The sequence below is a fragment of the Protopterus annectens genome, chromosome 7.part1 (assembly GCF_019279795.1).
Source record: "Protopterus annectens isolate FY-2018-M chromosome 7.part1, PAN1.0, whole genome shotgun sequence".
In the NCBI taxonomy this organism is placed as follows: Eukaryota; Metazoa; Chordata; order Ceratodontiformes; family Protopteridae; genus Protopterus; species Protopterus annectens.
In genome coordinates this window covers 242517978-242590066 of record NC_056740.1, presented here as the reverse complement: position 1 = coordinate 242590066, position 72089 = coordinate 242517978, and positions in this window count along the sequence as shown.

Genomic DNA, 72089 nt, shown 5'->3' with positions numbered 1-72089 from the left:
TTTGGATCCATTTATAATTTAATCATCATTTGTTTTAAATATTTATTGTAGTTTCTGTAGCCTTTTAGAAGACTGGCCCTTTTAGGATGAGTGTTTTCTAATTCAATTTCCCTCCAATTATTGAATCAATTAGTTGTAGTGACACTGTTGTAATATATTTATTTGCCTGCCTTGTATGGTTGTTCATTCTGAAGAAGTGCTGTTTGTGGCAGGATGAAAGTGTTCCATATTATTGATCTTGTTTTTTTTATTTTATATATTAAACAGTATTTAACTTTAATCATTGGTGGTGTGAAAATACCTGGCTGGTTGTGTTAATTTTATTAACATTTTTTAACACTATAAGAAAAAGTGAATGGAAGTTGAATAAAGTAACTGAAGAAGATAATAAGAAAATGGAGGAAAAGATCACAATGATGGAAATTTAAAATGTGCTAAAAACAGTTAATGCAGAAGCAGCAACATGTTTAGATGGACTTGAATACTTCATGTATAAAGATAAGCTAGAATGACAAAAAGAATACTTTTTAAAAGTGTTGAATGAATGGTTTGAAAAAGGTGTAAATTATGAAACAATATACATAGGTGTAATGAAATTTATACGGAAAAAGGGAGAAAGAACAGCTATAAAAAACTGGAGACTCTTGGTATTAAATAATGTAGATTGTAAGATTTTTAAGATTTTTATGAAAATAGAAAAAAGAATTGTAAGCAAAGTAAATAAGTACTTTTAATGTTAATAAAAGAGTTTCATGAGCGGACAGGTGATCCGCTGTGGCAATCCCTAACCGGGAAAAGCCGAAAGAATAATAATAAGAAGAATGCTAATGAAAGAGTTTGTAGATGGTGTAATAAATAGGGCAACAGAAATAAAAATACTAGTAGGTGATGCGAGCAAAGCTTATGATAAAATTCGGCAACAATATCAAGATCTGCAGATTTTGAAAGAGTATAGAATAAGTAATAAAATAATAAACATTTTTAAATATGTGTACAGTGAGAATAAAGTCAGATTCATGATTAATGGATGGTTAAGTGAGGTGATAGAAATAAAGATGTATTAAACAAGAATGTCCAGCAAGTAGCAGTTTATTTGCATTAGTTATGAATGTTGTGGTTACTAAGATAAACATGTTAGTTAGGAATGCAGTGGTTACTAAGATAAACATGATTTTGGGGAAAGCTAAATACCATACACCAGAGGGAATTAGGATTCCAGTGATATTTACATATGTAGATGATTTAGTATTAGCGGTTAAACATATAGAATGGATGGACAAAAATTCAAAAGGGGATATACCAGGGTGACTCTCTATCACTGCTGCTATTCTGCCTTGACTTTAACTCATTAAGCTGTCTAATTAACAGCTTAGGCCATGGCTATAATTTGGCTCCTAGAAAACAACAGAGTGTAAAGACTTCTCATCATCTGTTTGTTGATGATTTAAAACTGTATAGTTCATCAGATGAGGAACTGAAAGTACAGCTGCAAAATTTCAAAACTTTTTCAGATGATATAAGAATGTCATTTGGTCTTGAAAAATGTGCAAAAGCAACCTTTAAAATGGGAAAATGGCAGCACCAGGAAAACATCACTTTGGAAAAAGAATGTTATATAAAAGAACTTGAGCAAGAGGGAATGTATTAATATTTGGGAATTCATGAATGATCAACAATAAAACATGAACAAATATGAATAAAACTTAGTAAGGAATACTTTAGAAGACTTAAATTAATCCTGAAAGCAGTGTTGACATCTAGGAACAAATCCAAGCTATAAACTAATTTGCTCTTCCTGTCCTAACTTACAGTTTTGGAGTGATTGATTGGCCACAAAATGTGCTGGATAGATTAGAAAGGAAAACAAGAAGGATGCTTCATGCTCACCAAATGATTTATAAAAATCAGTGCATACCAAGATTATATATTCTCCATTCCAAAGGAGGGATGGACCTCCTTGAAATTGATTACATGTATAGATCTGCAATCGTGGAACTCCAAACATATCTGCTGACCTCATAAGACCCAAATGTAGTGAAAGTTTGGAAACATGAGGAGAATACATCTAAGATGACTTCTCTCCTTAATCTAGCAGAAACATAGCAGCATCAAGCAGGAATGGAAATTAAACCAGAAGTAGACAAAAATCAGGCAGCAACTGAATATGCCAAAAAACAAAAGAAGGAATATAAGGTGTAGGACTAGATAAAATTGCAAGAAATGTGGACAATGTATAAATACAGTTGCAAGTATAGAAAACTTCTGGAAGAACATCATGTTGATCAGGAATGAACACAGGAATGGTTAAGGAGAGGCAAATTCAAGCCAAGAGATGAAAGGTTAATATTGGTTTCCCAAGATAGTGGGGTACATGCACACTGGTTTACAAAGTCCATTGAACATGTGGGGGAAACAAATGTAGGTTTTGTAAAACCAAACTGGAAACAGTCACTCACCTTCTTGCTGGTTGTGACATACTAATAGCAGAAGGACTGTATACTAAAAGCATAATAATATGGCAAGACTATTGCACTGGGGATTGTGCAAACAGTATGGTATTGAAGTGGCTGAAAAACATTGGAAACATGAGCCTCAATGCATCATAGAAAATGATAAAGTTTACATCACATGTAATCACCCATTACCAACAGTTCAAAAGATAGATGCTAGCAAACTGAATATAGTGGTCCATGAAAAGAAGACAAAAGTAGCATCGATGATTGAAATCGCCACACCCAGTGACTGCTGTGGCTTGCATACTGAGAGACACAGAGTCATAAAGTATCAAGATCTCCAGGCAGAAATGAGAGGAATGTGGAAGAAAGATACCCAGACAGTACGAATAGTAGGATGAGCAACAGATCTTATAAAAAAGAATCTACAGTCATACTTAGATATGTTTCCAATACATGTAACCCCATACAAATTACACAAGGAGTCATTACTGGGCACATTGCTGGTGCTGCGAAGAGCACTTTTAGCTGACATCAAAGTTTGAAACAGTACTAATTTCATGAACTTTAATCGTTTCTTTCCTGTCATGGTATTAGAAGGCCAACACATTTGGAGAAATTAAAAAAGAAACTAATAGACCAATAACTTGCTTTCTATTGACATATATATACTATATACTGGAATTGATGCAGATGGAGTTTATAGTCGTTTAGAAGAAAATTCGATCATGGCAATCAAACAAAAGGGTAATAAAAGAAAGTAATATGGAACAAAGCATTGTCTGTTGCTAAATAAAGTCATAATGGAGAACTGTAAAAAGGGGAAGAATTTAAGTATGGCATGGATTGACTACAAAAAAGCATTTAATAGTATTCCACATTCACGGATAATAGAGTGCTTGAAAATGTTTAAGATAGACTCTACACTGATCAACTGCATGACAAAAGCCATGAAACAATGGCAAACCACTTTGCAATTAAGCCACGATAAAGGACAAATTATTATTCCAGGGATAAAAATTGAAAGGGGGATATTCCAGGGTGATTCCCTGTCACCTCTGCTATTCTGTCTTGCCCTAAACCCTTTAAGCTGTCGACTTAACAGATTAGGCCATGGTTATAATCTGGTTCTTAGAAAACAACAAAGTGTAAAGACCTCATGTTTTCTTTTGTGTCAATGATAGAAAATTGTATAGCTTATCAATTGAGGAACTGAAAGCACAACTGCAAGTAGTCAAAACTTTTTTCAGATGATATAAGAATGTCATTTGGTCTTGATAAAAGTGCAAAAGCAACCTTTAAAGCAGGAAAGCTGCATAGAGACACAAAGTCATAAAATATCAAGATTTGCAGACAGAAACAAGAGCAGTATAGAAGAAAGATACCTTGACAGCTCCAATAGTAGTAAGAGCAATGGGTCTTATAAAAAAGAATCTCCAATTGTATTTAGATATGTTACCAATACATGTTATGCTGTATGAATTGCAGAAGGAGGCATTACTGGGCACATTGCAGGTGCTGCAAAAAGCATGTTTGGCTGACATCAACAATTGAAACAATACTAATTTCATGATCTTTAATCATACTTGGACTTAGGACTGGAGTCCATTCCCATCATGGTATTAGAAACCCAAAATACTTGGAGAAATTAAAAAAGAAAGCATATTTAATCAATTATGTAATATTAGATAAAATAACACATTTGATAAATATATTCATGATTCTATTAGTATGTGAAAAAGACTTAATGAATGTGATTTTTACATTTATATGGGAATCTAGACTGAATCATGTTAAAAGAGGTATTCTTTATGTTAACAATAAGGGTTGAGTTTAATACACCCAATTGTGTATATATCCTCACTAAACGTATATAAAATATTAATAGCGATGCAATAAAAAGGAAAATTGTTAATAAGGATTATAGAGGAGAAACATAAATCAATTTGAGAAAAGCTTAAATGTTTAAAAGGAAGTACAAAACAGTTTTTGTACGGAGATATAAAGTTATATCAAGAGAAAATACTGTTATGGAAGATTAATTTAGGAAATATAGAAACAGTAGGAAAACATGGTATGAGAATATAATGAATTATGTTAACCCTTGGAAGCATATAGGTGATAAAAAAGTTAAAGCAATAAAAGCAGGAATGACAAAATGTAAAACATATGTGGAATGTACATATTTTTATGGAGATTGTCGGTAAATAAGCTCCAAGTTAAAGCAAACATGCCATACAAAATGATAAAATATATAATTTGCATATATTGTGGAGAGTTAGAGACAACCAAACATGTTTTCATAAAATGTAAAACAGTTTTTATTAAGGTTTATAACAAAACAAAATGTTTACAAAGATTCACAAAGAAATTGCATTTTAAGCAGGAACCAATAAACACTGCAACAAAACAAACTATTTACAACAGTGTCAGAAAGATAAAACATAACAGAATTGATAAAAATCATAAAAGATTGTTTTAAACAGTACATAAATCTTTATCTAGTACAGATTTCAGATTGGACCACAAATTATATGAAAAATGTGTTCTATTAGTTCTTGACTTAATAGTCATCATTTCTAAACTACAGGTTTCAATAAGAATATTTTTGAATTCTGCACAAGAAGGAGTATGTTCGGATTTCCAATTTCTGGTTATTACTTTTCTAGCAACTGTTAAAACAGTCCATAAAACATGATATTTAATTTTCTTAACACAATTTGGAATTGGAGTGTTAAACAGAATCAAAGATTTGGTCAATGTAAACTTATCATTAAAAAGTGTTTGTAAAAGATGATTTATTTTCCCCAATATTGCCTCAGAGTTATACAATCATAAAACATGTGTGAACAGTCAGGTTTAAAATTTGATTTACATCTCCAACACAACACCCTATGTTTAGTAATCAGTTCTAATCTATGAGGTGTGAGAAAAGCTCTGTTCATAAATTTCCAAGCATATATTCTCTATCTAAGGAATGATGTAGTAAACTTAGGTGATTCCAGAATTGTTTTTTGTCTAACTCAGAAGGTGACTTTTTATTAATTGAAATGAAATAGTTCCAGAAATTATCTGAAACATTTTTGATTCTTTATTAATTATTCTATATATAGAAGATAGTTTACATTCAGAAACTGTATTTTGTTGCATAGAAAATACCAAAAATGTTATTAAATTGGGCATTGATGATCTTGAATATTGAGGGATTAAGTTAATTTTATCTATCATAAATTGTCTAAGAGACTGAAGTTGCAACCATTCAAATTTATTTAAATCAAAATTAATTATTGGATAGTCTAATGTACTTGATGTTTCATCTTGTAAAAATTGAAACCAAAAATTAAGATTTTTTTCATTCAATGAAAAGATATTAGTCATAATGGAAGTGGCAATAAGATCCTTTGTATATGCAATTGGAAACAAAATAAATATCCAGTTTTTATAAATTATATTTTTATAAATGTAATTTCTGAAGTTCTTAAATAAAAGTTTTATATAATATGTTAAGTTATCAGGAAATCAATTTAAGAGAAAGTAATCTTTGGATATCCAAATAAATGGATTATTTATTTTTGAAAGTGTAATGAAGTTAGTTCCCTCATTTGCATTAAAACAGAGAATTTCCTGGAATGTCTTCCACTTAGCTGAATAATGTCCATCTAATAATAGTAAGAAGGTTCTAATCATAGAAGAAATAATTTAGAGTTCTATATCTGGAAAACCTATACCACCTAGGGACCAATATCTCAAATGATGTGCAAGGTATATCCTAGGTTTGTTTGATTGCCATAAAAATTTCAAGATCAACCTATTAAATTCTCTAATTAATGTTTTTGGAGGCATTAAAGAAATAAATTGAACAACATAAAATATCTTAGGTAGAATAATCATTTTAATAATTGAAAGTTTTTCATCCATTGAAAACAAAAAATATTTCTACTTAAATATTAGATTGTTAATAGAAGAAATGCAATTAGCATAATTTAATTTTATTATATCCTTTAAATTGTCAGTTAATATAATACCTAAGTATTTTAAGCCTTCTGATTTGACTAAGTATTTGATATATTTCTGATTCCAAAGATTAGTGTCAGAGGTTATAGAGAGAATTATTGTTTTATCACCATTAAAAAATAAACCCGATTTTCTTTGAAAGAATTTCATAAAATCAAAAGTGGCTTGCAAAGTTGAATTTGTTCCATCGACCATAAGAAGTATGTCATCTGTAAAGAGTTGTACTTTGGAAGTTATTTCTGTATTCAATTCTATTCATTTAATGTTTGGGTTCATTCTTATATAATTAGCTAAGGGTTCCATTAAAAGAGTAAAAAAAGGGAGAAATGGGACAGCCTTGTTTAGTTCCTTTGTAGATCGGAATATTTTGTGATAAATATGGACCAGTTTTGATATATGCACAACTACCTTTATATAAATGAGAAATTAAATTAATGAAACTTTCAGAGAAGTTGTAGGCCTCTAAGGTAAGAAATAAATAATCCCAGTTGACCAAATCAAAGGTACAATTTATGTCTAAACTTATTAAGGTTAATTTCTTATTAGATTTGGTTGTGTAATCAATAATAGTTAAAACCCTTTTAATACTATCAAATGTATTTCTGTTTACAATAGAACCCGTCTGATCATCATCTACTAGACCAGGAAGAAATGTTTTAAGCCTTTTGGTATAAATGGACATAAACATTTTATAATCAACGTTTAAAAGAGAAATTGACCTATAAGAAGAACATTTAGAAGGATCTTTATCTGTTTTTAAGATAAGGGAAATGAGAGTATATTTCCAGGAGGGAAGAATATTAAACAAATCCTGACATTGAGAGAAAACTTGCTGTAGTATAAGAAGTGATTCATTGGGAAATAATTTATAAAGTTCTGGAATGATTCCATCATTACCAGGGGCCTTATTTTGTTTTAATTTATTGATTTGTTTTTTAATATCTATGAGTGAGATTGGTTTATCTAATGCCTTAATTTGCTGTTCTTTTAATTTATTCTAAGCATGTTTCTTAATAAAGGCACTTATTTTTTGTTTTGAGTCCATAATAGTTGGTTTGTGATTAATTTCAGTAAAATAATTTCAAAATTCCTTTAAAATATCTTCTATATCCTTTTACTAGAGTAAATCTCTCTAATATGATACAATTTGTTTAATTTCTTAGTTTTAATTGCTAGCTTCTTAAGAGATTTAGGATTAGTAGAAAAGTTTATGTGTCTAAATCACTCTAAACTAATCTTAGTCTTATGATTTAATGTTTCTAAGTATTTATTGTTTAGGGCATTAATATCTTCTGTATTGTTAGATTTACTTGTCTGTTTTGTAATTTAACTTTGTCAATCTTTTCTTGAAGAGTTTTTATTTCCTTATCCCAAACCTTTCTCTTATTTATGTACCAATTAATTATTCTTCCATATAAGTATGCTTTCAGAGCATCCCATATATAAATAACAGATGTGTCTTCAGAATTATTAAATTTAATAAAATGATTAACTTCAGAAATGACAAAATCTCTAAAATCAGATAAATTAGAAAGATATGCAGGTGCTCTTTTAATTTGAGGATAACAACTAGAATGTAAAAGGAGTTCAAAAGTTATTGCATTATGATCAGAAAGTGGGCATGAATGAACTTTAACTTTAATTAAATTTTTAATTAATTGATTTGAAATATATATATTGTCAATTCTAGAATATGTGCCAAATCTTGGTGAGAAATATGTGTAAAAAGTGAACTTGTACCTGTAAAATCATTTATGCCTTTAATATTGAAAGATTCAGCAAATTCAGTCAAGTTTTTAGCTGGAGATGAAATCATTCTCTCCCTGCAGAAGAATAATTTTCCTTTGCTACACAATTAAAGTCTCCTGCTAGTATGATATTCCCTTTGGAGAACTGAATTACTTGCTCTAGCTGTTGTTTAACTGTATGAGTACCTATCCCAGGAATCCAGTAAACATTAATGATTGTATACAGCTACCTGCACTCCTGATTGTTTCCTGCTAACTTCTCTTGCTTTGTTTCAACCCGCTCCATTCGCCCTACGGGCTCACTCTGCTCCCCTACCCTACCCTACCCCATTTCCCACCCACCCCCAGCATCATTGCATTTCTACCTAACTAACCACACCCCCTCTCCTTCTACTCCAATCACAACCTCTCCACCATTTAACCAATCTTCTTTTTTCCCTCCATATTTCATTTCTAACCACTCCCTCTCACTACCACCTATACCTTTCCCTTACAATAACACACCACCTGCACTTAATTTATAACTTGAACCTACTATCCACCATTACAATGCATAAACTCCCCTCCCTAGTTCTCATATATACCTTACTTATGCTCTCACTTCTTTCATCTTTAATATTAGCATACATTACAACCTCCTATGAACACCCTCTACTATCACACCTACCCAACCCAACTAAACATCCTACCTCTTCAATTTCAACCAACCATAATCATCACATCAACATCACTTCCACACCTAGCTATCTTTTACCTAAATATCATAGGATAACCCACATAAAGTATTTTCACCTGAGCACTAGAAGGTTACCCCTCCTCAAAGTAAATATACAAACACTATATATTTAACCCTACTACACTCACTCCACAGTGGAGATATTCACCCTAACCCAGGCCCTATTACCTCCTCTGTAAATCAGACCATTTATCAAAACCCCACACCTAACTTCTTACTTAAAAAACCTAACAACTCACTCTCAATAGCTAACCTCAACATACGTAGCATTAATAATAAAACAACGCAACTACATGCTCTCTTAGAACTCTACTCCTTTGATATTATTTGTCTAACAGAAACCTGGTTAAAACCTTCAACAAAAGACACAGAAGTCATCCCTCCTGGCTATAAAATCTTGCGTCTTGACAGACTATCTAAAAAGGTGGTGGAATAGCTATCTTATATAAATCAAGCCTTGAAATAACCACATTCCACCAAAACCTCCTCAAGACTCTAATGCCGAAATTCTTATTACCAAACTTAAACTAAACTCAGTCAAATCTATCTTTATCATCTGCATCTATGTCCCCCCAGGTAATAATATTTCGACCATTGAAAACATCCTATGTTGGCTATTACTAAACTTACCCCAAGAAACAATAATCCTTGGTGACTTAAACACTGATTGGCAATCTTGCAATAACAAGCACCCTACTAACCATATTAACCTTCACGGGTTCTCTCAGAACATCACCTGCCCCACTAGAATAAATAAAACTAACAAAAAAGAAAGTACCTTAGACTGGATACTCACCAACAGTCAACTCCATACTTATGAAACTGGAATCCTTCCTGATAATATAAGTGATCACATATTAACTTACATAATCAGGCTCAAAACCAACCCCCCCTACCCAAAACATAACTAGAACAATCAGAACCAAAAAAAAATTCAACCTTGAACTATTTCAAGGAGAACTGAAAGCATGCAACTGGTCACCTTTAAAAGACCTTCCACTTGATGAAGCTGTTGACTTCTTTAATGCTAAGTTTCTGGCCATACTCAACTACCATGCCCCCTCTCGCTCTATTAGAATAAAAAGTAAAGCTGCCCCCTGGCTGTCAACAGAAACTAAACAAAAAATCAAGCTGAGAAATAAAATCTGGAAAAAATCTCACTTAACTAAAAACACTACTGATTACCAACATTTCAAACAATTGAGAAATGAGGCCAAAAAAGCAATAATGACCGATAAAAAAAACTATTACCTGAAACCACAGCAATCTCGCCAAAATAACCCACAAAAGTTCTGGACAAACATAAAACAGTTACTACAGCCAAGTAAACCTGTCACACCCAACCCACAAGGCTCAGACATAAAGAATCCTAACCACATTGCTAATGACTTTAATTACTTTTTCACGAAACAATTCAAACTCTAGCCAGTCAACTCTCCAGCAAAACACAAACATACCTTACAGCCACTTAAACCCACCTCCCCCATTTCTTTTCCAACCTGTTCCAACATCTTACATTCTTTCTCTTATCAAAAAACTTAAACCATGTACTCCCTCTGCTGACCTACTACCTCCAGAATACCTGCAATTAGCAGCCAAATCTATAGCCTACCCAGTCTCCATACTGATCAACAGAACCATCACTGAGGGATACGTCCCTAAACTTTGGAAAATCTCCCACATTATTCCTCTTCATAAGGGTGGAAATTCAACTGATATTTCCAACTACCGCCCTATTGCTCTACTCTCTCCCTTATCTAAGATTATGGAAAGATGTATACACAAGCAACTGCTTGACCATCTTCTTCAAAATAACTTACTCTCTAATACCCAACACGGGTTTAGACCTTCCCATAGTACCACCACTGCCCTCCTCTCCTTTACAGACACTATCAACAAAAATCGTAACCAAAACACCCTTTCCTCAGCACTTTTCTTAGACCTGTCCAAGGCTTTTGACATGGTCAACCACCAAATACTCACACACATTCTTCAATCTTTGTCACTTGAAATTCAAACTATTAACTGGTTTAAATCCTACTTAAATAATAGACATCAGGCAGTACTCTGGAACTCCACTCTATCTTCCCAGCTACCAGTTAACATTGGTGTCCCCCAAGGGTCCATTCTGGGCCCCCTTCTATTCTCTTTATTTATCAATGACCTCCAACAAGTAGTCCCTCAAGCTACATGCATACAATACGCAGATGATTCTACACTAATTTGCTCAGCAAAATCTGTCTCTGAACTTCACTCCCTTACTCAGCACATTTTTAATTCTGTAGAAGAATGGTTTTCTCAATGCTGTCTCCTACTAAACCCCAAAAAAACCAAACTCCTCCTCTTCACACCTTCCAGTAAATCTCCCCACATAGACTTTACAATAACAGCAAAAAATGCCACACCTATATCACAAGATTATACTACAAAACTACTAGGCGTTACCATTGACAACAACCTTAACTTCGATACCCACATAAGCAACACTTTGAAAAATATTAATAAAAAATAGGCTCTCTTTACAAAATCAAACCTTTCCTCACTCCAGATTCTAGAATAACTATTGCCCACTCACATCTTATCTCACACCTTCTCTATGCTTCACCCACTTATACTAACTTATCAAAAAAGAATCTGTTTAAGCTAGAAAACTCCTACCACAGCATAGCCAGATTTGCCACAGGCAACCCTTTTAGAACCCACCACTGTACTAATCTAAAACAACTAGGTTGGCTTGAATTTCAGCAACAACTAAAAATTAATCAACTAAGCATAACCCATCAACTTCTATATCAACCTAACAAAACACTTATACTATCTACTCTTATTCACCCCTACCACAACCTAAACTCCCTAAGATCAGCACACAAACTTCTTGTAAATATTGACAAAGCAAACAACAAAGCTGGAGACTCCCTCTTTTCTAACACTGTTGGAAAACACTGGAACTGCCTCCCATATGAACTTTCTTCTATTCCCTCAAAATCTCTCTTTAAAAAGAAACTTAAACTCTACCTTAAATCACAATGGCTGTGCCCCTGTACTAATCCTGACTAACTTTAGCCCAACACCTGACTACATTCTACATCTCTTAGACCACTGTAACTACCTCTTATTTACATCCATGATTCTATATCTCCTCCTCACTATCTACATATGGGGATTTATGTGTTTGTGTGTGTGTGTGTGTGTGTGTGTGTGTGTATGTGTATGTATGTGTATATGTGTGTATGTGTGTATGTATGTATATGTATTTTGTTAGTATGTATGTGTATATGTGTGTGTATATGTATGTATATATATATATATATATATATATATATATATATATATGTATATATATGTATGTATGGATATATGCGTATATATATTTATACATATATAGTTATTTCTATATATATGTAATCTTTCCACTTCTTATACCACATGATATACTAACATATCTGCCAGATTTCTTCATACTATCCTGTATCCTCTATTACTATACATTATGTTAGTATTCACCACAAATACCACTTTAAGCAATATTTTGTAATAATATTCTTATCTAAATGTTCTACTTTTTGAAATTTGTACTTAATAACTTTGTCACCAGTTAAAATATTATCTTTATTTGCCTATGTTTCATGTACTGCTGTAAAGTTTTTTTTTCATATTTTATTTATTTTTTTTTAATGTATTCACATGTTTTTTTAATGTAATCTCATTTTGAATGTTGGAGCTTATCTCCCCGGGCCTCTACTGAAAATGGACATATATCCAGCTAGACTAGCCCGGTCAACAAATGTAAAATAAAATAAATAAAATAAATATATTTTTTGTTAAGTTCTAGAATAACTGCACATGACATACTCTTGTCATCATTATATGTATCTAATATTTTAGAAAAAAGAAGGGAAATATTCCATAAAATAGCAACTCCCCTCTTTTTCTGTTGATGATGTGAACTAAATAGTACTGTATACTTCTTGTTATTAAGTCTATATATATCTTCCTTTAGTAAGTGCATTTCTTGTAGAAGAGCAAGATTAGAATTAAACAGGTTCAGATATTTATATAGATTCCCTCTTTTGCAGCTGTTATTAAGACCATTGATGTTAATGGAAATACATTTTAATGTACACATTTGTGGAAAGAATTCAAATTACTAGTATTATATATTTGTAGATGACTAGAAGTAATCAAGTATTACTGTAATTATATGAAACTTAATCCAGTTGTGTTTAAAACAATATAAAATTAATATGTAAATCAAATAAATAAATGTTTCAGGCACTAAAAGATATCTAATAGAAACTATATACAGGAAAAATAAATTTGAGTACACCTTCTCCCTCTTCATGGAGTTCGAAAGACTCCTGATTCAAACAGAATACTGTTTGAATCTACCACCCTCTCAACAACCGCATTTAAGTCCTCTCCACCATAATAAATGAATAGAACATTGGCTTCAGACAAAACATGGTATTTAAATACTGAATACCTTTTTATGTAGCAATATAAAATAAAATCTAAAATCTTAATTATTGTTCAAATGTTATAATTTCTCATAAACTAGTTACATAAACATATTGTTGATTCAAACAACCTAGTAAATATAAACAGAGTTTCCTAAAAATCAAGTTTTGAAATATAATTATAAAGTATAAAAGGTCTCAATTGAAATATAGTATGAGTGTTGAAAGATAAACAACACAGCAATAGTACTCCTTAACAATGACTGAACTAAGATAATAAATGTTATGAAAAATTGTAAACTGACTAAGGATGTAAGTAAAAGAAGCTCTATTAAAATATCTATTATGATAGTTGAATAGAGTAGTACATGTTGAATAGGACTTAATTCTAACTAATATTATACTAATATGTTACAATATAAAGTTCAGATGACCACTTTACCTATGGAAATTAAATTCAGTCCTGAAGATATAACTTATACAAACATGAACATAAAAGAACTTGAAAATATGCATGCACTGCAATAATGTTAGCATTTAAATCAAATGCTTATTTAATATGTATAAAACTAGGATTAAATGAAATTTATGATTCCATGTTTGCCAATACAGTAACCATCTGCCTGAAAAAAATTATTAAAGAATGGCCATCCTAATGTTTGTAGAAATTAAAGTGAATAATTAGGCATTTCTGCATCAAACCCATCACATGTTCCAGAAGTCATACTATCCTACTAAATCTGACTCCAGCTTATTTATACTTTTAACCCCAAAAATCAGAACAATGAAGATAACAACAAGCCAGAAACACGGGAGATCTAATCATTACTGTTATAAATTCAGCAAGAATACATCAATAGCAACAAGTATTAAGTTATAGCAATCCAGTCATCCAAAAAAAGAATCACTGAGCTAAAAGTCTGTTACAATAGTAAGACAGAAATAAATCATTAGAAATAATATATAAACCTGAGCATTGTGCAGCACTATACTTATATAATGTATTGTTATCTATAGATAGGGAAGTAAGTAGATGGGTACTGACTTGCGTTTTTCACTCCTTCTCCCAAACATTGTCATCAGTAATTGAATGAGATTGCTTCCTTATGGTAAACAGAATGCTGAAACACACAATCTTGAAAGTCCCCTTGGGTCACTCAGTCAAAACAACATCAGATATGGTTAGACCATCAGGTGTGTGCATGTTAGAAGAATTGTATGTGGTACTGGGTCTTTGTTACCCACAGTTAGTATGATTCCATCCAAAGTCTAACAGAAATAATTTACTATCACAGCAGCCCCTGTATTAGTTGTTTACCCACCTCCCAAAAGAACTAGAAATTATCTGTAATCTACTATCTAGAAAAAAACATGATACATCATAAAATCAGGTGTGGACAGAAGGTCGTATCAGTGTCAAATATACTAGATAGTATATAAGAGCTTCACCTTAGTTGTCTAAAAATCTAAAGAAATTTACAAGAAAGCACGCTCTACTCTCAGCTGTATGATAAAGTACAAAAAAGCAGATCATCCCTTTTAGTTGATCTTGTAAGATACTGGATTGTTAATAAATCAACACTGAACTTAATTTGGTTTACAGTTGTAAATGCTGACCAGACAAGGATGTGATTTGGACTCCTCTAACTTGTCTCTGTGACCACACAACTGGTGCAATACTACGATCTCAAAAGATAGTTGTATGCCCCGTTCACAACACCTAGGGCAGACTTGTCAAACTCCTATGGGGAAATAGATGCGCCAACTCAGAACACAATTAAGAGAATACCAATCAAACATCAATACCAAAATATTTCCTAAATGTCCACTAATATATGCAGAAAAGTTTCATTTTGCCTTTGAAGCAGTGCAGGGGACAACATTATATCTACACACAGAACTTTTATTTTGGCACGACAGAGAAATCCGATCTCTTGAACAAGCTGTGGGTATTGTTTGCCCTGTGAATTCTCATATGTTTCCAAAAATGTGATAATATTAGCACTGTTCCCCCACTCTCACACACAATTGAGTGTGCATGGGTGAATATAAGGGTGTGGGGTAGCTAGCATCAGTGAGTCACAAGCACCACTTTAAAATATAATGAAAACCTTTTACTGAGTATCTCAAGCTGGTGAATATACTCAGTAAACAATCGCTTTCTTTTAAAACTGCTCATTGCTTTTTCTAAATAGTTTGAACTTCATAAAGGAACACTGTTTCAAATGTTTGGCTACATATTTAGGCACCAGAAGACTGAAGTTTGCATTTTACAATGTACTCACCAAAGTGAGCGTTTTAACATTTTAACAACTTCCTGCCCTAAACAGGTCAAAGTTCATAACTGTCTTGATAGCTCTACAGCTTTGCAATCATTAAGAATTATGAAATTTCAAATCAAAAGGGCTCGAGACTTCATTCTGTAGTTCTGGTGAAGCTTAACTTTTTTAGCGGGAACCCTCTATAATATGACAGCACGGATCTTAGCCCATAAGTGAACAGCTAGCAAAAAAAGTCACAAAAGCTTCCTCACAAATCGCAACACTGTTAATACCAGTGAAATTTGGATGCTTAAATCCTGAGAGCCCAACCACCATCTGTACAACAATAAAGCACCCTGAAATAATAACATAAGCCAGTCATTCAAGAAATAAAAATAAAAATAAACAGCAGTAAAGCAAAATATAAAGAAGCGCACATAAAGCATCTCAAAAGCTCAGTATCGCCAAGTGTTAACCAACTGATACAAAGTTACCCTAAACTCAAACAGACAAAATTACCATTAATCCCCCAATCTATAAACACACATCAGTTTTTAAACTGTACCTTATTATCAAGTGTTTGGAATAAGTTTAATTAACTTACTTTTGAAACGAGAGATTTCCTTACCACCTGGAATAAATATAATAAGAATTTCAAAGCATATGAAGAAAATAAAACATGTAACTGAATGTCATTGTAATAATAAAGAAAACAGTAATTTATCTTTCAACCTTTTCTTCCTCTCTGAAGATTTCCAAGATCCATTCTCTGCAATTCTTTTTAATGAAGGGCTTGTCCATTACATTTCCTCTATTTTATGTATTAATTTTTTTTGTTTTATAAAAGAAATAGCAGAATCAAGGTCTTCAAAGGTTTTAATTCTATCTGTAAGAAATAATTTCAGTCTGGCTGGAAACAGGAGATGCACTTTTATCTGGTTCTTTCTGAGTTCTTTTATAAGAGGTTGAAAGAACTTTCTTTTGGAAATAACTGCAGAAGAATAGACATTGTCAAAGCGTACAATACTGTAATTTATTTTTATAGGAGATTTAGACCATGTAGTTTTCAGCACAAGTTCTTTATCTTGAGTTGAAATGAAGTTCACTATAACAGATCTGGGAACATTTTTATTAGGAGACAAGACAATGGATCTGTGTGCCCTTTCAATCCCATATAAAAGGGCTTCAGGAAGATTCAAAACAGTTGGTAACCATGTAGTTAAAAAACTCATCATATTAGTTCCTTCTATGTTGTTTGGCAGACCAAAAATCCGTATATTATTCCTTCGTGATCTGTTTTCTAAATCATCTAATTTATTTTGTAGGATAGTGTTCTGTTTCAAAAGAAATTTAATGTTATTCTCACCCTCCTGAAGTCTTACATCCACATCAGTGAGAGACTGCTTTATGTCAGAAATGTGGGATTTCTGAAGCTGCAGTTCTTTAAGAATTAAGTTCATCTGCTTTGAACATTTAAGTTCAAAAACATCAATTTTTGTGTCCATTTTGTCTAATTTTAAAGACATCTCTTGCAGAGTAGAAGACAAAGATAAAAGCTCTTTCTTAAGAGAAGATTCTGAAGAATTGCTCTTAGTGTGACTCATCTCTCATTCAAAGAAGTTGTAGATATTTGTCTGAAGATTCTGACAGGAAAAATTCAGAAAAAGGTTATAATTTTTCAATACAATCCACAAATAGGTTGATAGGAGTTGAAATATGTCAAAATAAGTCCATTTATATTGTTTTTGAAGTTTAATTCCAGAATATATATATGTATATATATATATATATATATATATATATATATATATATCAAGAATATGAAAACTGGCAGAGCTGGAAAAAATGCTGCTAGTCAGTGCCCATCTTTGATATTTAAAAGAATTGAAAAATGTTGAACATATAAATATGGACATGATTGAATATGGACATTATGAACATGTGAAACAAAATGAGATAGATTGGAAAAAAGTTGTTTTGCATAATATGGATTATATGGAATGAAAGAATTAATGAGATAAAGTACAACGGGAAATGCATCTTGTCAGAAATTAAAAAAAAAATAAGATTTTGGTTGTGGAAAAAGGAGTGGGGGGATTGAAAGTATGCAAAAGGTTGAGAAATATGAGTATGCTATTGTACATATTGTAAATATGTTGTGAAAACTGTATATAGAATATTATATATACTGTATTTGTGAATTTCAATAAAGGACTCCTACTCTTTTCAGTGTGATGGGGAACATTTTTGTGGTTGCATTTCCTGCTTCAGTTTCTGGGATGGAGGCTGCTCAGAGAAGCAGGGAGTTACAGCAGTGGGGTCAAGAGAATTGTTTGGTGGTGATTTGGAGCAAAAGAAGGTGGTCAAGCCTTTAAATCAACTTAAAATGTGTTGAGAGATAAGAGGATAGAACACAAGATAGTTGAACCTTCTGTATCTGTGTCTGAGGCTGGTCAATCCAGACAGAAGGCATATATATCTTCTAGTGGAGTTCCAGTGGTTGGGGATGATGGTAGGAAGACTTTCAAGTTTTCTATGGATATTTTTGAAACAGCAGAAGGGTGGATAGTCAGAAAAAAGGCAGGCATGTGTTTTCCAGATTCAGAAGAGATTTTTCCAGCAGCAGCTATTGCAGGAAGAGAACCAGAGTGATCGGGAATGTATTATTAAACTCTCCAGTCAGGACGGCTGCAGGATGTTTTATTAGAGAAATTATGTGAGGAAAGCGAACCTCAGAGAGGCAAGGATGTGACATGGGGAAATATAATGGACAAAATTCAAAACAAACAAGTACTTTTGATACAAAAAAGACAGGAGATGGTAAGACAAAATATGCTGATATGGTTAAGGAAAAGGAAAAAAAGGAATATCAGAGAAAGAAGTGTTACGAAAAAAGAAGAAATTATACTGTTAGGATTTTCTCCAAGGAAGAAAGAGAAACAGAAAGATATGTGGTATGGGACAATGTTATTTGACCTTTAGGAACTTCTCCAGCAAAGGTAAGAGCTTTCATTCATATAAGCCTAAAAAAAAAAAACTTTTTGTGATATCATTTTTGAAAATGTTTAGGCAATTGAAACATTTTTGAGTCAATATACAAATAAAAAAGACTGCACTCTATGGAGTGCTTATGTAATTACATTTTTTTTCAGAGAAACTAAGAAGAAAAAGCATGTTCAATTTAGAATAGAAATTGAAAAAGAGACTTGGAAAAGACATTTAAATAGCATATGTAAAGCTGTACTGCACATTTCTAAAGTTTTCTACAATAGAGGATTATGGACTGGGAGTTGGGATTGTAATGTTTTCCTAAAAATAGAAAATGATAACATCATTAATATCCCTAGTATTATAAATATAGATGGTCAAAAAGGTGTTAAATATTGATGTCAACCACAAACATCTTTCTACTGTGGAAAATCACATCATTTGATTGTTGATTGTACAAAAAAGGTAATGTTTTATACGTGGTGCGATAAGTTATAATGCAAAAAAAAAGTGAGACAAAATGTTATAAATGCAATAAGGTAGGTCATATATGGATCGATTGTAAAGAAGGGACAGTAGAAATACATGAAACTGCTGTGCCTGAACACATTCAAGGGGTTATGTGAGCAGTAAGTGAAGAAGAACAGGGACAAAATCATATAGAAAAAATAAAGAAGATACAGTAGAAAAAATGATGATAAAAGTATGACACATAAAAAAACAAGAATTAAATACAGAAGAAGATACTGAAGTTAGTGATGAAGAAGAGATTACCTGAAATATAGTAAAAAAAATCCTATAGGTAAGAATGAGAGAGAGAAAGAGAAACATTACTTAATAAAACACAAAGGAAAAGAATTAAAAAAGGGTGAAGGTTTTATTCTTTTTCCTTGGAACATTTTCCTAAATAGAAATAATGGTAATTGCAGTATATTAGCATTGAATATTAACAGTTTTAAGAACATAGTTAAAAGACTAGCTATTATAGACTGGTATAAAAATGTGATAGAGATATACCAGAAGATACAATTTCAAAGAGAATGTCTCTGAGGTAATGAGATATACTAGAATTTAGACAGAATTTATGTTCAGGAATAACAATACTTATGAAAAAGACGGTTAAGATGCTTGATATTATTATAATTTTAATGGGAAAGATTGTTATTGGTGTTAGATGGAGAGATACATCTATAGAATAATTGCATTATATGCATATGTAACTAGTAAAGAAAGAGGAAATATGTTTGCCTTAATATTGAATTACATTCCTATTAATATGGAAGTTGTTATAGTAGGAGGCTTCAGCTGTAATTTGAGAAGCAAAATGAAAGGGATGTCAGATGTGAAAAAAGTTATAGAAATTTTGAGATGTGGGAAGTTAAGAATATGGAAGAACAACTCATGGGCATACGGTAGAGGAATATATAGAATACACCTATACTGCTGTTAACTTTTGGAAGGATATGAAATAAAAAATGAAGGTTCATAGGTTCATAGGTTGGTACTAAGCTATCGACCCTAGGGCCTATACAAGCCTAGCCATAACAATTCCCTGGATATTTCTTCCCACAATATTTACTTCCCTGGACCCCTGTCTAGCAGTGCGACTGATGTGATCCCCAGGGTGAATTTCCTATCTCCCATCCAATCATCAAGGTTCCTTTTGAAGAGGGCAAAGGAGGTGTTCTGCTTGACATGTATGGGTAGTCTATTCCAGAGTCTGGGGAGTCTCTGGGTCAAAAACCTATCCCTGCAGCATGTTTTGTTCATTGTGATGACAAGGTTTAGATCCCTGGAGCATGTGGGTCTGAGGGATTGGGATATCTTTAAGTGGAGCATGTCCAACAGCTCAGGGTTTGACATGGCCTTGTATGTTAAGCAGAGATTGCCTCTGAGTAGATGATATGCCACAGAGTATAGCTGGAGTTTTTTTAGATGGTCAGCAATAGGACATCTGCTTTAGGCCTGTGATTCTTTTAGTGATGTATTTCTGCAGCCTTTCCAATTGTTGCAGATGTCTTGTGAGGTACATACCAAACAGGGCATTGTACTCTATAATGGGTCCAATGAGGGATGGGTACAGTGGGACAATGACCTCCTTTTTTATGGAAGAAAAGCCCTTAGTGATGAGGTGTGCCACATAGAAGGATTTCTTGACTGTTGTGGTGATGTGGTTATCGAAGGTGAGACCACTGTCCACCTGTGTCCCTAAGTCTCTCATCACACTTTCGGTGTTTAGTGTACTGCCACCTATGTGGTAATTCATGGGTACATATTTTTTCCCAAAGGCAATAACTATACATTTCTTGGCATTAAGCTTGAGCCCATGGCTCTGGCACCAAGCATCTGTTTCTGTAAGGCCCTTTTGTACAACATCCACATCAATAATGTCTCCTAGTTTGCAGTAATCTGCGAACTTTGTAGCCAAAGTCCCTTAGTGTTGGCCTGCACTTCAGAGAAGTAGATGCCAAACAAGAGCGATCCCAGGACTGAACCCTGAGGTACTCCACTTGTCACTTGTTTGGAGCTGGATTTGGAGTCGGCTACTTTTACAGTCTGGGTTCTGTCAGTAAGCCAGTTGGCAACCCATCGAGTGACATAGGGATTTATGCCCAGCTTAGTAAGTTTTTCTATGATTCCAGAGTTGAGGATGGTGTCAAAGGCCTTGGCGAGGTGCAGATAGGCTGTGTGGACCGCCCCCATGTCCACAGCTCTGGAGACTGCTTCAAAGAAGCCAATCAGGTTCAGGAGACAAAATTGGCCCTAAACAAACTCAAACTGGGTGGGGTCCAGTGTTTGAAGGTTGCCAATGTCTTTGTTTATAAGTTCCATGATAATGCTTTCCATGCCCTTGCAGATCAGGCTCATCAGACTTATGGGACAATAGGTCCTGGGATCCAAGGTGGATCCCCCCTTGTGGAGTGGGATAACTGTAGCTGTGTGCCACTCAGTGGGCACAAAGCCTGAGGTGAGGCTGTGATTAAATATGACACTTAGGTGAGGTGTCAGTTCATTTTGTAGTTCATGTAGTGCACAGCCCAGGATGTCATCTGGTCCCATGGATGCTGTATTCTTAGCTTTGGAGCATGCGGTGTCTACCTGTGTGGCCATGATTACTGGAATGCGGCCATCTTTTGGTATTGAGATGGGCCCTTTAGGGGGTGAGAGGGGGTGAAGTTGGCACTAAACTGATCTGCCAGGATATTGGCAATATCCTTGGGATCAGTATATTTAATGCCATTCTGTTGTAGCTCAGAGCATATCTGAGCATTGCCATTTAGATTCTTGACATAACTATAGAATGCCTTGTGGTTGTCTTTGGAATCTTTGGCAGTTTTATTTTCATAAGTGGCTTTGGAGGATTTTATGAGGGATCTCAGCTTCTTACTGAGGCTGGTAAAGGAGTTTTTTGCATCCTGGGATTTTCCTCTTTTCTGCAGCAGTTTCTTTCTTCTGTTGTATAGTTTGTTTATGGCAGGGGACCACCAAATTGGCTTCCTTTTTTGGAGGAGAGTGTCTTGGTTCTATTTGGGATGGCATGATTCATGCACAAGTGGATGTGCTCATACAGTGCCTTAGTGTAGGATTCAGCAGTCGAACTTTCAGCTTCCGTCTGCTTGGGTGTAATGAAGTTTGTCACTTCTGACTTGAGTAGCATGAAGTTGGCTTTGGAGAAGTTTTTTATGGAGATTTCCTTACTGGGGGGTGGGGGTGGGATGTGGATGTCAAGGGTGATTTGCTTATGGTCAGACCTGACCAATGAGGGGGTGACCACTGGTGTGGAGCATCTATCTCCCATGTTGGTAATGACCAGGTCTAGGATATTGGAGCCCCTGGTGGGTCAATGGATTAGTTTATCCAGGGCGTTGGAATTTATGAATTCCAAGAACCATTGGGAAAAGGTGTTGGTACTCGTGTAGGTTTCCCAGTTAATGGCAGGGTAATTGAAATCACCCAGTATTAGGCTGTTTGGTTGTATCTTAATATTTTCCAATATGTTCAGAAAGGTGTAGTGAGAATATTGGGGCATTGTGAGGGATCTGTAGCAAGCTACAATTTGGATTGCAGTCTTAGTTGCACCTAGAGAATTTCAGATACATTGTGTTGGGCAACTAGCTTGGAGGTGTGAATAACCTTGGTGAATATGGACACTCCTCTGCCTTTAGTGTTTTGGTTTTGGTTTGGAGGCCGAAAAGTGTGGTAAGAGGTTTAGCCTGGTATTGCAGGGGTGCTGTCTGGAGCCTTGAACCAGGTCTCAGTTACTGCACAGATGTCAATGTTCTCCATTTTTAGGAGTGCCTCAAGAGAGTGCATTTTGAGGTTTAGACTTCTAGCATTTAGCAGCATTACCTTCAGATTTTGCATGCTTCTATCTGTTATGGTGGTGGTTTTGTCCTATGAACCTTGCCTAAAGAAGGCACTATAGGGGTGGCAAGAGCTTTAGCCAGTAACCTGTATCCTAGGGGTGACAGGTGCAGACCATCTCTGGCAAAGCCTTGTGGTTTGTCGATCATATCATCCCAGGCAGACAGATACTGGAACCGCTTTGAATGATATCAGAAGTTTAGACAATTGTTGAAGTTAATCATTTTATCCTTATACTGTGGTATCATTCTGCGCGAAGGCAGGATGCTACTCAGGGTACATTAGACACAGGTTTTTCAGACCATATAGGTATCTAGATAGAATTCAGAAATAAAGTTAGTAATTTTAAGACAGGAAAAGGTCTAAAAAGAATTATTAAGGTAGAGTGGGTAGTGAGGTTGAAAAAAGAAAGTTAAAATTATGGGAAGATCACATAACTATGCAGCAGTTCTTTAAAAATTGGTCGGAATGTTGGATGTCTTTAAAAAAGAAGTATAAAAGATGTTATCAAGGATGGCAGGTTAATAAGATAAAGGAAGTTAAAAAGAGTTATAGCAAGTTAAGTGAAAAACTTTTTTAAAAATTTAGAAAGGAATGAAAATAAATATTTTGAGAAATAAAAAGAGTTATATGCAATAAATCAAGAAAATAAAAAATATATATGTTGCATAAACAAGGATATTTTCTACAAGGTAAAAAAGAAGCAATAGCTCCTTATTTAAATAAAATAGTTAAGGAAGACAGTATTATGGGAGACTTAATACACAAAAAAGGATAGTACAAAAAGACCAAAGAGATATAATGAGTATTGTTGTAGAATATATAAAAGATGTATTTAAATATATTAAAGAACAAATGATATCATAGAAAGCAAGTGCTTTCTCTACACAAGAAAATATTGATTTGGAAGAAAATATAAGATTAGAAGAACTGAATATAGTATTAAGACAAGTTAATATGCATACAGCATCAGGTCCTGATGGCTTAGAATATCAAATGTATAAGAACATGACAGTACATCACAAAATGCATTTCATAGAACTATTAAATGAGCAAGTGGTTCAACAAGCATTTAAATATAAGGAATTATGTAATGGAATTTTTTAAATTGTATGGAAAAAAGGTGAGAAAAAAAGATGTAAGAAATTGGAGGCCTATTGTTTTGAATAATACTGACTATAAAATCCTTATGAAAATACTACAGAAAAGAATGGAATCAAAACTTAAGAATATTCTATTACATTCAATATATAGTGTTTAAAGAAAAGGGTATCAAGAATTATTAATGATTTTTAGAGAAACTGTAAATGACATACTAAATAGACAAGAAAAGACTTTAATTATGGTAGGCAATATAAGCACACTTTTGACACTATTCAGCATAATATGTTATGGGGTATATTCAAAGCTTATAATTTAAGTATGAAAATAAGAAATGTGCGTGTTACAGCATACACACTGAACAAAATTAAAATTATTTTAATGGATGACTGAATGAAGAAATAAGAATTAAAAGAAGTTTAAAGCATGTAGGTATGTAGTTTTAATAACATTATAGTTTTATTAGTTATGAAACAATAACTAGTTACATTAATTCAGTAGATGGTAAAGTTAGATATAGAACAAAGGAAAGTATTGATGTACCTATAATGGTATCATATGCAGTTGACATCATTACAAAGAATTTGACTGGAATGAAAGAAGTTAAAAGCAAGGTGAATTTGTGTTTGGATAAAATAAGTATGTGTTTGAACACAGGAAAAAAGTAAAGGTGTAGGGCATGAAACTGGAATTAAAGGAATTGAATTCATTTCTCAAGAAATAAAGTTATTAGATGTTATATTTAGAAAACAAGCTGTATTACTGCAATGAGGAAAATTTTATGAAAAAAAATCAAAAATATGTGTTCTTTTTGGAGGTCTTTTAAACTTTTTTTTCAAGAAAAATGTTTATTTGCTTAACTTTGTTGCATAAAGAAATATTCATATAGAGCTGGCCTGTTTAGTATGCCATTGTCAATTGAACAAGATATTATTAATACTATCTTCTCCTTTATATGAGGATCTCATCTTAATCCTGTAAAGAGAGGTGTGCCATATGTAGCAAAAGAGGATGGTGGTTTAGGACTTATAAATTCAGGGTAATTTGCAGTTTCATTACACTATATAAAATACTTAAATGGTTAAAGGAAAAATAGTAATTTAATAAGTCTATTGTTGAAATACAAATATAAAAATATGGGATCTGATGAAAACTTGTGAAGAGTAAAATAATATATGAAGGAAGAAATGAAAGCATATCAAGAGAACACTGTGGTGAGGAAAATAAGTATAGAAGATTAAAAAGATGAAAGAAAAAAGTGGTAAAAAAAGTAACAGTGAAATATTTTTATGTATACCCATGGAAAGAACTGGATGAAGTGAAAATCAGAGCAATAAAGGGCAGAAATTATATATTTAAAAAGAGAGTAGAATGTCATGACTTTTATGGAGACTTGTTAAGGAAATCACCAGTCAAAGCAAACATGCTATATATATATATATATATATATATATATATATATATAGTGAAAGAATATGTAATTATTGTCATAAAGTAGAAACTACTGAACATGTCTTTTTGAAATATAAAAGAATTGATACATTATGGACTAATACAAGAATCATTATTTAGATGAAATTAAGGATACAAAAATATTAATATGGATATGACTGGATATGTTTTTTATAAAGATAAAGACAAACTGTTTATTGAAAATGTAGATGAAAATATTTAATGTTATATGGATAATTTGGAACCAAAGAGTGAAAGAAATTATGTATAATGCTAAATGGAATTTTTCAGAAATGTTAAAAAATAAGATTTTGGTTGTGGAAAGTAGAGTGGGTGGGGTCAGATGTAAATGTATATTGAATATAAAAAGTGAATGTGAGGTCAGTGTAAATAGTTTGTGTATAATATTGTAAATAATGGAAATATTATTTTATTTATTCAGTTTATATTGTAAATATTTAAGATTTGTTAAATAAAAGACCCCTATTCTTTTCAATAGGTGCTGTGGGATCTTTTACATCCATCTGAGCTATCACCAATCCAAGCAGATCAGGCCTTGGTTTAACATCTCATCCAAAGGATGGCACACTCAGGAGTACAGCAGTCGATCTACCTGGTGCAGGGATAAAACCAACAGCCTTCTGCACCAAAGGCAAGTGTGCTATCTGTTGTACCACTGATGCTGTTTTGTTTGGTTTGTCTGTCTTGACACATGGATTGTTTCATATAATTTGTAATGTAAAGTCTGTGCTAACCATGTATCACGTAAGTGTCCATTCTGGATTGTGTATTGTTAATTTTTGTGGAGTTTGATGTATGCCTTTTCTAGATTGTTGAGACAGTTTCTTTCTTTTTTTTTTTTTTTTGTTATAGTCTAACTGTTGCACATTTTATGGTTCAGTTTACATGGTGAATTATTTAGCCCATGCATGTGCTGTTGGTACTTACAAGCCCATTTTTTACACACACCAGCTGAGTTACATATGGGTGATTGTTTCTTATTCTTTTCAAATGCTCCTTCACAAGGTTAAGTGCAACAGAATTAGTTTAATCATTTGTACAGTCCAGTTAATGAGGTTGCATGTGCAAGCATTATTCATTTATCCACTAGTAGGTTAGTCTGTTATATGAGTTTTTTTTTAGATGACTGCATCACTGTACTGAATTAGCATGATTGGGGCACTTTAACACTAAGCATCTCCCACTACCTAAATTAACTATCCTCTTCTTTGATTTCTTCTTTTTTTTTCTTTCTTTGTACACCATCAAAAAGAAAAGACATGGTTACAAAACTCATGGTTGGGACTTGTAGAAGGTAATGCAATTTTCAGCACAAAATAGCACTGGAAGCAACTACATACAGTGTTTTAGCAATTCAAAGGCACTAATGTATACAGAATGCAAATGAGCTTATAATGACATGTAAATGAGAAAGCTCATACAGATTTACACCCCAGAAAATGCTAATACAGGAGGCCAAGATGATACACTGATTCAGAAGTGCATTATGTGCCCACATCCATCCATTTTGAACACTGCAGTTTATGGGCTACATTACATCAGCAATGTCAGACATAGCAGCAGTAGCAGTAGCTCAACAGCATATGTTGGTAATTTCCATCACAGCCATTGCTGGAAATGCTGCCTGTCATGTCCACCTTGCCAACAAAGACAACACAGTGATTTGCCTGTCAAGAAACGATAGATTTTGCAGGCAATTGATCACTGCACAGTGTTTAGAAATACACTGTGGGACTTAGCTGAACTTTGTCAGCCATGAGCTGAATTAAGAGATATATTTATTATGCCCATTTCTATGAATACAAAGCTTTATGTAACATTGACAATCATAGCTACAGAGAATTTCCAGTGACATATGAAAGACATGTTATGTATACTTTAAGCTTCTGCATTGTGAAGAGTTAACCAGTTCCCCTATGTTATTTTCTCTATGGTATATTAAAGCAAATGAAGAAGTATACCTGTTTTCTATGGACAGCAGAAGAGAGGAACAACACCATATGTGTATTCTGTGAGACCGCACAGTTTTCTAAAGTCTTGGACACCATAGATTGCGCACAATGCTGTTTAGGCCCTATCTGATCCAAACACACAGTGATACATAAATAGGAAGGGCCACAACTCCCTGAACATCCAGGTGTTCTGTAATGTTCATGACATTATCTATACTGTATCCTCATACCACCTTAACAGTTTTTAACAGTTCACAAGATTCATACATTTGGCACACATCATATCTTCACTAATGGTTCCTGTGAGGGTACTTTCCCACAGGGTCACCTGGTTTCAGGCAGAATGGGCTATACATACAAGACTCTGTGTCCGTTCATTGAGAGTTGCATGCATCAAAGGCCATTCTCCCAATTAATAAACATTAAAAAGCATGCTCATTGGCAAAAAATAAATAAATGCACAGTTGTTAATCTGGTAAGCTCACTGGACACCTAACCCCTTTTCAGGGACAGCCCAGGAAGAATAACTGGTTAAGTGACTTGCTAAGGTAACACAGTAGGTAAATTAGAGCTGAGAGAATCAAATCGTGCACCACGAAATCTACAACTCAAAGCCTTATCCCTGTGCTCAAGTGCCAGACAAAACATGTCATCACACAGTAAATATTTTTTTTTTCAAGCTTCCAAAACTAAGGTATAGTCTTGGGTGCAAAAATACCCTTCCTCCCCCCATCCATATTGACAATCCTTGTTTCTTTCCCTCTCTTTGATGTATTCCCCTTTCCTATTTTCCTACCTAAACCTTTTCCTCACCATTTACAATGTAAACATGGTGGCCACTGTAGTGTGAACACCTATGTTGTTGCTTCTGTTGACTACTGTGCTTCACTATGCTACCCTGCCTGATGCTTTGTGCTGTTGGCTGTTGCTAAATGCTATGGTGCTGTATGTATCCTCTTATTCTGTTTTGAGTACAGAAGATTGTCGTGCATGCCATCCCATGTGCCCTAGTAATACTGCTCTTCTGATTTGTTACCATAGTGCTGATATGAGATTTGCAGATCATCATGCAGGCACTGTCCTTTGCCTATTGAATCCATAATCATATTTGGGATGCTGCAAGCAACAAGTACCTCAGAATTAGCACTGCACAGGTGTACTGCACTAATCTGTGAATCCAAGCCCCTAGACATAAAACATTCTCTGTGTTATTCATCACTATTGCCACACACATGCAAATACATCACTATGGCACCCTGTCATTCAACATACATTAGTGTGTCATACCTTGTACATGGCATACGTATGTACACTTTTATAGCAGTTAAGGTAATACAACAGTAACTAAGAGTGATTACTTATAAATGTATTTGTGTTTTGTTAACCCAGTTGTCCAAATGGTAGTGGCCCATTTTCAGTAAAGACCTGTGAAGTAAGAAGTAAAATATATACAATTGCAAGGATAAAACTGTTGCAATATATACAGTTATTTCTATTGTAAACACTACAGTACTATATTGGACTGTCAAGCAAAGGATAAAGAGAGAAAATGACTAACTCATATCTGACATGCGGCTTTTAATTCTATAACAGCAGGAAAATAAATGAACAATGAAACAATGCCAGGTAAAACTTTTATAACATTTATTTTTTGTTTCAGACATGTCCATCCATCCAGCCATCCTTGACCCCTTTTTCCATTCTTGAGACATCTTTCAGACATGTACTGGACAATAAGCTGGTTGCATAAGTGTGTACACCCTTAAACTAATACTTTGTTAAAGCACCTTTTGATTTAATTACAACATTCAGTCTTCTTTGGTACACACCTGCCATCAATTAAAGAGACTCTGATTATCCCCAAATAAAGTTCAGCTGTCCTAGTAGGATTTTCCTGACATTTACTCAGTTGCCTGCTACAGCAAAAGCCATGGCTTGCAGAGAGCTTACAAAACATCAAAGGGATCTCATTGTTGAAAGGTATCAGTCAGGAGAAGGGTACAAAAAACTTTCCATAGCATTGGATATACCATGGAACACAGTGAAGACAGTCATCAAAAAGTGGAGAAAATATGGGACAACAGTGACGTTGCAAAGAACTGGACATCCCTCCAAAACTGATGAAAAGACAAGGCAAAAACTGGTCAGGGAGACTGCCAAGAGACCTACAGCAACACTGAAGGAGCTGCAGGAATTTCTAGCAAGTATTGGCTGTGTACTACATGTGACAACAATCTCCTGTATTCTCCATATGTCTGGACTATGGAGTAGGGTTACAAGACAGAAGCCTTTTCTTACACAGAAAAATATCCAGGCCCAGCTAAAATTTGCAAAACAATACATCACATCACCCAAAAGCATGTGGGAAAATGAGTTATGGTCTGATGAGACCAAGGTTGAACTTTTTGGTCAGAATTTCAAAAGGTATGTTTTGCTCAAAAACAACACTTTGCATAACCAAAAGACCGCCATCCCCATGGTGAAGCATGGTGGTGACAGTATCATACTTTGGGCTTGCTTTTCTTCAGCTGGAACTGGGGCTTTAGTCAAAGTGGAGGGAATTATGAACAGTTCTAAGTACCAGTCACTTTTGGACCAAAACCTTCAGGAATCTGCTAGAAATCTGAAGATGAAGAGGAATTTCACCTTTCAGCATGACAATGACCCCAAGCATACATCCAAATCAACAAAAGAATAGCTTCATCAGAAGAAAATTAAAGTTTTGGAATGGCCCAGACAGAGCACAGACCTAAATCCAATAGAAAATCTGTGGAGTGACCTGAAGAGGGTTGTGCACAAGAGATGCCCTTGCAATCTGATAAATTGGAGCACTTTTGCAAGGAAGAGTGGGCAAATATTGTCAAGTCAATATGTGCTATGCTGATAGACTCCTACCCAAGAAGACTGAATGCTGTAATTAAATCAAAAGGTGTTTCAACAAAGTATTAGTTTAAGGGTGTGCACAATTATACAACCGGCTTATTGTACGTTTTTTAATTTTTATATTTTTTCCCCAAACGACTTGTTTGTTTTTCAATTGAATTGTACAGGTTATAGGTCACATTAAAGGTGGGAAACGTTTTGAAATTATTTATTGTGGTCTCTTTTTTATATCACAAAAACCTGGCATTTTAACAGGGGTGTGAATACTTTTTATATCCACTTTATATATAGTGATACTTTGTTTGTTCTATTTGTATATATAGTAATATTCTCTATTATTTATATAGCATTTAACATAGTAAGTGGGTAGACCACAGATCTTTTGCCATCCATGACCCAGGTCACAAGGCAAGAGTAATGCAAATATACATGGACAGTTTAATGTCAAAATCATTTGGCAGACTGGAAGGTGGGAGAAAATCAGTCTCTCTGGAGAACCCACCAGTAGACATGCTAAGCAATGCTTTATATATTTTTTACTTGTGTATATAGTGATACTCTCTATTAAATGTGTTTTTATGTTTGTGTTTTAAAGAACTTTTTAAATGTGCTTTTAATGCATGTTGGAGCTTTTCTCTCAAGTATCCAGTACTACTGAATTAAGTCTAGATGGATTATCATGGCTACTAAACTGAATAACTACATACTTGGCTTTGAAATTGGTACAGATATGCACCAAATATACAAGAACCTGATGGAGTAAAATAGTACATTTTGGTATGATATTCGATACAGCATCTCTTAAAGTGTTGGCACTGGTCTGTACTATAACAAATATAGTTGTGAGCAAATGGGATGGTGCCTTACAGTCAGAATGAGAAGGGTTTTTTGTCACAAAGGAGTGAAACTAAAAGTATGACACTGTAAGAAAATGTTCCTGATTAAAAAAAATGCATTATGCCTTTGTTTCTGTATGTGAGGGAAATACTTTTGTTATTCAGGTCTAGGAAGCCATATCAGCTTTTGCAGTGTTTAAAATTTTTTGAGATAGTGGACATGGCTGTGATGAATATGTATTTTAACAAGAGGGAAGAGCGTAGGGTGACATACAAGAGTGGAGGAAGATGCACACAGGTGGACTATATCTTATGTAGAAGGGCCAGTCTGAAGGAGATTGGAGACTGTAAAGTGGTGGCAGGGGAATTTGTAGTTAGGCAGCATAGGATGGTGGTTTGTAGGATGACATTGGTGATCAAGAAGAGGAGGATGAGTGTGAGGGCAGCACCAAGGATCAAAGGGTGGAAATTGAAAAAGGGTAATTGTGAGGTGATGTTAAGGGAAGAGTTAAGACAGGCACTGGGTGGCAGTGAAGAGTTACCGAATAGCTGGGTAACCACAGCATAGCTAGTAAGAGAGATGACTAGAAAGGTGCTTGGTGTGACATCTGGAAAGAGGAAGGAGGACAAAGAGACCTGGTGGTGAAATGAAGAAGTACAGGAGAATACAGAGAAAGAGGTTGGCGAAGAAGAAGTGGGATTGTCAAAGAGATGAAGAAAGTAGACAAGAGTATAAGGAGATGAGGTGCATGGCAAAGGGAGAGGTGGTGAAAGCTAAGGATAAGGCATATGAAGAGTTGTATAAAAGGTTGGACACTAAGGAGGGAGAAAAGGACCTGTACTGATTGGCTAGACAGAGGGACTGAGCTAGTAAAGATGTGCTGCAGGTAAGGGTGATAAAGGATAATGAGGGAAACATACAAGCGAGGAGAGTGTGTTGAGCAGATGGAAAGAGTACTTTGAGGGGTTGATGAATGAAGAGAATGAGAGGGAGAGAAGGTTGGATGATGTGGGGATAGTGAATCATGAAGTGCAGTGGATTAGCAAGGAGGAAGTAAGGATAGCTATGAAGAAGATGAAGAATGGCAAGGCTGTTGGTCCAGATGACATACCTGTGGAAGCATGGAGGTGTTTAGGTGAAATGGCAGTGGAGTTTTTAACTAGATTGTTTAATGAAATCTTGGAAAGTGAGAGGCTGCCTGAGAAATGGAGAAAAAGTGTTTTGGTACCGATTTTTACGAATAAGGATGATGTGCAGAGCTGTAGTAACTACAGAGGGATTAAACTGATCAGTCACAGCATGAAGTTATGGGAAAGAGTAGTGGAAGCTAGGTTAAGAAGGGAGGTGATGATTAGTGATCAGCAGTATGGCTTCATGCCAGGAAAGAACACTACAAATGCATTGTTTGCTCTGAGAGTGTTGATGGAGAAGTACAGAGGAGGTCAGAAGGGGTTGTATTGTGTCTTTGTGGATTTAGAGAAAGCATATGACAGGGTGCCTAGAGAGGAGTTGTGGTATTGTACAAGGAAGTCGGGAGTGTCAGAGAAGTATGCAAGAGTGGTACAGGATATGTATGAGGGTAGTGTGACAGCAGTGAGGTCTGCGGTGGGAGTGACAGATGCGTTTAAGGTGGAGGTGGGATTACATCAAGGATCAGCTCTGAGCCCTTTCTTATTTGCAATGGTGATGGACAGGTTGACAGACGAGATCAGACAGGACTCCCCGTGGACTATGATGTTTGCAGATGACATTGTGATTTATAGTGTGAGTAGGGAACAGGTGGAGGAGGCCCTGGAGAGGTGGAGATATGCTCTAGAGAGAAGAGGAATGAAGGTCAGCAGGACTAAGACAGAATATATGTGTGTGAAAGAGAGGGAGGATAGAGGAATAGTGAGGATGCAGGGAGTAGAGGTGGCAAAGGTGGATGAGTTTAAGTACTTGGGATCAACAGTTCAGGGTAATGATGAGTGTGGAAGAGAGGTGAAGAAGAGAGTACAGGCAGGATGGAGTGGGTGGAGAAGAGTGTCAGGAGTGATTTGTGACAGACAAGTACCAGAAAGAGTGAAAGTGAAGGTCTACAAGAGGGTAGTGAGACCAGCTATGTTATATGGGTTGGAGACAGTGGCATTGACAAAAAGGCAGGAGTCAGAGCTTGACGTGGCAAAGTTGAAGATGTTAAGATTTGCACTGGGTGTGATGAGGATGGACAGGATTAGGAATAAGTATATTAGAGGGACAGCCCAAGTTGGAAGGTTTGGAGACAAAGCCAGAGAGGCAAGATTACATTGGTTTGGACATGTGCTGAGGAGGGATGCAGAGTATATTGGGAAAAAGATGCTAAGGATGAAGCTGCCAGGTAACAGGAAAAGAAGAAGGCCTAAGATAAGGTTTATGGATGTGGTGAGAGATGACATGCAGGTGGTTGGTGTGACAGAGCAAGATACAGAGGACAGGAAGAAATGGAAACAGTTGATCTGCTGTGTCGACCCCTAACAGGAGCAGCCGAAAGAAGAAGAAGATTTAAATCCAATTGTGAGGGACATTGTGAATGTGGGTATTAAAGAAGGAGAGAGAGATGTGGACCATTAAGTAGTATATTTTGTCCTAATGTGTCCATGGGCTATTTCCCACCTATTACAGTTAGTGGTGTCATGTGACTACCCTCTTGACTGGATAGATGAAGACAAGTTAATTCAAAGAAAGTTAAAGCTTCTTCTTTACTCATCTATTTGAACAATATCTTTTTTTATTCTGGCTATATGTTCATTCTCTTCCTATGATGTCATAATACATGGAAGCTCTATTCTGCAGAGTTAAGTAGTGAAATGTACAGAAGTCCACCTGAATGAGCAGATAGTTACTCTTAATAAGACAAGGTTATTACTTCTTTGCATGTCTTACTATATGATATACTCTGTATAGGTTTTGTCTTTTGGCAGTCTACTAAACCAAATGTCATATGCAAACATTTGGAAGAAGAGATGCTCTGTACTTTTCCTCAGGTTAATGAAATATTGAGACTAAAGGTCTTTTGTTTTTTCCTGGTTAGGGGTCGCCACAGTGGAACTCCAGTCTGCTAATGATTGGCAGTGGATTTTTACGGTGCCAAGTTGCCAGCCCAATGCCCAACCTTCAAAAAAGACACACCCATTCACACTCGCTCCTACCTGCATGTCTTTAATGTCACTCGACCATGGGGAGGAAATGTAGACTCCACACAGAAGGCACTCCAGCCGAGAATCGAACAGGATAACCTCTTGCTGTGAGGTGACAACGCTAACCTCTGCACCACCACAGCTACCATTAATGAAATATTGAGACTAGTGACCATTTTTACTGCACTGTTCAAGTTGTTTGATTTGTTAAAGGTATGGATACACTAATTTCCGGTGTGTGGCAGGCTGCAGGATTTTATATTCCTACTATTCAGTTTTCAATTTTGGTATGTATCACATGGTCTGGTCTAGCTTTAGTCCTTGCTCATGGAATGTTATGTTTTATTTTTATTTCTGTGGTAGCATTAGCAGTTCTGCTGCAGTTTTGTTTTCTATAATACTGGCTTTGTTAGCTCTAGATACAATGCAAGAAAATCAAGTGTAAACTATTCTGTTTATCTGAGAGTGATGATTTACAGCTAACAAATCTTGGAGGGTATAACTCCCTATTTTGTCATCTAGGAAATGATGGTAGGTTATGTTTTTCTAGTAATAATAGTGGGATGGACATGTCCTGTTTGTTTCAAGAATACCAACGAAATAGTTGTGAGTATAGGAAGGCTGTCTGCCTTTTATGACAATTATTACTGTGTGCATATTAATAGATTTTTTCTGGCTTTTCTGTGCTTGTCTGTTTACCAGTTTAGTTTTTGATTTTTTTTTTTGTTTTGTTTATAAAGTCCCTTGCTTTTTTGATAAATGCCATAGGATCTTTAATGTCTACCTAAGCTAACACTGACTCAGATATGCATTAATTTCTTGTGTATCCTATTTGCTATTTGTATAATATATGTTTCATTAAATGAAACACATTAAACTACTTCACTTCTTTTAAAGTTGTGGTCTATATTTTATCTAAATGCATTCCTTTAACACTGTCTGAATTTCTTTTCCTTGAATTATAGAAGTGTGGTTTGTGAGAAACAAATCAGGCAAAAAGAAAAAATACACTACTTAGCCACAAGTTTAAGATATGTCAATGTATTTCTATTTTGAGCTGAAAACAAACTGTTTTGAATTAATTAATGCTCGAGAACCCCACCCTGTCACATTGATCACTTTGCTTATCGTAAGCACTGGAAAAAAATTACCCTCATCCTATATCAGCTAAGCCATCTATCACTCTACTCCTACTGAATTAGCTTGCTTTTTAACTGACATTTCCCATCACAGTGTCTGTTTAGTCACTTCACAAAAATTAAAAGGAAAAAAGGGAAAAAAACTAGTGATGCAGCACCTCACACTTTGTATAATTATTTACATCTTTATGTGGTTAGTAGTGGGCTAGCATGTAACACAGTGCATACCTTTTATTCCCATCTGATTTCTTGCTGTACAGTATGGATAGACAGTGCTTCTTTAGCAAAATGTCACTATTTACAAAACAAATGAATAAATCATAAGCTGGAAAACTACTTGGCTGCATATGGAGGGGACTACACTTTCTGATTTATAATCTAGGAAGACTACAGTAGGAATCGTTTGTGCCAGCATCTGCAATTCTTAGTCAGGGAATCTTAAATATACATTTTGTCAAATTCCAAGTCAGTAGGGGCACATAACATGTTTCTTACAAGATGCTGCAGTGCATAACTTGGTAATTCAGGAAATCATCGAACTTGATCTAATTGCGTACAGTAATGAATATGCTGTCAATTCAGAAGCTGATCTGTTTTGCTAAGATAGTGCACTAAGTGGCATTTGGGTCATCATAATACTCCTGTATAAACAAAATTTAGGTCCTACACTTTTTAGTATTTAGTGAGGTAACTGGGTGACTTTCTAGACAATAAGACTTATGATTGTTAGATTCTAATGCATAGCTGTTGGTCAGATAACACAATGAGAATACAGCAAAGCTGTCTCTTCATAGCTTAGAAAACAATCATTGTTATTTTTTCAAATAACACAACTCAGCTGACATAGCATAGTGACCATCCACTTCTGTACTATTGCATTTGCTTTATACTTTCATAAAATATCCAGCAAGGCTTGTCTGTTGACCAAGATAATGTAAAGAAACAGCATGACAAAAGTTTCATGTCCTTGTGGAAAATAAGCTTTTGTCCAATCCGTCTTTCTTTGGATGAAATCTTCTTCACTTTCATACATGAAAGTTCCTGTAATATTCTTGATTGTTTTGTTGTTAACTAAATCTCTAAGTGGTATATTGTCTAAGTAGTAAATCTACACAATAATAATTAAGGACAGATATCTAGCTGGCCTAAGTACGTAAAATATACTTTTTATTATAATTTCACTTATCAAATAGATGGTAAAGACAACTTTTAAAAATCCATCTGTGTTATAACGCTTGTTGTTAATATGATATGCTGTAGTCTGTGTTGCTATATTTTGGGGAGGGGCAAAATAAAAGCCAGGTTTACAGACAATGGATCATGTATCACATTAGTGTTCTTAATGCCCTGGGCTACTTGATACAGAGACTTTTTAACAGAAAGGATCTCTAAACTGACAAAAAATAATAGATCACCATAATGTCTAGCTTCAAATGCCCCTTTCAAAAGCTTGCTTGATCTATAGTGCTGCAGACTTAATTTACAATGGGAATATGAAATAGCTCTATGGACTTCTTATTTATTTTTCTGTAAGAATGAGCACTATATAATGTTGAAATGCTATAAATCACACAGAGATGTGTCCAGTATTAATTTCATGATCAGCAAGCAAATTATGTTGCTCTTATAATAATTAGTCACGATTATGACAGTTGTCTGTGAAGAAAAATGACAGTAAACAACAAAGAAAACAAACCAGAATGGATGCATTTCCAATTTATATGTTTATGGTTCTGCTATGGAATGCTGAACTGCACAACCCCAAGCATCAGAAATGCCAAAAATGAATACCTGAAAAACATAAGGCAAAAAAAGTTAACTTTAAGCAAGCCGCTCATATTCACCAAGATTATATATGCTAACTGCATGGTTGTACCAACTCAAGGAAAGTTGAAATCTTCCAAAAAGATGAGAATCATTGTTGGCATACAGTTAGAAATTGCACATGCAATAATTAACTATGGGAAACAGTGATCTACGTCATGTTCCCCAATGTCTTTTTATTTTGGCAACTGATGCTTCTGGAATTTCTGCTTGTTCACTTCGAGAGGATCCTATGTTCATTATCTATTTGACCTAAATACATTTCACAGAATGAGTGTAGCTGGTACCACTGAATGATTTACAAGTAAAAAAATAAGTAAGTCTGTGGAATAAGTAAACTCATCTCATTGTAACAGCAAATCAAAATCATGCTGAAGGGTGATTATCTGCTAAAGTGGCAGATCATATAAGAGTAGCTTCAGTGACCTGTGGTACTTGTCTCAGTAATGGATACAGACTGCTAGAAGACTATCCTAAATAATGACCAGGATGGCAGGTTGTCTTCCTGGCATAGAAGGGTGGATGGTATCTGTAAAATGGCAACAGGAAGCCGAGTCTGGACAAGTAATGACTTTGAAAGGTACTTCATGTTAACAAGATGGGCCCGACTCTTTAACAGCTACAAGAAGTGTAGTTAACGTGTTGGCAGTGCAGTGTGCCACCAACATGTAAAAGTGCCGTTTGGTATTCATGTAGAGCCACTAAACATAGATAAATGCCAGAATATGCTAATGACAGCATAAAGAGCTGAAGTACATGCTAATTAACCAATAAAATATGGTGCAGCTATTCAGGAAGCTATAAAGCCATCATGTGCACTCAGTGTAACCTTTTTCCCTGTACACTAAAACTCTTTGGAATACAGCACAATTTCACTTAGGAAAAAAAAATGTTAGAAGTTGCTGCTGCTATAATTATGTTGCACATGACTGCGGTGGTGGTGCTGTGGTAGCGTTGTCGCCTCACAGTAAGACGTTGTCCTGTTCGATTCTCAGCTAGATCGTCTTCTGTGTGGAGACATGTGTGAATGGGCGTACCTTTGTTGAAGGTTGTGTATCAGGGCTGGCAACTTGGCACGTAAAAATCTACTGCCAATCATTAGCAGACTGGAGTTCCGCTGTGGCGACCCCTAACCGGGAAAAGCCAAAAGACATAACAACAGCTGCTGCTGTTGCTGCCAGACTTGGGACAAGATGATGAAATGTGTTTAGACCCCATATGACTTATTATGGACTGAATAACACAGAAATTGCTGAAAGATATAGGGTGGACAGGAAATGAAATATACAACCTCTGCTGCCCCCACCTCAGGCCCTAAGTAAATCATGGAGAACCCATCCCAGTGGAGACAAAGGTATATTTAGCATTACATATGCTAGCTACTGGTACTTTTCAGAGGCCCACAGGTGATATATTAGGGGTGTTACAGGCATCAGCCTCAAGAATATTACATCAGTTTTTAGATGCAATGCTACTACATGCAAGGGATCACATTTATTCCCCACACCCCCCACAGGACAGAGCAAGAAGAATGCAGGAATTTGATGCAGTAGCACACTTCCCTGAAGTACTGGGGGCCATAGATTGCACACATAGAAATAAAAGCCCCATCTGGGGAACAGGGAAAGAAGTACATCAACAGAAAAGGTTTCCACTCTATACACAGCCTGGTTGATAATAATGTCCAAGGGATCATCTACAATGTCTGTGCAGGTAACCCAGGTAATTTCCATGACTGACACATATGGCACACCTGCAAGCTGTACACTAGATTTGCTAGACGTGGCATCTAAACCTAGACTCCTCACACCCATGAGAAACCCACATAGCCCCACTGCTTAAGGATACAATGAGGCCCCTGCTCAAACTAGGAATATCATAGAATGTGTGTTTGGATTGCTTATATCAAGGTTCCAGTGTCCAGACACATCAGGAGGTACACTGCAGTATGACCCAGGCAACTCTGCCAATATACGTAGTCTGTGTCATGTTGCATGATATAATTTTTAGGAAACAGCTTCAACAAAGACAGTAGGAGGCAGGACCACAGTTTTAAGGAGCACAGGCAAGGCCAGCAGCAGCAACAGTAGGTACACATGAGGAGTCTGAGGGATAACCACCAGCTGCAGATGGTGCAGGCAGATGGAGATGTGCATAGTATGCCCTGGCTTTGGCTAAGAGGCAAAGGATAGCACACACAATCACTACATAGGTCAAAGCCAAAGATTCCATGCACATATACATAAGAAAATTGATACCTGTCAGATTTCACAACTTTTACTCAATCATGTAATGACTGTGTTCTGATGTCATCAGACAGGGACAGCCTCTAAGGAAACAATTTGTACCTGCAATAATGACAAGGTAAATCTGGAACTTGTAAAGAGAACATCTGTTCTTTTTTCCTTATCTTCTACATGATGAATGCCAAACCCTTTCCTATGTAAATATGCTTCTAGTAGTACTGTATTGTTTTAGTAAACTTTGTACTCAAGTTCTTGATGTTAATCTCCATCAACAATGTATTACATTTTTATTTCCTGAATTATTACCGTAATTGGAGCTTATCTCCCAGGCCTCTACTGAAAATGGACATGTGTCCAGTTGGACTAGCCCGGTCAACAAATGTAAAATAAAAATAAATAAAAATAAATAAAAAATGTCGGTAATATTTCCTGTGTCAAATTTTTGCAATGTACAGTTACATATTAGAACAAATAATGTGTATCAAGCATTTCAATTGATCACCGTCTATAAAACATGGGACAGATCAATCATATCCTCATTTGTAAACCTACACCAAGAAGCAAGACTGAAGTACCTAATGCTTCCATTACTTTAATGACAATAATAACTGAAATACAATGAAGTTCAACAATTATTAATCAATCATTCACAAATGAATAGGAGCAAGAAATCAAAAACTTTTCTTCTGCAATATCTATTGATAAGTGTAAGCATGTGAATAACCAAGCATTAGCTATCCATTGAATGTATCACACATATTTGGAGCTCTAAGTCACAAAGACATGTAAAGTGCAGGGCACGGTCATTATCAATTGCACTGGGTGGGGGTGGGGGGTACAGGACTAAGCTGACATAAAAGCAGTAAGTGGAGAATTTTCATAATAAGGTGTAAACCTCACAGACACAAGGTACAGCGTTTGAGGAAAATTGGCCACACTTAAAATGACCCACATGAGCAGATAGTCTAATATTTACCTATGGAGTATGTGCAAGTATGAAGCACGTATCTGTATCAGAGTATACAGTGTTCATAGACAGTAACAATAGATGTATAGCACTGAATAGTACTGTTTAGATAGTTTGCATATGTGTGAGGTGATATGGGCAAGTGAAATTATTTTTCCAATATGTGTGTGTGTTTGTGTGAACACAATCAAGCACTGTACTAGCACCATGTTCTGGCATCTTGGACAGGTATGCGCCATGCATAGTAGGGTAGTCAGTTTGGCATCATCTCTCCTGACCATGAGAACCAGCTCTGCCAGGAGTTGCACTGCTACTTCCATGGACCTGGCTAGAAGTTGGGGTGCTACATGAATGTGACAGATGTCTGCTGGACAAGCTTTCCTCATGACTAACTCCAAGACCATGACCCCATGGCCTACCACATCTGGATGCAGACACTACAGTTACTGACAAAGCAGTGGATATAGTGTCACTTGTGGAATAGAATCTTGCATGGCCATGTCTGCTAACATCAAAAGATGTAGCGGCTCTATGGCCATGTGGATGACCACCTTCCCCTAACAGAAGTTCCATCACAGACACTTTCAGATCCAGTGTATTGTTCATCCTGTCCAAGAAGTTGCCCACATGGTTCAGGAAGTCATGCATGTCAGAATGCACAATGTATAGTAGTCACACTATCTCTTCTGAGGCCCTGCTGGAATGTGCCTGCACCTCGACTATGGAACTACACATACATCCGGTGGCACATAATGACACATCAGCATCAGGAGGAGGGTGGACAGCAGGCCTTCTCTGGGCGCCACTACCAAATGTCCTGTGTGGCACCATGTTCTCACAATGGCTATGGGGAGAAGCAACCAGCTCCTCAACCGGAGTAACCACACTACCGCAGTCAACTATGTCACCCTCAACCTGTCCTATATCAGAGGAGTCCATGTCATGGGCATGCTTAATCATACTGACTATGTCCAAAATATGGGCAGAGGATGTAGAAGCCACAACCTCCTTGTCAGACTGACCCTCTGCACCCCCAGACTGTGCCTGTTCATCACCAGCATCACCATCAGAGGCTACTGATACTCCAACATCAGGTGGTAGGAGTTCCACATTCCACTCTCAGGATCATCTATGATAAGAAGCAACAAATGCAACAAACAGAAAAATAGAGAATAACATTGAGCTCATATTTTCCTTATATGAAAGGTATGTTAAACTTTAGTAGATGCTAAAGCAACACAAATTTTACTCTCATATAGATCTGAATCTGCATTATATACAGCAATAACAATAACTAAATGTGTGCTTATCATCTGCAGGTGGACTGGCAACCTGCAATCCAGAAGTACCTATATGTGACGAAGGGAAAGGAACGAAGGCCATTAAATATCACAATGCAAAATGAAACAAGAAAAAGAGAACAATCTCCTTCACAAGTGTAGATTAAAAATGTTCTCATACAAAAATGCATTAAACAGTTGGGTCCCCTAAAAAATTTACCCACCTCTATTTCTCTATGACTGCATTGTCTGACTCACCGTTATTACTCTCTCTCTCTCTGTATATATATATATATATATATATATATATATATATATATATATATATATATATATATATATATATATATCAGACAGCTAAAATATGTATGCATATGTGATACTCTAGGTCTGTCATCCACATCTGCACTAATGTCAAGGATTCTTTGGGAACCCTCTGCTGAGCTATCTGGTCTCTGACAGTGGACAGGACCTCCTTTGCTTCAGTTAGTGGTGTTTCAGTAGCAGGACCACCTCCTGTAGCCACATGTTCCAGGGCAATTGCAGCTGCCTTACAGTGGGCAGAGTAAGTTCTCCCATGCCCTCTGCTGGCATTGATGTTGTTAAACACCTGCTGCCATATCCTGTATAGGGCAGATTGATCATCTTTGCCTCTTCCTAACAGAAAGGCTCCATGGTGACATAAGGCCTGTGTTATGCCCTCATTTTCTGCATCAGTGTATGCTGGTTTACAGGGTACATATTTCTTCTTGGCTGTCATATCCCGGTTTGAGAAGAAACAGAAACAGATGCATAACTAAGTACATGATACACAGACAGAATTGCTGTAAGCTCAGTTTTGTGTGAATTCATGCATCCATTATGCACACATCAATTTAAAAGTTAATGCTCCCTATGACTACAAACAAGTTAGGACAGCCTGCCACCCCCACAAAAAATATTTCTAAATCAAATATGAACAACAATGTATAGCAATTCTGTAATACAGATAACATGGGTTTAACTGTGTAATACATCACAGCATTAACAATAAAAATTCAAAATGAAGCATTACAAATTTTAGACAATATCATAAGTGCCATCTCCACTGCTGCTGAGGGCAGTCAGGTAGAAATCCGCAAAGGTAACACATTTTTTCTGCTATAATACACTCATCTGCAATAATTGTACAAACAACAGTAAAATGCAACCTAAAAATACAAGTCATGTAGCAAATTGTTTATAATGCATATATGGCTATGGCAAAAGAAAGGCATAAAGAAAAACAATTAAAATAAAAAATGTCTGTGAGTGGCCAGGGCAATTCACATTTTAATGTTACAATAAAAGCAATATGAAATAAATACCAACATACCTTGGCAATACAGCAGTGTAGAAAGTAGATAATTATCCAAAAGTTGTGTTTATTTAGCAGTATCAAGCTTTCTGGAGCCAAACAGTTTCCCCACTCTGATACAAGGGCATTAACTACACAATTACATTTACATAGTTCAGAGTCAACCCTGTGAGTGCTGTGAGTATGCAAATGAGGTGTTAAATCATTAGCATTCCTGAATACCACAATCAACACTAAACATAGAAAGATAAACATAATGTAAGGAGCTACACGATTATGTGCACAATGCCCTAGCACTGCAAGGATGAGCCTTGAGAAGTGTTACCTGCTAATGGCTTGCAGGTGTCTATGGTTACTCTGACTGCAGGAATAATCAGGGTTTCACAGTCTCCCCTCTTTGATGTGCACTTACTATGGGTGTGTCAGGGGGAAATATTCAAATGCTGGCTTTAATGTCCGCAGGACCACAACTATTGCCCCTTAGTAAGAAATGTTGCTCATGTTCAAGGGAGTACTTTAAGCATTGATACAGATACCATATGCAATAAAAGAGAGATAGCATCTAGGAAAACAGCATAAATAAGGGAGTTAGACACCATAAAGAAGAACAGGAATACACCTGCAATGTTTGCAGTCTTTATTCAATATTGTGTCAGTACACTGGAATCCTAACAACTGTTGTCAATATTACCATTCTGACATTCATTTTCAAATGAGATGTTGCACTTTCAATGTGACTTGATACAATGTCACATTATCAGTACATCACAGCACTTTATCTCTATGAAAATATATGACTTTGTCTGTGGTAAATATGGGAAATGCTCTTCAATGATTATTCTTACAACCTTTTTTGAGGGGTTCAAATCCATACAGGTTTCTGTTGCAAGTTAACTTGGTTGGTTAAACGTCTAAAATGTACATTAAAGTATTTGATTCCCAATTTTTCTTTTCTTTTTTTTTTTCTTTATTGTTTGCTTGTTGTTTGCAGTGGTGATGGACAGGTTGACAGTTGAGATCAGACAGGAGGCCCTGTGGACTATGATGTTTGCAGATGACAGTGTGATCTGTAGTGAGAGTAGGAATCAGGTTGAGGAGACTCTGGAGAGGTGGAGATATGCTCTAGAGAGCAGGGGAATGAAGGTCAGCAGGGCTAAGACAGAATATATGTGTGTAAATGAGAGGGAGGGTAGAGGAATGGTGAGGATGCAGGGAGTAGAGTTGGTAAAGGTGGACGAGTTTAAGTACTTGGGATCAACAATTCAGAGTAATGGTGAATGTGGAAGAGAGGTGAAGAAGAGAGTACAGGCAGGGTGGAATGGGTGGAGAAGAGTGTGAGGATTGATTTGTGACAGACGGGTACCAGTAAGAGTGAAAGGGAAGGTCTACAAGACAGTAGTGAGACTAGCTATGTTATATGGGTTGGAGACAGTGGCATTGACAAAAAGGCAGGAGTCAGAGCTGGATGTGGCAGAGTTAAAGATGTTAAGATTTGCACTCTGTGTGACTAGGATGGATAGGATTAGGAATCAGTATATTAGAGGGTCAGTTCATGTTGGACAGTTTGGAGACAAAGCAATACAGATGAGATTGCGTTGGTTTGGACATGTGCTGAGGAGGGATGATGGGTATATTGGGAAAAAGATGCTAAGGATGGAGCTGCCAAGTAAGAGGAAAAGAGGAAGGCCTAAGATAAGGTTTATGGATGTGGTGAGAGAGGACATGCAGGCGGTTGGTGTGACAGAGCAAGATCCAGAGGATAGGAAGAAATGGAAAGAGATGATCCGCTGTGGCGACCCCTAACGGGAAAAGCCAAAAGATGATGATGATGATTGTTTGCTTGTTGTTTGGCATTCCACTCCATTGACTGGCAGTGATCAGTAGCAGTGAACTGCATATTTCACTACACAAGGTGAAAAGTTAATGCTCCCTATGACTACAAACAAGTTAGGACAGCCTGCCACCCCCACAAAAAATATTTCTAAAACAAATATGAACAACAATGTATAACAGTTCTGTAATACAGATAACATGGGTTTAACTGTGTAATACATCACAGCATTAACAATAAAATTTTAAAATGAAGCATTACAAATTTTAGACAGTATCATAAGTGCAATCTCCACTGCTGCTGAGGGCAGTCAGGTAGAAATCCACAAAGGTAACACTTTTTTCTGCTAACACAGGTAAAAATGCCAGGCATTCCTACAAAGTTATAATACACTCATCAGTAAAACAGTAAAATACAACCTAAAAATACAAGTCATGTAGCAATTTTTTTTATAATGCATATATGGCTATGGCAAAAGAAAGGCAGAAAGAAAAACAATTAAAATAAAAAATGCCTGTGAGTGGCCAGTGCAATTCACCTTTTAATGTTACAATAAAAGCAATATGAAATAAATACCAACATACCTTGACAATACAGCAGTGTAGAAAGTAAATAATTATCCAAAAGTTGTGTTTATTTAGCAGTATCAAGCTTTCTGGAGCCAAACAGTTTCCCCACTATGATACAAGGGCATTAACTACACAATTACATTTACATAGTGCAGAGTCAACCCTGTGAGTATGCAAATGAGGTGTTAAATCATTAGCATTCCTGAATACCACAATCAACACTAAACGTAGAAAGGTAAACATAATGTAAGGAGCTACACCTTAGCACTGCAAGGATGAGCATTGAGAAGTGTTACCTGCTAATGGCTTGCAGGTATCTATGATTGCTCTAACTGCAGGAACGATCAGGGTTTCACAGTCTCCCCTCTTTGATGTACACTTAATACGGGTGTGTCAGGGGGAAACATTCAAATGCTGGCTTTAATGACCGCAGAACCACAGTTATTGCCCCTTAGTAAGAAATGTTGCTCATGCTCAAGGGAGTACTTTAAGCATTGATACAGATACCATATGCAATAAAAGAGCAATAGCATCTAGGAAAACAGCATAAATAAGGGAGTTAGATGCCATAAAGAAGGACAGGAATACACCTGCAATGTTTGCAGTCTTTATTTAATATTGTGTCAGTACATGGGTATCCTAACAACTGTTGTCAATATCACCATCCTGACATTTACTTTCAAATGAAATGTTCTCTTTCAATGTGACTTGATACAATGTCACATTATTAGTACATCACAGCAATCTATATGAAAATATATGACTTTGTCTGTGGTAAATATGGGAAATGCTCTTCAATGATTGTTTTTACAACCTTTTTTGAGGGGTTCAAATCCATACAGGTTTTTGTTGCAAGTTATCTTGGTTGGTTAAAAATCTAAAATGTACATTAAAGTATTTGATTCCCAATTTTTTTCTTTTTTTTTCTTTATTGTTTTCTTGGTGTTTGGCATTCCACTCCATTGACTGGCAGTGATCAACAGCAGTGAACTGCATATTTCACTACACAAGGTGAAAACTGACAATGTTTATTTGGACTGCCATCAATAGCATGATGAAGACTGGCATTGTTATGCTTTCCTCAGCAGTAAGAAATTCAAGCTGCCAAAGTCCTTGTCTCTGTGGCATAATGTGTAAATGTACTGAGCTTAGAGAAACAGTACACAGGATGTAGGGTTTGAAACTTGTTCACATATCATTTGACAGAGACAGGACATACGAAATCTTGACACTCATTTTGGTGCATGAATGTGTTAATGTGGGAAATGCAAATAAGGTCAGTACTGACTAAAGGTGGTAGACAGATAACTCATTTGAAATTATGTCAATATTAATTGTGTGTATGCTCTGTGGCACAAGCCAGTGCATTTCTTTGTGCTGGTCCCAAGCCTGGGTAAGTGGGGAGGGTTGCGTCAGGAAAGGCATCTGGTGTAAAACTTGGCCAAATCATTAATGTGGACACCAGTAAATATTTACATACCGGATCGGTCGAGGCCTGGGTTAACAATGACCTTCATCAGTACTGTTAGCCAACAGGGTGCTGGCAGAAATTGGGCTACTGTTGGCCAAAGGAAGCCAAAGGAGGAGAGGAGGGAGAAGGCATGGCCAAAGGCAGGAAGAGAGGAGAAAAGCTAGGACTGTGGTAGTGAGGGTCAGAACTTTGAATGCTGGCAGTATGACTGGTATAGGGAGAGAGCTAGTCAATATGATGGACAGAAGGAAGGTTGGTATATTGTGGGTGCAAGAGACCAGATGGAAAGTGAGTAAGGCTAGGTGTATTGGAGGTGGGTTCAAATTGTTTTATCATGGTGTGGATGGGAGGAGAAATGGCGTAGGAGTTATCCTGTAGGAACAGTATGCTAAGAGTGTTTTGGAGGTGAAAAGATTGTCAGATAGAGTGATGTTTATGAAGCTGGAAATTGATGCTGTAATGATGAATGTTGTTAGCGCATATGCTCCACAAGTTGGGTGCGCGATTGACGAGAAAGAAAAATTTTGGAGTGAGTTGGATGAAGTGGTGATGACTGTACCCAAGGGTGAGAGAGTGGTGATTGGAGCAGATTTCAATGGGCATGTTGGTGAAGTGAACAGAGGGGATGAGGAAGTGATGGGTAGGTATGGTGTTAAACAAAGGAATGCAGAAGATCAGATGGTAGTGGATACATATTTTAACAAGAGGGAGGAGCATAGGGTGACACACAAGAGTGAAAGAAGATGCACACAGTTGGATTATATCTCATGTAGGAGGGCCAGTTTGAAGGAGATTAGAGACTGTAAAGTGGTAACTGGGGAAAGTATAGTTAGGCAGCATAGGATGGTGGTTTGTAAGATGACGTTGGTGATCAAGAAGAAGAGGAGGAGTGTGAGGGCAGCGCCAAGGATCAAATGGTGGAAATTGAAAAAGGGTAATTGTGAGGTGGAGTTCAGGGAAGAGTTAAGACAGGCACTGGGTGGCAGTGAAGAGTTACCAAATAGCTGGGTAACTGCAGCAGAGCTAGTAAGGGAGACGGCTAGAAAGGTGCTTGGTAGTACATCTGGATAGAGGAAGTATGAAAAGGAGACATGATGGTGGAATGAGGAAGTACAGGAGAGTATACAGAGAAAGAGGTTGGCAAAGAAGAAGTGGGATTGTCAGAGAGATGAAGAACGTAGACAGGAGAATAAAGAGATGAGGTGCATGGCAAAGAGAGAGGTGGCGAAGGCTAAGGAAAAGGCATATGAAGAGTTGTATGAAAGGTTGGACACTAAGGAGGGAGAAAAGGACCTGTGCCAATTGGCTAGACAGAGGGACCGAACTAGGAAAGATGTGCAGCAGATAAAGGTGGTAAAGGATAATGAGGGAAACATAATTACAAATGAGGAGAGTGTGTTCAGCAGATGGAAAGAGTACTTTGAGGGGTTGATGAATGAAGAGAATGAGAGGGACAGAAGGTTGGATGATGTGGGGATAGTGAATCATGAAGTGCAATGGATTAGCAAGGAGGAAGTAAGGATAGCTATGAAGAGGATGAAGAAAGGAAAGGCTGTTGATCCAGATGACATACCTGTGGAATCATGGAGGCGTTTAGGTGAAATGGCAGTAGAGTTTTTAACCAGATTGTTTAATGAAATTTTGGAAAGTGAGAGGATGCCTGAGGAATGGAGGAAAAAGTGTTTTGGTACCGATTTTTAAGAATAAGGGAGATGTGCAGAGCTGTAGTAACTACAGAGGGATTAAACAGATCAGTCACAGCATGAAGTTATGGGAAAGAGTAGTGGAAGCTAGGTTAAGAAGGGAGGTGATGATTAGTGATCAGCAGTATGGTTTCATGCCAGGAAAGAGCACTACAGATGCGAGGTTTGCTCTGAGAGTGTTGATGGAGAAGTACAGAAAAGGTCAGAAGGAGTTGCATTGTGTTTTTGTAGACTTAGAGAAAGCATATGACAGGGTACTAGAGAGGAGTTGTGGTATTGTATGAGGAATTCGGGAGTGCCAGAGAAAAATGTAAGAGTGGTTCAGGATATGTAGGATGGTAGTGTGACAGTGGTGAGGTCTGCGGTGGGAGTGATGGATGCGTTTAAGGTGGAGGTGGGATTACATCAAGGATCAGCTCTGATCCCTTTCTTATTTGCAGTGGAGATGGACAGGTTGACAGACGAGATCAGACAAGAATCCCCGTGGACTATGATGTTTGCAGATGACATTGTGATCTGTAGTGAGAGTAGAGAACAGGTGGAGGAGACCCTGGAGAGATGGAGATATGCTCTAGAGAGAAGAGGAATGAAGGTCAGCAGGACTAAGACAGAATATATCTGTGTGAATGAAAGGGAGGATAGAGGAATGGTGAGGATGCAAGGAGTAGAAGTGGTGAAGGTGGATGAGTTTAAATACTTGGGATCAGTAGTTCAGAGTAATGGTGAGTGTGAAAGAGAGGTGAAGAAGAGAGTACAGGCAGGATGGAGTGGGTGGAGAAGAGTGTCAGGAGTGATTTGTGACAGACGAGTACCAGTAAGAGTGAAAGGGAAGGTCTACAAGAGGGTAGTGAGACCAGCTATGTTATATGGGTTGGAGACAGTGGCACTGACAAAAGGCAGGATTTAGAGCTGGATGTGGCAGAGTTAAAGATGCTAATATTTGCACTGGGTGTGACAAGAGTGGACAGGATTAGGAATAAGTATATAAGAGGGTCAGCTCAGGTTGGAAAGTTTGGAGACAAAGCCAGAGAGGCAAGATTGCATTGGTTTGGACATGTGCTGAGGAGGGATGCTGTGTATATTGGGAAAAAAGATGCTAAGGATGAAGCTACCAGGTAACAGGAAAAGAGGAAGGCCTAAGATAAGGTTTATGGATGTGGTGAGAGAGGACATGCAGGTGGTTGGTGTGACAGAGCAAGATGCAGAGGACAGGAAGAAATGGAAACAGATGATCCACTGTGGCGACCCCTAATGGGAACAGCTGAAAGAAGATAATGATGTTGTGTGTACAATGAAAGCATTTCTTCTGTTCCCTGTGACCTTCTCCACTCCCATGGCATTAACTAAAGTCCTGATATTGTGAGACATACTGATAGTACTGATTTGGCAAGATGTTGTGAGAGGTCTAAATGTGTCAGTATAATGCAGTAGTAGCTCTACTCATTGCTATATATATATACACTGTAATTCATTTCCTTTTTCTTCAAGCTGCTATACCAAACAAACTGTGTTAATGCTTCTAATAAATATTGCCTTCTGCATTTATGCACTGCTTGGCAGCACAAAATGTACTTTCACTTCTTAAGTAAAAAAGTGAAAAAATTAGTTTATGTTGCTTTATGTAGCACAAACAATACCAATGGCATTGTGTGGCTGTCAGCCTCTGAATAGTACTTACAGAAAATACACCTGTCAGGTAACTTTCTATGTGGCACAAGGTGTCAGTGCAGTGAGGTTAGTGAAAAAGGACAGCTGATGCATAGTTTAAATCCAGTTAAATGATAATTTTACAGAGGGTGGTTTGAATGAATATTTAATCTGGTCTACTTCATATTATCGAATTCTCACTTACCCAAAAATTACATTTGCAAGAGAACTTCACCAAAAACATATTTTGATTCACACCTGGATCACCAAAGCTGTACTCTGGTAAACCAACCACTTGGCCACCATGAAAAAAAATGAACCAAAGCAAATCAAACCCACCGAAGTGGGGGCTTCACCCCCACACACACCATGTTGGGGGCAAAGCCTCACATCCCCCTTAATTAAATATACCAACTCTGAGATTGCACTATAGTGGGGAAAAGGGCAAAGTTTACCTTGGTGGCCAAGTGGTTAGTTTCCTGGAGTACAGCTTCAGTGATCTGGGTGTTTGTTAAAATACGTTTTCTGTGGAGTTATCTCGAGAATGTAGTTTTTGGGTAAGTGAGAATTCAATAATATCAGGTAGACCCATTTAATCACATCTTTGATAAAATTGTGTTGTTTATAATCAAATATTGTCAGTATTGCTAGCAACATATGAGCTTTTGTCTGTCCACGTTCACATTTTTTGTTATTAGCTACAAGTCTGATAATATGTTCCACAAAGTACATTTCTGATTTTGAATTGAGATGTGAGAAAGATGATTATGTCACTTGTATGCACATCTTTCTCTCGTAATTTCTGGTATTTGTCATGCTTGTTAAATGGTAATTTTATGTTTTTCATTGCTTGTTATGCTGAAACAAAAGCACGAACACTCGTCATAGGCCTAAACGGCTGCTGTTTGTGCTGTTTGTGTATAAGTGTTTAGCCTGTAATGGCTATTTTAAAGGTTGGGAGCTAGTCGATTTGGCAGCTTAAACAGATGCTTTTTGTCTTGCTCGGGTACTAGTTTTTCACTAGTTTTTAGCCTGTAATGGCTATGTTGTTAAATAGAAGCTAGCTTCACTCAGTGGCTTAAAACGCCTGCTGTATGTCTTGTTTGAGTACTATTTTTTAGCCTGTAACGGCTGTATTGAAAGTTGGGAGCTAATTCACTTTGCAGATTATAAGGCTGTTGTCTGTCTTGCTTGGGCAGTAGTTTTTAGCCTCTATCGGCTATTCTGAATATTGGGATCCAGTTCTAGTCAGCAGATTAAACGGCTGCTGTCTGTGTAGCTAGCATACTAGATTTTTAGCCTATTTACAGCTATTTCAAAAGTTAGGGGCTAGTTCTTATTTCCTTAAATAAAATAAAACTGTTATGGCTATTAGCATCTCGCAGCCCACGTGGAAGTTACTATGTGCGTGCTGAAACCCACCAGTTGATGTAACTGCTGCTTGTGCTATGGCCATCAGGAAGATTGGGAACCAAATCTATTTTTACTTATTTTTATTTTTAAAATAAAAATAAATAAATAAATAAATAAATAAAAAAGGTCTGGGATGGCCTTTTAGCATCACGCTAACCACGTGGAAGCTAGTAAGTGCGAGCCTATGCCCACTTGTTGATTCCAGTGCTGACTGTATGGCCTTTGGGAACTAGTTTCTAGCCTGTAACAGCTACTTCTTTCCCTCAGGGAGCTACTCTTAACATTTCATTGCCCTATAAAGTCTAGAAGCCATTGTTTAAGCCTTTCTTAATAGCCCTCATACTATCAGCTATAAAGATAATTATCTCTACATTTTGCTGTAACAGTTAAGGGTCTCATGGATTAGATACTTTGAAAAAATTTTTGATAACTAGTAACATCCAGTGAGTGCTCTGTTGCTAATCACTAAAGATAACAATTCTACCATTATGACTGGCATGCTAGCCTAGTGAGCGAATGATAACTGTGAAATGCTAAGACTACATTAATGGGAAATATTTAGAGGGTAAAATGCCTGAGTAACTGTCCCTGTTAGTTACTGTATATTTCTACAGAATTGTTTAATGGTGCACTATATGTTGTATTAAATAATGTGCTGCCTCCTTTGACCAAAGCTTAGTGTAGATTATGAGCCTGCCTGCTACCAGCCCTAACTCACACCAGGTGATTATATATTGAAATCCTGCTATTTCTCCATGCATTTTTCCTGATTTATGGCTATCCAGTTATTCACATGCATTTATGTCTGTTTATATCTTAAAGCTAATGGGTAGTATGTTGTCCTATTGAGCCTACAGAAAATGACCTGCTAAATAATAATCTCACATAATTGCTAGCACACTTATGATACTGGTAGCTTCTAGCATAAATAAGTGAATGTACAAATGCTAACTGTTTTTATAATATTACCTTAACTACCATACTTTTGCTAGCTTCTTGCTACTCACCACCACTGTTGTCTCTCTCTCCCACAAGTACCCTGCTCGTCATTGTGCTGTTCCAGTCTATAACTTCTGAGAACCTACCTACCTGGTGACAAAGGACCCATCCAACAAATAAACAGTGGTTTCATCTCTCAGCCTCTATTCCCTGCTCCCTCTCTCAAGGAAACAAGAAAGTATGTTATCTATGTCCTGCCTGTAAAGCCTACTACCGTCCACTGTTGCTTCAAGGGTTCTAAAGCATGCTCCGAGCCACCAGCAGCCTTTACCCCCCCAACTATCTACCCTGTAACCAAAACACCTCCACCACCTCATAGTACCCCTCTTACTAACTTCCCCCTTCCCTAATCTGACACTAGCTAACCCCCTTACTGAATTGCCTGTAATATTAGCTTTGTCCAGTAGGTGACACCCATATCCCATCCTTTATTTTCCTTCTTATCCATCTGTTATTTTGCTTTTATTACTCTATATTTCTAATGACCTTGAACTACTGTTAAATCTCACACTTTACCCTTTATTTTAACTTGCTACACCCTCCTGCTTTTCTAATAGACTCCTTACTTATCTCTGCTCTTTTCCACTTTAGACTTACCTAACTTACCTTCAGTAACTAGCTTTGCTGATTGATTCTCCTCTAGCTGCTCCTTTACCTGTCTCTACCCACTCCATTTGCCCTGCGGGCTCACTCCACTCCCCTACCCTACCCCCAATTCCCACACACCCCCAATGCTGTTAGCCTTATACTTCTACAGCCACACTACCTCCACTTATCACCCTATCACAGACTACGTCTACTTAACCCCACCCCAACCTCAATTTACTTTATCAGTTTTTACATTTTAAGTCCATACCCTAATCTCTCCACTCTACTTCATTCTGTATTGCTAACATTATACAGCCTTCTCTCCTACACCCACCTTTATTTTATTGTATTATACACTTCTTCTCTCAACCAGCTCTGCCTCTTACAGTATTCTCTCCTTTCTCCCACCTCTATTTTTATCATATACTAGACACCTTACCTCAACTTACTCTACCACCTTACCTTCGCATCCAAATGGCCCTAACACACAAATATATTCACACAAACCTACTACTCTTAACTACTATGCTAGTTTTTCTTACTCTTCCATACACACTAACCTTCTTATTAACATTTTTCTCTTCCTGAACACCACCACCCCTACCAGCAAACTCTACCAGTTTCTCACATACACTGCCTCAGCCACATTAATATAACCTCCACTTCTATCTACATACTTCCAAAGTACCACAGATATACCCATGTTACTTACTTCCATGACAAGAAAACTCCATTCAACTACTACAAAATCCTAAAGTTAATACAATATCCTCAAAAACACCCCCTATTAGATTGTGATATTCATCCAAACCCCGGCCCCAATACAGATGTTCCCAGTAACCCAAACAACCTAACATCTCATGCTACCATTACCCCAAAATGACCATCTAACTCCCTCTTGATAGCTCAACTCAACATCCGTAGCGTTAACAATAAAATTACCCACCTACATGCACTCTTAGAAGTGCATGCATTCGATATTCTCTGTATTACAGAGACATGGCTAAAGCCCTCAACTCAGGACCATGAAATTACCCCTTCTGGGTTTAATATCCTGAGATGTGACCACAAAACCAAAAAGGATGGAGGTGTAGCCATTTTGTATAAATCAGAACTCCAAGTTTCACTCTTCAATGCGCTCCTGCCCTCAAATACTAATGCAGAAATCCTTACTGCTAAACTTCAAATCAACAACTCCAAAGCTATCTATCTAATTTGTTCCTATCTTCCCCCTGGAAACAATATCAATACTCTTGAAAACATACTTAGTTGCCTCTCTACTCACCTACCTCAGGAAACCATTGTGCTAGGTAACTTTAATATAGACTGGGCAACCTGTAGCTCCCCTAATCCTATCAATCACATAAATCTTTATGGATTCTCACAAATAATAACCACATCTACTAGAATCCATAAACCAAGCAGCAAGGAAACCAGCCTAGACTGGATCCTTCTAAACAGCCATCTTGATAATTATAAACCAGAAACCCTTCCAGATGATATCAGTGACCATGCTCTAACCTATATTATTAAACAAAGAGTTCATAGCCCTAATACTAATATTTTTAAAACTTCCCGTTCTAAAAAAAAACTTTAAACCAGAGACCTTCTAAAATGAACTGAAAGCATGTGACTGGTTACCAATGTATCATCTTCAACTTGAAGAAGCAGTGAACTACTTTAATACTAGATTCCTACAAATCCTAGATTACCATGCCCCCTATCGCTCTTCCTGAAAAAGTACCAAAATTGACCCATGGCTCACAAAACAAACTAGGCAAAAGATCCTCTTAAGAAATAAAATGTGGTCCAAATGGAGAGCCTCTAAATGTCCATCAGATCACCTTTATTTTAAACAGTTAAGAAATGCCACCAAAAACAACATTCTACAAGACCAAAAAAAAAAAAACTATTACCTTCACCTCCAACAAACCCACCAACAAAAACCACAAAAGTTCTGGTCAGGTATCAACAAACTACTTCAGCCAGGCCATTCTAAAACTCCTGCACCATCAGGATTTAACCATAACTCTAAGCAAATTCCCGATGCATTTAATAACTATTTTACTGAAGCCATTCAAACCCTAGCTAATACATTACTACCTATTACCACCTCCCCATTAAACACCATGAATAGTCCTGCTCCAACCTTTCATATACAACCTGTACCTACATCCCTCATTTGCAACCTCCTTCAAAAACTCAAACCATGCATCCCTTCTGCTGAATGTCTTCCAGCTGAATACCTACAAATCACAGCTAAAGCCATTGCCTATCCCATCTCCATCCTTATAAATAGAACAATTTTGGAAAGCACAATCCCTTCCATATGGAAAGTCTCCCATATCATCCCTCTACATAAAGGTGGGACATCTACTGAGCTTTTCAACTTTCGACCAATCGCCTTACTCTCTCCAATAGCTAAAATAATGGAAAAATGCATCCACAGACAACTACTTGACCACCTTCTCCATAATAATTTACTTGCCAACTGCCAGCATGGCTTTAGACCTTTCCATAGCACAACAACTGCCCTGCTATCCTTTTCTGACTGTATAAACAAAAAAATGTAACAATAACTCTTTCCTCTGCACTATTTATTGACCTTTCAAAAGCCTTTGATATGGTTAACCATCACATGCTTATTGATGTACTAAAAGCCCAATCACTGGACCCACAAGCAGTACGCTGGTTTAAATCTTATTTAGAAAACAGACAGCAAACAGTGCTTTGGGATAAAAATCTTTCTACACTCCTCCCTGTGAACATAGGAGTTCCACAAGGCTCTATTTTAGGCCAGCTTCTCTTTTCTCTGTTTATTAATGATCTACATGCAAAAATTCGTCAAGCCACCTACATACAATATGCAGATGACTCTACTTTAATATGTTCAGCCAAGTCCATTACCTCACTCCAGACCCTCACCCAGACAGTATTTAACACTGCTGAAAATTGGTTCACGCAACACTGCCTCCTGCTGAACCCCAAAAAAAACAAAATTATTGCTGTTTGCTCCTACTCAAAAGTCATCACAACTTCACTTCACAGTAACCTCTAACAATGGAACTAATATATCCCCTGACACTACAATTCGTCTCCTGGGAATAACAACTGACAACAACCTTAGCTATGATGAACATATTAATACTACTATAAAGCCTGTCAACAAAAAAACTAGGCACCCTTTATAGAATCAAACCCTTCCTTACCCCTATAGCCAGAATCACTATTGCCCAGACCCACCTGATCTCTACCCTGTTCTATGCTTCTGCAATATATACCAATCTTTCTAAAAACAACCTTTCCAAACTTTCAGCCAGTTACAATAACATAGCCCGATTTGCCACTAGCACCCCCTTTAGAACTCACCACTGTCACAACCTAAAACAACTGGAATGGTTAGAACTGCAGAACTAACTACTTTGTCAACAACTTCTTATCACCCAAAAGATCCTTTACCACCCTAATAATACCCCTATCCTCACTAATCTGATTACCCCCTATAAAAATCTTGCAACACTATGCTCAGCTAATAAGCTTCTAGTTTCCACTATTAAATCCAACAACAAAGCTGGGGACTCACTTTTCACCAACACAGTGGGAAAAACCTGGAACCAGCTTCCTAGTGAACTTTCTACCCTTGATTACACACTGCTTTTTAAAAAACATCTTAAAGAATATCTTAAAACTCACTGGCTTTGTCCCTGCTCTTACCCTGACTGATATCTCATTTCCCCTTCTTGCTCTCCCAATGCTTCTCTACTCCACTGTTCTATGTTGCCTACCGGTAATAAAAATTTCTTCCAAAAAAAAAATAATTTTTGGAATCTCCATATATTTTTTTTAGCTCTCATATGTTGTTTGTTTGTTCTCTATATTTGATCTTGGCTTAAACACACTAAAGAACTCTGTACAACTTTATCATACCTACAATTTAAACAATGCACTATAATTCATTTTACTATTGATATATATTGTATGCTTTGTCACTGCCGATGCTTGGAGCTTTTCTCCCCAGGCCTCTACTGAAAATGGACATATATCCAATTAGACTAGCCCAGTCAACAAATGTAAAATAAAATAAAATAAAATAAATAAATAAACAAATAAATAAATAAATAATTTCTACATATACCTATTGATTACATTTAATTTGCTGTCAGCATTTTTCTCTATCATATATTTTCATCTAATGCTTTTTCCATTTGCTCTTCACTCAGCAGTGGGCAGAAACAATTCAATGCCTAAGGAAAAAAGTGAACATTTTGTTTAGGCTACCTTATATAGAGCAAATGTGCCTGGCATTGGTGCATGGCCCTCTGCAATATGAATAGTACTTACTACCAAGAATGCACCTGACAGATGTTCACTTCTGTGGCACAAGGTATAAATGAAGTGAATTGAGTGAAAGAAGCCACAGGAGGCACGGTCTGAATACCTTGTCGAGATCTCATTGCATTTATTCTTTATATATGTACATTTTTTTTTTAATTATTTTTAATCTGAATTTACTCTCTGATTGGCAGCACTCTGGATAGCAGTCAGTGAAAAAAGTACACATTTCATGTAACTTATTTCTCTCTGGCACAAGGTGTAATTGAAGTGAATTGAAAGAAATAAGGCATATGATGATTAGCATGAATCCTGTTCAGACATCAAGTTGCAATTATTTACAATATGGATTTTTTTTAATTTTAATTTGCATTTGCTCTTCATTGGTAGTTCACAAACATAGTTCATTACCTATAGAAAAAAATGGAAAACTTTAGTTTAGGCTGCCTTATATAGGGCAAACATGCCTGACAACATTGCACTTTCCTCAGCATGCTGGACTTTACTGAATAGAAAAATTTCACCTGTCACATACATATCTCTGTGGCACAAGGTATAAGTCTGGGAAGCTTAGATAAAGAACACAGCTGATTAAAGATTTGAATCCGCCTACCAGATACTTTTACAAAAGAAGTAAAAAGGCCATTTCTCACAACGTTTTGAATAGGGTTGTAACACTAAAGAAAATGATAATATTAAACCTGTTTCTTGTAAGAAATTTATTAGTAATCCTTGCATAATAAAACTTTTCTGTTTAACATATATCATTAACGTTTCACATGTAACCTCAAGTTATGTATCCAATTTCCTATACATGACAATGATGATATTTAATATAAAATTCACTTGCATATGTTTTCATATAGTTTTATTTTCTTTTTGTACTATATAGCTGCAGAGGAAATAGCTACAAACTGTGAGGTGCAACAGGAGAGATTAACTCACCTCAGAGATGCATGGGGTAAGTATGACTGGGGTCCAAATTCAAGCCCGAAATATAATTTCACTTCTTGAATCAGTACCATCTTGATCGGGCATACCACAAGCTTGATCTTAAGCATGCATACCTTCCCCAATAACTCTTGCTGTTTGCATTAGGCAATGATAACACAAGATTAAATGCATGTGGGTTCAATACCCAGAAGCAGCAATTGTTTTTTTTATTGCTGGATAAGTATTTATAAAATACTAACAGCAATAAATATGTTGAGAACAATCCTGTTATGATAACTGCAATTATCACATTTGAATGCATATTGCCTGTCTATCATGGGGAAATAAAGACTGCTCTTTGTTATATCATAGCAAAGAGATTTGTTTATTTTATGACACATTAAAATCTTTCCATCATATATGGATGTAGTAAAGGTGTATGATAGTAAATTATGACAATTGTTTATGTATTGCCAAACAAAGTTTATTGAAAAAATATAGTACTTTGACATATCATGTATCTAATTATCTATTTTTGTCTTCTCCTCAGCCTTATCTCTCTTTTTATTTATTTATTTTTGGTCTGATTATAATTTATTAACAAGCTGCTGTTTGCATAATTTGCTGCTGAAAAATAAATGACCTGCAGCACAGAGAGGTAGACTAACAACTGCGGCTTGGCTTGCTATAACTCTACAGGTGGCAGCATGGACATACAGCACTTTGGGTTCACAACTTGTCAGTGTTGCTTCCACAACCACTGCTCTACCTGCTCCAACTGTGTCAGCTAGCTCTGCCCTTGTTGCTGGTACAGTGGTACCTTCCTGGAGCAGTAGTAGTGGAGGTGGTGATTTTGTCACCTGGCAGGAGCTGACAGGGCTGGTGGAGGATATCATGGAGAGAGGCCTTAGTCCGTGTATTGGCAGAGATGAAAAAGTCCTACATCAGATTGCAAAGATGTCACTGGCACTGACTCAGAGAACTGCTGCAGGAGAGATTGATGACAGTTCTGAGGGCAAGGATTAGATTCTCACTGTCTTCAAGCTTCACATGTGTGCACCTCTGATGTCCCCTACCTATCCCCAGTCATGATGTCCCCCAAGCTTTTGTCTCCATCACTATCCCTGTCTGTCTAGTATGTCCTATATGTCTATGCATACTTCCTAACCTACCTGAGCTACCCTAACTCGCTCATTCCTAAGCATCTTTCCCAACATTCCTCTCTCTCCCAAAAAAATAATAAAAAATGGACACTTGTCCCACCAAAAAATGCACCCTCTACATAACTCTCCACTTTGCCTATGTGTCATCCTGATACACTTGATTTGGTCCAATTGACAATACAACAAAATTCTGTTGTTATCACCCATCACTCATATGGTGACTCTACATAGTCAAGAAATTGTATGTACAACTGTACATTTATGTTGTGAGGAAGTGGATAACTATGGTGCTCTTCCATGATCCACCTGTATATCATGTATTCTTTACCCTGTATCCTACCTTCCGCTTGCCAGCCCCATTTTTACCACTGTCCTAGTCAGCCCTTTTTCACTTGCTCAAGCTGGTCAAAAAGTAGATTGACACACCACACACACATGGCCAGAAATGGTCCATGGAAGAGGCTTTACTTTAAGTCCTCAGCATATGAATGGAGGTTGGCATAGTGCAGAAATACTTAGTGACAGTGAATGCTGTTTAACTACATATTGCAAAAGCTGATTATTTCAGTTTAATCCACAGTGATCAGTTTAATTGTGTGCAAATGCACTTAAATCTGCTGCTCAGTGAGAATACAGAGTAAAGGCAGACTAAAGTCAGTACAGTGAAACAGTTAATGCAATAGATCATAGGCTGCTGGATGAAATAGGATAAAAGTTTCTATGTGGCCTGCTGAAATAATTACCCTGTTTGTAGGCTGATTTTTTTGCAGAGAGTCGTGGGTTTGATTACAGTTGTAGGTCAATGCATTAATTCCTGATATTCATATATTTAACTTCAGATGTTTATATTGCTCTGCGTGTAAATCATTTCATTAACATACCATTTGAAGACTGCAACAAGACATCTTTTGCCAAAATATTTTAGGAAAAACAGAGAAAGTTAGTAAGCCATGCTTATCCCATTTATGTCTTCAGATTTATTGCACTCTCCTACACCTTATTTCTCCCTATAGCAAGCATTTTATTGTATAGAGCGTGACAGATTAGTGATGATTTAATAAGAGTAACAAATCATACAGATGTTCCTACATGTCCCACAAAATATAATGTTGGGACTCTTTTCTGCATCTGTCTTTCTGTTCACCTCCTCTGCTTCAGTAAGTTGCTACCATGCTTCAATTGTGATATTTAAATGTTGCAAAGTAGTAATCCCTATGTGGCATGATGAGCTAATGCTCACATGAATAGGTAGATTTTTGACTACTTTTAAGAGTTCTAATCCAACCATTAGCTGTTACACTACTTTGATGTTTACCTGTTGGATAAATATTGTTATGATCCATCATTATCCATTTTCTGCCATAAGCAGCTTTTTTCCTTCTTTCATCTCCACCTTTGCTTTTGTGCATAGGACAACAAATGCAAGTAATGCTAAATTAAAATACACAGCTTATAGCAATAGCTTGTGTTTATTGCCTTTGGCCACATTACTTTGTTTTGCTTTGTGTCACTCGGCTTAGCAATGTATATTAAGTTAAAGTTTATTTTTAACAAGCTGAATTAACAGATATACAGATAACAGTCGTCAATAGGATTATGGAGAAGAATACATGGATTTGCACTTGCTGATATCTGTTGTCAAGTTTGAACTACCAGAAGTATGACTTCCTATGGGGCATGCTTAGCTAATACTCAGGTGTCTTTTTTCAGTACTCTAAAGGTTTGAATCCAGATGGATAAAAAATGTTTCAGAATGTTTTATCTAAATACTATGGCTGTAAATGTTGTTTACACCTTTACTTAACATATGATTATCCTGCTGCTATGTTAATGTGTCTGCTTCTTATTGTGAAGCCTGTCTTGCTCTGATTTTTGCATGAAAGATGGCAGAGAGGAACACAGAGTGCTGCTAATTCCCATTCTGAATTCAACATTCCAAGATATGTTTATGCATGCACTAATAGTCTACCATTAGCAGAGCACTTCAGCTTGGCAGTGCTGCGCTCAAAGAGAAGCAAAAAAAGAATATAATTATTGTTTTAGGCTGCACAATGTTTGCATGTCTGTATTAATATTGTCAATAGGTGATCTTAATTTCAGAATTATATTGACTCAGTTAATTAAATTGTTTAATGTATGTCTGCTCTACAGTGTTTACACTTGTAACTGTGTTACAAGTTTGGTTAACCTATTCATACATAATCCATGACTGTTATTCTGCAGTCCACTCTCCTATGTATGACTTGTATGTTTGTCTTGGCAATGCACATAGTGCAAGTATAAGACGCTACAAGCATGCGATTATCCAAAGTTTGATTGATAATCCACTGGTGTACAACAGCGAAGGACTATGGCATCTCATAATGCAAAACATGTCAAAGTCCTTCAAAGTGACGCACCATGCATGAAGAACAGTATCTAAATTTTAGTAGTGAAGTATGTAATTACATGTGACAAACATAGTGATGTTACATTGTCCTGTGCACAACCTGTGACACACAGTGCCATATGTTACAATGGATTCTCAAGATATTCAAATGTGCTATTTCACATTGCTAAAGTCAGTCTTTTCCTGTGGTACTTCTCACTAATACAGCTCTCTCTAGATTATGTCAATATATAGGTAGGATGCTTGATGTTTAGTATGGGAAACATGTGAGAGTGTGTGTGCAATGCTTGATGTTGTATCCACATCCCCCGACGAGAATACATTTAACTCTTCACATGCCTCCCTTATCCCACTTTTTACTGAAACATCTTCTATGAAACACTCTGATGAAGTCATCCTGACAAAAGTGTACACCCTACCCTTAAAACTCATACTTGTCACTAATACAGTGCTCTCTAGATTGTGTAAGTAGATAGTTAGAAGGTTCAATGCCCGTCATGGTAAACATGTGTGATTGTGTGTAATACTTTTTGCTGTATCCACTTCTCCTAAGATGAATACATTTAACTCTTTACACAGCTCTTTTATCCCAGTTTTTACTGAAGCATCCTCTCCAGAACATATTGATGAGGTCTTCCTGACAAAAATGCACCCCCCATTAGGACTCAAAATTCTCCTGTGGCACTCATGACTAGCACAGTGTTTTCTAGACTGTGTAACTAGATCAATAGGAGGTTCGGTGCTCAACATGGGGGACTTGTGTGTGTATTACACGTATTCCTGTATCTACATCTCATGAGGAGAATACAGTTCACTCTACACGCAGCTCCTTTATCCCACTTTTTACAGAAACCTCCTGATACAACACATTAAGTTTTTCCTGACAAGAGTGCACTCTCTCCCCTTAGGAGTCAGGCTTCTCATGTGGCACTTGCGATTAATACCGTGCTCTCTGCATTGTGCATTGTGTAATTAGATAGGTAGGAGGTTTGGGGATCAATATGGAAAACTCATGTATGTAAGTGAGGTTGTTTACAGTTAGGTGAGCATATATTCAATAAGCTTATACTCTGGATAAACATTTTAAACTGCTAGATGACTCTGTTATCCCCTTATCCCACCTTTCACAACCACAACTTCTTTGCAAAATAGGTGTAGCTAGGCATACTGTCTGTACTGCATTGATTACAATTTTCTATATATTACCTAGAGAAACCATGACTTATTTTAGACCATACAATGTTCACAATTGTCTAAATTAATGCTTCCAATAAGAGTTTCATAGACTGAAAAAATATCTATGTAATGTTTTTAGAGGGAAAGTGCTGCAAACATTTGTTAAATGAGGGGGGAATGTTTCCAAATGACAGGTGGTTTGTGGGGCAGAGATAAGAGCACATGATTACGAAATTATATTCTCTGCCTACACCCCTGGTGCAACACACTGATGAGGTCATTCTTTCTAAAGTGAACCCAATAGATAGTTGCAGTTAATAGTATTAACTGTTGAGGAGGAGAGGGGGGTAAAGTTAACACTGAATTAGTCTGCCAGTAGGTTTGCTATATCTTCTGGTTCAGTATAGGTGGCTCCATTTACAATGAGCTCTGCACACAATTGTGTGTTGTCTTTAAGGTTGTGGACATAGCTAAGGAATGCCTTGTGGTTGTCCTTGACATAATTTTTTTTCCTTCTGCTATGAATCCACCAGGGTGGTTTGTTTTTTAAGTTAGTTTTGTTCTTATTCCTGGATGGTGCATCTGCCTCCATGCAGCTATTAACATGCTAGTATAGAGTTTCCTTAAACAGTTCCTCATAGGCAGTGGTGGTCTTAGTGTTTAGGGTTCTTGAAATTTTGCCAGGTTATTATTTAATAGAAGAAAGTTAGCCTTAGAGTAGTTTCTGAAAATTCCAGGGTTAGCTGATATTCCGTGGTTTACTTTTACTTCAAATGAGACCGTTCTGTGATCTGACCTTAGCAGAGAGGACATTACACTGGGGGGGTGTCCAGCACTTTCCAATATTAGTGAGAACTAGATCCAGTATGTTTTCACCCCTGGTTGGCATATTAAAAAATCCAGGAATCTCTGCACCTATACATTTGGTGTTGTATATGATTCTCAGTTAATAGTAGGGTAATTAAAATTACACATGAATATGGTATTGGGTTGGATGGTGAATGTCTCCAGTAAGCTTAAAAACATGATATTGGTTTCTTGGATCATAGAGGGGGGCCTATAGCATGCAAGGAAGTATTATGGGAATTTGCTTACAGTGATTTTATCATGGAGAAGCTCAGCTGCATTGTACTGTTTGACCAGCATTGAGGTTTATTTATTTTTTATGTAAATTGAGACAGCTCCATGTTTAGCCCCTATTTGTGTAGTAGCTGGTCTGAATGTATAGAAGTGTTCTGCTCTCTTTGGCTTTAAACAATGTCTCAGTGACCGCACAGATGTCAGCATTTTCTAGGGTGAGGAGAGCTTGTAGGGAGTGGAGCTTCTTGTTTAGAGTCCTAGGCCTGAACAGTGACACCTTTAGATGTACTTTGTTTTGATTTGCTATATTGGAGGTACTTTTGGTTTGGCATTGCATAAAAAAGGCACCTTGGGGGAGGAGAATGTTTTAGGTAATATTCAAAAGCCTATAAGGGAGAGGTACAAAGTATCCCTGGCAAACCAGCGTGGTTTGCTGGCCATCTCCTTTCATGTTTACAAATATTACACCCCCTTAGAATAACACCAGAAATTAAGCCAATGATTAAAGTTAGTCATCTTCTGTTCATATTGTGGTATCATCTTTGGACAAGGTAGAATGCTGCTCAATGCTAGGCTCATACCAGCCAGGGACACATATTCTAAGAGCTACATCATGTTTCTCCTCATATAGTCTAGGCTCTGCAGGAAATCTGTTTTTCTCATGGTCTCCATCAGTACCATGCATTGCTGAAAGTGCTGTGAGGTATTCTCATGTATACTTTGCAGGTGTCTCACCATATCTCTGACTCTCAGTAGCAGTAGCCTGTTCCTGAATAATATTCAAACACATTTGCTGTTTTGTAGTCAATATCTGGCATGTTTAGAGAGCCAGTTATGGTTGTAGACTCAAGCTGGCCATACCTCTAGATAGGCTGTACAGTGGGTATTCCAACATCTGACTCTATGTTGTTCTTCTATAGTGGTTCTACATGAGGTCTGAAAGCAAGTTGCTGTATTCCTCCAGTGATGGCATGTATCCATGATCCACTATCTCTGAGCCAGCATTGGCCATGGGGGGGGGGGGGGGGTCATCACCCTGCTGGGTGAGTGAAATTTCTTCCACTACACTTTGCAACTGCATTCTACTGTCTTTAGGCTGTAACAGGATTATAAAAGTAATGACATCATCATTGAATTCCACATGGCTGCTAACGTCAATCTGACATCCTGCCACAGACCTATCACTAATAGTGCAGTTGCTGACTGACCTGTGAATAAATGACAAATGATTTAGTATTGTGTATTGTATTCCCATGCATATGTATGTACCTGACATATAGTAGAGATGAATGTAATATCTGGTATATGATACATACCATGCAATTTGCCTGTGTGTTCCAGGCTTAGTGATAACCCCGATGTACCTGTTGGAGATACATTCACAGAGGTCCTACTGCCACTTGCACATACAGACCTGCTGTAGTAGCTGTGGATACATATACTAACTGGACCAAACTTCCAGTATCCATGATCATCCCCATATAGAGATATCAAATACTCTTCATCAGGTGTCAGATTTTGTCTAGTGGAAGGACCCCACCCCCAACAGCGTGAGCAATAGCATTCTGCCCGACTTTATTCTTGGCATGGGACCAGGTCATTTGCTCTGTCCTACATTATCTCAATTTCACTAGGCATAGGACTACCTCATAACATTTGGAACACAATCCATAGTTCATCCTGCATGACTGCCTCGCAGTACTATGTGACTCTGTCCAGCTTTGTATGTGTATAAGAGAGGGTGTGTGTATGTGTGAGTGTGTGTGTGTGTGTGTGTGTGTGTGTGTGTGTGTGTGTGTGTGTGTGTGTGTGTGTGTGTGTGTGTGTGTGTGTGTGTGTGTGTATGTGTGTGTGTGTGTGTGTGTGTGTGTGTGTGTGTGTGCTGGGCAGCAAATCTAGCTACCTTGTTGTAAGTAGACTCTAGTTTTGACAGTAGAGAAGAGCTGAGATTTGTGAGAATTTGGGAGCTATACATTAGACTAGGTAGGAGGTAAGCATGAGAGAGAGTAATCCTGGCTTCAGTGGTCAGAAACTTCTTGTTTCTGTAGAGGTGCACTCATTTTTGGTGGGTTTTGCTGATACAGCTATTTACATGTAGGTCGAATTTAAGTTGATCGTCGATGGTGACTGAGGAGTTCTGTGCTGGATTCAACTTCAATGGGAGTGTTATTAAGTGACAGTATAGAGAAGGAGGGTTTAATATGGTTTAACATTTTTAGGGAGAAAGAGTAACAGTTTAGTTTTTTTTTGGAGTTGAGGATGGGCATGGTTATTGGTGAGCCAGGTTTCAAATGCATTAAAGGATGTTTGGGTAGTAGATAAAAGCTCAGAGGGAGAGGTGGCAATGGTGATGACTATAGAGTCATCAGCATATTGCACTAGAGAAGATAAGGACAAGAAGTATGGAGCAGATTAGTAAAGATATTGGAAAGTAGTGGTCCAAGAATGGATCCTTGGGGAACACCCATTCTGATTGGGAGAGGAGGAGCTAGAGCAGAGTGCCATTTGACTGACTGTAGCCTGTCTGTTAGGTAGCTGGAGAACCATGTAACAGTATCAGGGGAGAAGTTAAGGTTAGACAGTTTATCCAGCAGAACAGAGTGAGATCCAGTGTTGAAGGCTTTTGAGAGATCCAAGAATAGGCAAGAAATAAGTTTGTGGTCTTCTCTGGCTAGAGATACTGTGTTAAGGAAGGATAGTAGGATTGTGGTAGTGCTATGCTGAGGTCGGAAGCCATGCTGAGTGGGTGTGAGGAGATTTTCTGGTATTAGATATTGCATGACATGTCTGTGCACACATTTTTCCAGAACTTTAGAGAGAGGGGAGAGGATAGCAATAGGTCTGAAATTGGTGATATCTGAGGAGTTACCTCCTTTGTGAATAGGTAGTGTGTAGAATTGTTTTCAGATAGAAGGAACTTTAGATTCAGAGATGGCATGATTGATTAGGATAGAGACTGGGAGAGCAAGAGAATCAGCAGCAATCTGAAGGAAATAGGAGGGGATGTTATCAGCCGATACTGAGCATGGTTTTAGCTTGGAGAGTAGCGATTTGATGTAGCTGGTAGATACAAGTTTAAGGGAAAAAGTATGAGCAGAGTTAGTAGTTAGAGCAGATTCAGAGAAATTAGGAGAGTTAGTAAGTTAGGCTCAGGGTTAAGTAGCTTGGATATGGATTCAATAAAATAGGTATTAAAGGTATTGGTGAATTGCACCCTGTAGTCTACTTCTAGAAATGGGGCGGCCACGGTGGTGCAGCGGTTAGCATTGCCACCTCACAGCAAGAGGTCCTCTGGTTCAATCCTTGGCTGGGGTGCCTTCTGTGCGGAGTCTGCATGTCCTCCCTGTGGTCACGTGGGTTTCCTCCGGGTTGTCCGGTTTACTCTCACATCCCAAAGACATGCTGTAGGTAGATTGGACACTCTAAAATTGGTCCTAGGTGTGAGTGCATGTGTGTGTGCCTCCCGTGGAAGGTTGGGCGCCAGGCTGGCAACTCGACACCGTAAAACTCCACTGCCAATCATGAGCGGACAGGTGATCCGCTGTGGCGACCCCTAACCGGGAAAAAGCCAGAAGAAGAAGAAGGTCTACTTCTATAAATGTCCTGCAAATGTTCTTCTTTATCTGTTGTTTCCCACTTTCAATTTATTTGTGAATTTTCTGACAAAGTATTTGAGGACTTCAGCATTCAGCAGTATGTTTCTTTCTTTCTTTCTTTCTTTCTTTCTTTCTTTCTTTCTTTCTTTCTTTCCAGATTCTGTCCTCTTTATTTGTAGCCCATATATAAAAGTCCTAAGTATGGTTTGCTTCCTTTTGAAATATGTTTTCCCAAATCATATGGGCATGTTTTCAGACTTCTAACGCAAACTCACATTTCTAGAACTTGTGTGTTATTCCTGCCTCTTCCTCCTGACATCTGCAGCATTTACTACCCAATCTTCTCCCTTCCTTTACCATTCTCATGGGGATTAGATACCATCTATGCAGTATTCTTAGGCTTTCGTCTAACACTCCATGAACTTTCTGCATGTGCCCAGATGCCTGAATTATCTTCTTATTTTGTAAACCTCTTCTTTCTTTCTTTCTTTCTTTCTTTCTTTCTTTCTTTCTTTCTTTCTTTCTTTCTTTCTTTCCCCAATTCCTACTCATTCTCTCTTCTTTGACCTTGTTCCTTCTTTATCTTAATACTTCACAGATCTGTCTGGTTCATTGCTTCCCTAATCTCTTCCATTTCCTCTAGAGAGACATCCTCTCTTCTTTTGCCCTCCTTTCTTTCCTGTTTCTCTCTCTGTTTTTTTTTTCAGACATCCCTCTGTACCATTTAGTTCTACCACTGGGCCTCTGGTATTCTGTTTTTTCTGTATTAACTCCTCCATTGCTTTCAAATTTTCCTCTTCATACCAAAAGTTCTCTTGAAATGTTCCTCTTCTTCCCTAGATTTCTTCATTTTATTTCTCTATCTTCCCCCACTCTTTTGCACCCCATAGTTGTGAGGCTGTCTTCACCCCATTTCATGCAGCCCACTTCTTTTAGTGATGCTTCATTCATGTCCTTTAGAAAGTTTTTCCATGTCTTCCTTTCCTGTATTATTTTGCTTAACCTCCTTCTCATGTGTTTCTATCCATTGAATGATATTAGATGTCATTGCATAGGTTGCAGTACGTGGTAGCCCCCAGCTCCCCTTTTCCTATTAATTTTAATTTTTCCCCGCTCATTCCTTTTCCTCTCCTTTACTGACCCAGTTCTCTACATCTTTTTGCATTTGCTGTAGCTGTGTACCTCTGGGGTCTATTTGCATTCGACAGAGTAGGTGGAGGATTATTGGTGGTATCATCATCCTTGCCACATTAATTTTTCAAAGCAATGTCTAAGTATCTCCCCCTCCCCCAAAAAGCATTTCTTCCCGTTTATTCTAACTTTCTCTAAGTTGTTACCAATTGTTTCTCTCACCATGGTCCCAACATGGAGCCCTATGCATTTGGTGAACTCTGCCTTTTTTATCTAACCAAGTCTCTTTTTTCCCTTCCCTTTTCATAATCTTACTATCACTGCATTTTTGTTATTGCATTTGAGCTCTGCCGCTTCCTTAAACTTATTGAATGTCCTTCTTATAATTCCCATTGCTGCAGCTGCAGCCTCTGAGATTAACAAGTAGTCATCTTCATATAACATAGAATGAGATTTTTATCCACTTCTTTTCTTCAATCACTGATAAATTGTGTCTGATTTCCACTATCAGCTCCTTGATCACAAGCATATACAGGCCTGGGAATAGTGGGGACATCTGTCTGGTCCCACTGTTTATCCTTATCTCTTCAGATACTGCATTCATGAGTATTTTAGTTGCTGGGTCTTGGTATATGTCCAGTATCCAGAGTATGGACTTATGCCCTACCTGCCTTGGGTGCAATGTTTTCGTTAGGAACTCCCACCTCACCATAACAAAAGCCTTCTGCAGGAAAAAGAGCACAATCCCACCTTTCCCTTCCTGCTTCTTTTCCTCTCTCTGCATAAATTCCAGCAAGTCCTGTCAGTCTTTTTCTGCCTTTCTTCCCTTCATGAGGCCATTTTACCCTCTTTGAATTATTTTTGGCATTATATCACACAGTCTTTCTGTCAATATCTTTGTCAAAATCTTGATACCTACATTAATCAAAGAGATAGGCCCATAAATTCCCACTTTCTCCCTTTCTCCTCTCCCTGTAGGTATAATGGCTATCCTGCCCCTCCGCATGCATTTAGATACTTTGCCCAAGTTTAGTATTCTTTTGTATTCCTCCTTTAGGACCTTTTGCACTTCCTTTCCTCCCCATTTCTAGAACTCTAGAGGGAACCCATCTGGCCCTCCAGCTTTCTCCTCCTTCAATATGGCTTTCCTTATCTCATCTATTGTCCCCTCTGCATTCAACTTGTCTTTTTGTTCATCCTACAGTGTATATCCCTCTACATTCTTTCCTCATTTCCACTCTGAGATTTCTGTCCCTTCCTGCTGTTTGCAAATCCCCCTGTAGGATTCCTTGAATTTTCCCGATTAGCTCATCCTCTTCTAAATATTCTCCATCTCCTCCTCATATCTTCGGTAACTTTTCCTCAGCCTGATTCTTTTTGTATTTCTTGGCTAGTTGTTACCCTTTGAAAAATTATTAACACCAACAAAATCTTATGTATCCGACATAATTCAGGATTTTATTTATTCAGTTATTTTCCTTGATTACCCTCTTGCTTGCAATCTTGGCTATTTTTGGGAGGTATGTTGGACTGGACTGACCAATATATATATGCAGCAAGAATAACACAGACAAAGGTGTATCAATGCATAAGAAAGGAGGTAGCAGCTTCAACTCAGTGTAGATCCATAGAAAATAAAGCAAAATTGAGATGATACATCTGGGAAGCAAGGGTTAGGCATTGAAGCAGTAGTAACAACAAAAGAGGAAAGGTTGTCATACTAGATTATGTAAAGGATCTAAGAGTAAACAAGCAATGAGAGAGAGAGTAATACAATAAGATGGTGTAATAGATGCAGAGGAAAAGACAACACAATTACAAAATGATAATTTCAGTAATAATGTACTGCCACTGTATAGTTTTGACTGGTAAAGTCCCATCTGCAGTCTCATTTTTCAGACAAAAATAACTTTATTTTAGAAAAGGGGGTATTGATTCAGTCTTTATTTTTTTTCTTCTTCTATGTTGTTAGGATGTTTTTGCTTCTATGATTTTGTTTATAAAATCAACTTCTAGCTCTGTTTTAGGGCCTTCTGGAAACACGGTGAATTCAATGGGTAGAAATGTGGTATGCTATCACTTGAGGGTGGTGGGTAGAATATAATTCATCCAGTTTTGTGTGCTCATTTGTTATTTTAAAATAATATTTTAAGAATATGGATGGCTTGGCCTACTTTTATATTTTGAGATGTTTGTTTCCTGCATGGCAAGAAAAGCAGGTTGGTGTGTGTCACGTCATATTCATGTAACTGTCAAATCCCTACAAAACTGAGTATATATTTTTAATGGTATTCATTAAATGTAGCTGAACTGTTTCAGCAATTGAACTCTTCATATATGGTTATTTAGCCCACTATTATAATACAGCTATCTTGAGAAGGGATTTTTGTTGAATATAATTGCAAATATTGAAATTAAATGGTTAAAAGAGAGAATGCCATGGTCTATCCTATATTGTTTGCAGCTGTTATTTTGTTATAAGTCATGTCAGTTAAGGAATTTCAATGCCCAATATCTTTCCTCCTACGGAAAGCATACTGCATTACTTAGAGCATTAACCACCTTTTTCCAATTTACTTTTAAAATCTGAAATATCTGGGGCAAGACTGCCAGTTACTAGAGAACCTACAAACCAGTTCTTGGAATCAGCCTGGTGTTAAATGCTGCTTACTTGGTCCTAGCGAAAGAAGGAACAGGCATCCATTGTTTTTGAGCCTTCGTAGAGGATACATAACAATGGAAAACCTGAAAAGTGCTTCTTAGGAACAAACTTAGGACTATTCATACTGTTCTGCTTCTGACGAGAAAAGGAGGAGGGGAGCATTGACTCTAAGCTGTCTCCTACTGGACAGT